Here is a 59,809-nt window from a genome sequence, read left to right as displayed (position 1 = left end):
ATGGAAAACCCATAAAAATAAATGGGTTTCGGGTAAAACCAGACTAAAACCCAAAAAATCCACTTACTCAATAATGTTAATATTTTTTATCTTTATGTTCATAGGGTAGAAAAAAGTTATATTTCCAAAACATACACATTGTACCGTATATATTAAAAATCAAAACATACTAGAGTTACAAATTAATATGTTGCACTTTTTGGTTATTTTGATATTAATGCAATTTTATGCCATGCAACTTTAGTTTGTTGCAAGTATTTTATGATGGAGTTTATTATTTGATATTCTATGATGCATATATTATAGTAAAATAAGTTAAACATTTTTTTAAGAAAATTAAAAAGTAGAGTACTATTTTAAAACAAAATTATGCGGATTTTTCATTTAGTCATTTAATGTTTTAAAAATAGAAAAATAAGTTGGGTAATCCATTACTCAATCCAACCCAATCTAAAAATTAGTGGATTTGCCCAAACTCACCCAATAGTTGGGTAATCCATATTTAATTTGATTGTAGATTTAGTCAAACCCAACCCAAATCCATCCACGAACACTCCCAGTCAGATCTTGTAAAAACACAAGCTTGTAATGCTAACCATTTAACATCATCAACAGATGTTTAAAGCCGCAAGCGATAACTAAAAATGTGTTTGCTTAGTTTTAATTGGATAAAAAAAGTTCAATGTGAGAAGTGGTTCTTTAAATCTTGATAGCATCTAAAAGTAACATTGTACGAGGAATTATGACTTTTTCTCATATGATATATGAGATGAAAATCCACAATCTTTTCCATTATTTACCTTTTCCAATTTTTAAATCCCTTTGAAGTTAGAGGACTTGATTTTCTTTTTAGAAAATAAATAACATGTAAAGCAAAAGACAACATATTGTTATCGTAAGTACTCTTAAAAAAAAAAGAATCGTGCTACACATCGCAAGAAAAAACTCATGAATGTATCAAGACTCTTAAAATGCTTCGAGAACAAAAAATAATAATAGAGGTCCCACTTACTATAAAAATAGTTGCTGAAATAAAAGTATATTCTTTTTAGCCTCTCGTGAATTTCTCGGAAAATAAAATGTCGTGAGATTTAGCATTTCTGCAAAAAAAAAAAAAAAAAACTCTAAACCAACGAGCTTGAAATCGACGAGGAATTTTCTTTGATATGGTTTAAACACAATAATTCTACATTTGGTGAAACAAAACACCTATTGTGACAAATGGCGAAATCCACTTTGATAATCTGGATCAAATTTTATCCAATTTTTCATTATTTTTTGTACTCATACACAAATACTCAAGTTGTGTATTGCAAAACCTACTTAAGAAAACACTATTGTGTAATGTCTTGTACTCTTGACACTCTAGGCCATATTTGTGTCTTTCAAAATGTTATGGTAAATGGGGCTCTCACATTAAAGGAATAAACAAAATGTTGACGACAAAAAGAGCCTACACATAAGGATTGGGTTTAATTATCATCATGAAAGGCAACTTCCATTATTTTGCATTTGGACAACAACAATAGTTGCCCAATCGTTTAGAACTTTCAATCTTGTAGATTCTCAACAAAAACATTGATTTGATTGGCTTGGTTTAGCCAATCTCTATTCTCCATTTCCAAATATTTGATGTAACAAATAGCACAACATAAAGAGCACTTGAAATTGAAACAAATATTATCAAAATAATAGCTACACGGTGTGTAATGTCATGAAAAAGAACAATAGTGTTAACTATAGTTTAATCTTGAAAGCTCTATTTATATGCAAAATAATAGTATTACATAATCTAATGCCGTCCCACAGTTAGCTTAGTGGGGTTTATAGGTCCTGGAATATATGTGGCCACTTTCCTATATAGTTGGTTTTTCTTACGTTGCTCTATCTTGCCAAAAGGGCACTAAAGTTAGTACTAGTAATAATAACTAAATTAACTAAATAAGGTACAAGGTTGTCGGTCGTTGGTTTGGTGTTAACATTTTTCATAGGCTCATGAAATGAAAAATCAAAATTATCCTATAAGTAGAGAGTGTTTTGATATTATTTAAAAACATTACTTTTGTTTAGGGGATTTTAAAAAAATAATATTATTTTTTTATGAAAAAGAAAAGAACATTATTATTTTTTTTTGACAAAATAAAAGATATTCATTCATTCAAATTGATAGAGTACATCGATATAATGCAAATTCGCTAAAAACAAAAAGGATGAATCTGTGAACAGGCTCACAACATCCGTGTTAATAGCATAAAACAGCAAAGTACAAATGCCTACACATATGACTATATTTAAATCTCCGGAATAACCATGTCTCGGATCTGCAACGTGGATGACGCCAAAGTCGTTGATTGGATCTGCATTGGATTGAAGCTTATCTGACAATTTGAACCGATCAAATATCTAAGAGAAACAAGAAAAACAAACAATGTCACACAAAGACGACGAACAAACCAACGTCGCACGAAGACGACGAAATCACAAGAGATACAAAATGAAATAGATGTGAAAATCACTTATTTCAATAAAAGGGAAAGAGAAAAACGAGTTAGAGGGGTGATTTTGGGTCAAAAATTGACCCTAAATCACCCCCCTCTAATGAATGAAGGAGAAGAAATTATGGTCTTGGTGACGGCTCACAAGAGAGAAAGGGAAAACAACATTATGCAATACATGGAAAAATATTACTTATCAGTTGATGAAACACGGATTTGGACAATTAATTTAATTGTAGCGGCAAATTCTAATGACGTATTCAATGACTTAGTTTCTTTCCACATTTTTTTTTTAAGGTTCCACATTGTTTTTCTGTTACAAGTTTCTTTCCACATTGTTGGTTTGGCAGATGATAGTACATGTCTCTTACATTAAAGTTCAGAAGGATTTAAGGTTGCAACAAATCGATCAATTTGACAATTGTTTCATTAATTCGATTTAGATGGTTCATCAACTAACTCGGACGCTATGTGATGATGTATTTGAGAGTGTAGTTTTTTTTCCTATGTCTTAACGAACTCACTGACCCAGTTTTTTTGTTTATGATAATCCTCTAGATCACTAGAGATGCGGACCTTGATAATTTGGAGTTCGACTTAGAGGTAATTAAATAAAGTTTTACCAAGAATTGTTGCTTCCACGAATCGAACTCGAGTTCTTCCAAACAATTCATTTGAAAGGAAATTCATTAACTACTTAAGCTCAATCAATTGGTTACTCGCTAACTCATTTTGATATGTTTTTTCATCTTTATAAATTTGATAAAGTATGCATCTCGGTGTCGAATCTTGAATAAGTTTCATAATTAAGGCTTATCAAAGAAATGTTTCATAATCATGTCTAATACTAATGTTAAAAGATGATTGTTTCAAGTTGATTCTCACTGAAGTCTCATTGTGGTGGAAAATATTTTTGTAGTCTCATCATGTGTCTTCACATTAGTCGAGAGCCCTATCTAGATCATAAGTAGCTTGAATATACATGATCCTAATTCTTTTCTTTTATAGAACTTTTAGCAACATTTCTCTAGCACCCTTAACACTTTGTTTGGTTCTAGAGAAATATAGAAGAGAGAAATAGGTGAGAGATAAATAGAGAAGAGTTAGTGACTTTCTGCAGTTTGGTTGATGAGAGAAGTTGAAGAGAGAGAATTAGAGGAGACCACATTCTTACCTTTTGGTATCTCCTCTATCCAGCAAAGAAAGCAGAAAAAGTGTCAATAGACCACCAAAGTTACAATTTTATCCACACTATTTTTTTTAACAAACTAAAATGATATATTAACAACTGTGATTTGCCCCGCACAAGGCGTGCAAAAGGCAAACCACACAAGGTGCAAAACACAAAGAAAACACCTGTCAACACCTACAAGAAAACTTACAAGTGGACACCCATACAAAGAAGCGGGTGTTTCCACCAATCATGATAGTTGTAACTAAATGTCGCCTGCTTTGATTTCAACCATAAAAAAGAGTAGAGTTTAACCTTTTCGATAAGAGTTGAAGAATTAGAAGCCATGTTTTGGAATACACGGTGATTTCTCTCCTTCCAAGTACCCAAATAGAGGCAAACCAAATTATCCACATATCAACACCAAGTCACACTAGCCAGGATTACGTTTTGATTTTGATTTTTTATTTTTATGAGAGGTGGATTACGGTTTAAATTTGTTTTTTGGTTACGTTTTTTTATTTTTATGAGAGGTGGATTACGGTTTAAAACAATTTAATTTTATCAAACTAATAAATTAAGTTAATTTGTACAAAAATAAATTAATCAATCATAAATTATATCTTGTTTTTATTCAAGGATATTTTTGTCTTTTTAAAAAACAATAATATCTCTTTCTCTTCTATTTCTCTCTTCTTTCTCTTATACCAAAAACACCCTTAATGTGTCTTCTCCAAATCAATGAAAATTAGTGTAAGTCTTTTTTATTCATTGGATCTTGCACCATCACAAGTAATAGATGGCTTCAATGGTCAACCTCCCATAAAAAAACAAAATTGATTATCATTTTTTTTTCTTTTTTCAATCTCCGCTCATTCACTCTTTTCCACAACTTCATTGTATGATTCAAAGGTTCAATCCCTCTATAATTTACCTAACTTTGTATATCTCTCTTGCTATTATAAATCAGAAAATAAAAAGATCACAATATTTACCATAAAAATATTAAAAATAAAAATCAACACACCATATTTAGAAACAAAATTAGGAAATATTTTATTTTATTTTCTCATCACTAATATAGTCTTTTTTTTTTTTTGACAAAATCACTAATATAGTCTTTAAAAGTAGGATTACCGATCAAAAAAAAATTTGAGGTAATTTTTTTTTTATTATCTTCTAATTAAAAATTGTTTTTAGAAGGTAATTTATAAAATAATTTTAAAAACTGAAATTCAAAACTTAATCTAGCAAGCCCTTAGTAAACCTACATTTACAATTGGAAGACAAAGGACTGAGATTACATTATTGATTAGAACAATCATAAAAAATGTAAATATCTAATTGGTCAATTGGAACCTCTCTTTTGATGAGGGAAACACTGAAAGAGATATCAATGCACATGACCAAGCAATGTTGTCGTGGAATAACAAATATATAATGGAAAATTTTCTAATATATAATTGGATGAACAAATGGCCATATATATATATAAAAAATAAAAATCGTTTTAAAAAAATGAAATTCGAAAATATGTAATAATAATTGTATACGAGCAAATGCATCCAAAAAATACCGTGGCACTTATCTTCAAGTAGAAACAAAATGATCAGTCTGGAAAGTACTTAGAAACGAGATGGTCTGCGATTGATTTTCCTTTTAGGAGATCTAGAAAGTATCAATTATTGCTGGAAAACTATGAGCCAAGTAAATTTTGAAAACATGATTTCAAAATATAGAGACAGAAAAACAAGTCTTATATACAAGTTTCTTTATCGATCTCCTAGAAAGATGTTTATTCATCAATGAAGGCAAATTTTATGGTGCACACATAAACCAAGTCTTGTGCATCATGCATAAATTAGTTTTTACCATTGAATCAACAATCATATTATTAAATTAAACGATACATGATGTGATTTATTGAATCAATGGGGAAAAAGACACTTGTGTATATGATGCAAAATTATTTTTGCTTGTGCATGTTAAGACAAAACCATCGAAAAATCTAAAATTTAAACAAAATTGGTTTATTTAATTTTTCCATATTTGGTTCACAATGTAAATGATTTCTTTTAGTTGTTTCTTTTTTAAGGAGGGTGATCGAAATAGAGAAGAGTCTCATGTGTTTTATGTGATACCAAGGTACCACTTAAGTTAATTGAAGGATAATTTTATTGGGCAATTACAAGACAAGACAACCATATGCTAATATCGAACATGTTGGACAATGAAGAACTAAAATGAAAATAAAATAAGCGTAGTGAAGATGGCAATGTCGCAACACAACATTTTTTCATTTCTTTCTGTAACGATATGTTCGATTTTATCCTTTGCCAATACCAAAGAATCACCTTCACCTTAAAAGCAAATTATTGACTAATCCGTAAGAGTTTTAAATCTGAAATGACATGTCCTTTTCACGAGATTCTTTTTGTATTGGAGGTGTCAAAGTTGAAAACTAATTTTTTTTTATAATTTTTTTTTTTTTTGGAAATTCAACTTAATTTAGTAATTTCATTTTTCCATGTCTAATAATTTATAAATTAAAGATAAGTGTTAACAATTTAAGAAGTCAAAATTCAAGAGACTATACATCCAAAAAATTAAAATAAAAAATTCAAGAGACTACGAAAACAAGCCAAATTTCAAAATATATTAATTTTATAGCAATCTGCATCAAAGTTATCCAGACATCATTCTCATGAGAATGGTGGATATATAGTGGGTACTTATCCACTCACATACTACACAACTATTAGTTTAGCTCAAACGTATAAGATTGAATTACCCTACATACATTGTTCATTGACTTCAATAGAATGGTGGATATGTTTTTCATTTTTCATTCTTGTTACAAAATACATCCTAAATTAGGCAATACTCATATATAAATACATACATGCTTGAAATGGCACAGACAAAAGCTTATAGTAGGATTAATATTTTCATGCAAAATGGATAATAATCATCACAAAGAAGACTTTTCAACATGCTATTTTGCTCCTTATTATTGCAAGCACTTTTTTTAGTTGTTAGCTACTACTACTTCAATTCATAGGTTACATATATAGCAAAAAAATTCAGGGTGCTAGCCAAATATTAATGTTACAAATATTGTTTGCAATGCCCCTTTGACTTAAAAAGAGAGAAACAATATTGTTATTGTTTGAGCATGCTGCATATTGCTACACATAAGTAAATGATTCCTAATGTTTGTGCATGCAACATTTCTAAGGTTGGTTGGTGATTACTTTATTTTGTCGATATTGACTCTCCAATTAATACATGAAGAGAGATGCATGCTCAATGGCATGCAAAAGGTCAAAATTTACACAATAATTGAGGATTCTGCAAACGTAGTGTTTTTTTGGACAAGTAGTGTTTTGGTAACTAAATTATGTTTAGCTACTATTCTAGATGTCACTCAATTTATAGATATTTAAATAGATCATGAATTGAAAAATAGTCTGTAATTGAGTTAATAAACTTTTTTTAATTAGGTTTATGAGCTTTAAATAATTGTTTTTGAAGGATATTTTAATAGTGCATTATTTTTATAAGAATCATTCAACACACACACACAAGTCGCATAATTTCTTTTGGAAAAATAAGTCCCCGTAATTTCAAGAGTTATTATAATTAAAAAGTAAATCAAGTTAAATTTAATCATATAACATAATTACAAATTTAAAAAAAAAAAAAAACCATGATTTACCATAATTTGCAATGTGCCAATTGAGAACACCAAATACCTTAGATTTCAATTATTAATAACATGAAACTCAACTTGTATGCACTTTAAGGACATGAATAGCCGAAATTGTTTATTGAGTGAGATTTATTTTGAAAATTGATTGCACGTGGTAAGATTCATCTGAAAATTTCCGGGACCATATGAACTTAATCTACGAGTAGGAAGATTTTACTGTTGATCAGCAGTGATTAGTCTTCGTATGCAATTCTCTAGCATACATCAGGTAAGTTCTCCAATACGAATAATTATTTTTTCATACGGAAGAGTCAAAGATCGAACCCTTAACCACTTGCTTAAGGGTCAAATCTCTTACCATTTTAGTTAATTCTTTGTAGGTAAATGTTAAAATGTTAGAAATGGTATAATGAGTCCTTCAAAAAAAAAAAGGTATAATGAGAGCCTTTTGTGTATTCACATGTATCATTTTGTTTCTTTGAAATAATGCTCTTAAAATACCGGTTATAAAACATAGAAAAATATATTTATGCACAATTAATTTCGATTTTTTTTAGAAATCACGTTAATCAGTATACTTTATGGTTCCCTTAAGTATTTCAGTTAATGAAAAGAACTTATCCATTGCTTGAATTTTCATAAGTTTCAATATATTATGTTCCTAAATCCAAATTAACGAGAATGGTTTCATTAAAGACAAATAATTCTATTGCTTGCATTTTTTTTTTTTGAAAGGCTATTGCTTGCATTTTAAAAACGTTGCCAATTCAAACCTATGAACTTAGACTAAAATAAGTTTATTGTTTCAATATTTCATTCAAACATCCAACTATTTAATGTGAAGGTTAATAAGAACGTACCCTCTTGTAATGCAAATTCAACCTTGTAGTTGTATTAATTTTTTTTTTTTTTGCATTGTCCAATTTTTTAATAGTGATTTATGATACTAATAAAGATTCGTTGTGTAGGCTACTGCGTTAGTATAACTACAAACGAAAAAATTCACTAAAATAGGTTTTACATTACGTTCGAATGTTAGACAAAGTAATACAAATTTTGTGGTGATCGGACAAGGAAAAAAAATTGAAGTTAACATAATGAGTGCAAAGTTAAGAATAACATATATTTTATATAAAAAGATACAAACAAAGTAAAAAAAACTACATTGAAAAAACAAAGTATATAATAGATTTATATTAAATATAATATTAAATAACAAAGTAAAAAAATAACAAAATGAAAGGAAGTATAATTTTTTATAAGACCAAACCATAGGCAACATCAAATAATGAATTGGTGTAACTCAAAATTTTAGTCTACTTATCCACATAATTATATTGATGTTTATTCTATTTAACGACTAAAAATTTAAAATAAACACCAATGATTCTCCACTGTAAGGTATCCTGTTTCATATTTAGAACTTATGAACTAAATTAAATTGCAAATTTTTTCTAGTTTAAATAAAATATTAAACTTCAATTTTAAAAAAAAGTAGGACATGCTTAAAAATAAAAACAAAAACTACAAAGAATATGCCGAGAACCTTGTGTATTCTCGTGTATCATTTTGCTTCTTTGAAGTAATACTCCTAAAATACTAGTTATAAAACATTGAATTTTATAAAATAAAATAAAAAATCACATTAATCAATATACTTTATGGTTCCCTTAAGTATTTCAATCAATGAAAGGAACTTATTCATTGCTTGAATTCTCATAAGATCCAACATGATGCGTTCCTAAATTCAAATTAGTGATAATGGTTTCATTAAAGCAAACAATTCTATTTCTTGCATTTTAAAAACGATGAAACAATTCACTAACTTTGACAAGAAAAAACGTGCAACACGTTGGCAATTCAAGTCTATGAACTTAGACTAAAATAAATTTATTATTTCAATATTTCATTCAAACATTCAAATATTTATGTGAAGGTTAATAAGACCATACCGTCTTTGTAATACAAATTCAACATTGTAATTTTTGCACTGTCATTGCAAATTCAACATCTTTGTAATGCAAGATTTTTTTTATCTGAATTTCATTGTAATTAAACATGACTACCACTACAAAAAAAAAAAGTGTTGATTTCTTAGGGATAAAGTTTCTAAAAAATATGAGAAATGATATTTGTACATCTATTTTATGACAACTTTTATACAACATTCTCTCTCATACTCACATTATCTTCTTATTCTCTCTCTTCCTTTTTCTCTCTCTATTGTTTTTGACCAATAAGAAAAGAGAAAAGGTAAGTTGTCACTAAAAGATTGTTCAAATATCATTACTCAAAAAATATAACCTTTTTTAAGAGGCACAAGACAATTGAAAAGGTGTCGGTTAACAATATTATCGGACGAGTTTACCTCTCAAACATTTCTGACGAGTCCCTCGTATACTTTTTCTCAAGAAAAAAAACATTAGAAAATACACATTTTTTCATTTTTTTTATGAGGGGCTACCCTTCATGATTTAATTTTTTATCTTTATAAAATAACTAATATTAATTTTACAGTTAAAAAACTCATACTATTTATATTAACGAACACCTACATACTATATATTCTTACAAACACATTCTCATATACTAATATATTTACTAACACATGTTTAAAAAATAAAAATAAAAACTTTGTCAACAAAATAGATTAAGCATTCGCATACTAACAATCATATACTAACAAACTTATACTAAGAATATATTAACATACTAACAAAAAAAACTATACACAAATATGTCCTCTAATAGGAAGGGAAAACATCAAATTTTGCAGAAATAATAGAATAACAATATTTCAGAATAAGTTAATAATATTCAAGTATTTGAAATCCAAGTTTAATATTTTGCAGAAATAATATAATAACAAGATTTCATAATAAGATAACTATTCAAGTATTTTTAAGAGGATTCATTCTCCTTGTTGAGTGAGATTTATTTTAAAATTTGACCTCGCATAAAATGGTAAGATCCACATGGTAATTGACGAGACCCATATGAATTTAATCTACGAGTAAGAAGATGTAACATCCACACTAAACTTATCTATAATAGTTAGCATGTGCGTTAAACTTAGTACTTGATACATTAAAATTACAATGTAATTTCGACCGAATGAATATAAACATCAATGCAAGTTCGTACATCTGCTAACTTGATATAACTGTCAAATACATATATCTGATACATATATGAAACCATAAGAAATAATCTATACTAGTTCGACACGTGCATATGAAGATAAGTCATTCAACCTCCTATATTGTCCTTCCTTGCCAAGAACAACATGCTGATTTGAAAAGAAAAAAAAAGGGTTTGGGGGTGAGACAGAATATCTCAATGAGTTCCACCTATCCTAGGCTGTAGACAATCTCAAGGAATCTATGATTGCCATTTGTCGCTGCATATACCTAATTTCATGATTTACTATTCTGCATAACTAGCAATCGGGGAAAACTAAGATCGCTAGTCTGAATACTATCATAGTATCTTGACATATACTTATTCATATCATGTTTACATATTCATGTTAGAAGTTAGCGTGTAACACACAATTAATCTGAGTTTATTTTATGGCATGAACCCGGGTGGAGTAACCACGGATACATCCCCATACATAACCGGTTAAATTCCTATATGAGGCTAACATCAGACTCTTCTTATCGTTGCGTAGATCTCCCTTGCGAGGAAATCCCATCCAGCCTAACCTGGAACCTGCGAGGGACATGACTTATCTGCTTATATTACATACTTATATACATACGTGTGGATTCCCAACTAGGGAGAATCCCATCTAGCCTAATCTGGAGTCTGTGAGGGACACGGATTAACTAATTTTAATCAGCTATTGCCACGAAGGTATTCCTTTAGGAAAAATCCTATCCAAAATAATCTAGAGCTTACTGAGCCGTGACATTTTCTATTGTTAACATAAAACATATATCTAATATGTTTCTAACTCATTATGATGTTAACTGTCCTCGACTATCTAAGTCGAGTTCTTCTATGAAAATCCTTGTTTCTAATGATTAGGATTCAACCTGAATCTTAACATACTTATACACTCTTGAATTATGTCACAAGTTGTAAGAATGTTTAGTGGTTTATATGTCCTTAAAAATAATCCTTCAAATGTGTTAAGCAAATCCATAATCATTTCAGAGGCAATAGGTGCGAAAATTGGAAGTTACAAGCAATTTTTGACTGAAATTGATGTTTCAGGATCTGTCAAAATCGGCCCCCGATTTTGACAGAATTTTTGAGACTTTTGTGTCGTCAAAAATCAGCACCTGAATTAGGAAAATTGGACACCAATTTTGCACTGAAGGAGAAGAATAAAACTTGTTTTTCAGCATGAAATTTGCCCTTAAATCTTATGAGTTTACTTATACTTCTATATCAAAATAAAAAAGTGCTTCATTCAGCTTGGCAAATCAACAAATAAACATAGAACAACTTATGTAATTCATGGGGAGAAATCTATTAAGCATAAATTTATGTGAAGTTCATAATTTCTCACAACATCACACATAATCAAACCCCAAGGTGGGATCTAATCTACTAGGAACTTTAAATGTTCAAAATACAACGCAAAGCTTCAATTTTTTCTACATGCTAAGATCATTTGAATGAACTTCTTAGAAGATGAAAAATAGAAGGATCAAGTTGTCTAAGAGTGTGTTTGGATGAGGTAATTGAGAAATTTTGAAGAATTTAGAATTCTAATCAATTCAAATGATTCAATTGAATTGATTTCATTTTTAAATATCCTTGTTTGGATGGAAAAATAAAAAATTTCATTGTCATCATTTTTGGGCAACTTTTATAAATTTTAATGTTTTTGGGCCAAATTTGGAAATTGAAATTATGGGTCAATTTGTAATTTTTAAAAATTTTGAGGGGTCAATTTATAATTTTGAATAAGTTGAGGGGAATATTTGTAATTTCCATAAAAATATTAGGGCTGAAATTGCAATTTTTGTAAATTTATTGGGGTAAATTTGAAAATTGAGGACCTAAATGAAAAATTATAAGAATAAAGAAATTTCAAATTCTTAGTTTTTAGATGTCATTTGAAATTCTTTAAATTTAACTTGAACAAAATACTTCATAAATTTTCATCATTTTAAAAATTCTTCAAATTATTATCTAAACAATGGAATTCACCTCAAAATATTTAAATTCTCTCAAAACATTACATTACCTTAAAACATTCTCCATCCAAACACGCTCTAAAGGTTCGATTTCTTTTAAAGTTCATGAAAACACTAAAGCATGATGAATTACATGAAGAAATGATGAGTTTTGGTGGATTGAGTGAGGAGAGGAGAGGGAGTGAGTTAGAGAGAGGAGGAAAAATCTGATTTTAGAGAGAGAAAGAAGTAGAAAAATGAAGAAATTGTGAGTTTGTGTTATATTTATACCCTTTTAGGTGCAAATTACCAATTTGCCCTTTTATACACTCTTTTCAACTCAATTAACCGATAAAGATGCCGTAAAAGTTTTAAGCGGGATATTACAGAAGATTTCGTAGTTGATTAGCAAGTAACTAATCTCCGTTAGCAATTTTATGGAATACACAAGGTACATATGTTCTCCTCAACAAATCAGTTTATTGTTTTATATGTAAGAGTTAAATATCGAACCATTGATTATTTAAGGGTTAAAATCTTCCGCCAGTTTAATCAAATTTGTATTGAGAAATATTAAAATGTTAGAAAATGGATAATGAGAACATTGTGCATTCACGTGTATCATTTTGTTACTTTGAAGTAATACTCCTAAAATACAGAACGTAGAAAAATGTATTTATGCACAATTAGTTTTGAATTTTATAAAAATCAAGTTAATCAGCCTACTTCATTCCTTAAATATTTTTGTCGATGAAAATAACTTACCCATTGTTTGAATTTTTATAAATTCCAACATATTATGCTCCTAAATCCAAATTAGCGGAAATAATTTCATTAAAGGCAAACAATTCTATTTCTTGCATTTTAAAAAGGTTGAAACAATACCATGAAAAGAGTGAACTTTGACAAGAAAAAAATGTGCAACACATTGCCAATTCAAGCTTATGAACCTTGACTAAAATAAGTATATTGTTTCAATATTTCATTCAAAATCCATGCATTTATTGTGAAGGTTTTTTTTTTTGAGCAATATTGTGAAGGTTAATAAGACCATAGTCTTTTTTTTTTTTTTTTTTTTTTTTTGAGGGAAGACCATACTCTTTTTTTTGACAAAAGACCATACTCTCGTTGTAATGCAAATTCAACCTTGTAGTTGTATTATCGATTTTTTTTGCATTCTTTAATTTCTTAATAGCGATTTATGATGCTAATAAGGCTTCCCTATACCCTATCTATACTACGTGGTCCCCCTCTTCATCACCACTAATTCCTTCCGCTATTGGATTTGAAAAATATAATAAAAAAACAAAAAGTTCTAAATTTTAAAATAAAAAAGAGAGAAGTATCGTCGATGTAAATTAGTCGTAGACAGACGTCTAATGAAAATATAATATTTTGCAATTATTATTGCATTTCATTTAAATGAATAATATCACACGTTTTCATTGAATCGTTTACACCAAATTAAGCTTTATTTTTTTTTTTTTTATAAAAATAAAAATTAATACAAAAAATGAAAATGAAGGTATAGGTGTATATATAGACATGATATACCCTGCAAATTGATACTTAACCTGTTATAAGCAAGCTGCCATAAAATGCCAATCTATGATTCTGACCATTGAATCTCAGCCCTTCCTTCCTTATCATACCACACTTTCCTCTATATTATCTTTCTGCTTCCTTCTCCTATTTTTCTTCCTCTATCATTTTTCCTCATTCTTGCACACTTCATTATCTTCATTCTCAACCTACCTCATTTATCACTCTTTTTCATTTTGTACTTTATATTCTTATCAATAACACATTAAAGAACCCCCCCTCTCTTTCTCTTTCTGTCATCTTCAACCTCAAAGTTCATTTAAAGCACTTGCTTGGTAAATTCCTTTGCACCTCTAAAGTATTCTCTAGATAACCTTTAATTTGTTCTTTGTGCAACATATAGTGAATAAAAAATATATTACTACCTTATATAGCAATTCTAATGTGTAAATTATCTTAACTTATGCATTTGTGTATTCTTATAAAGCTTTAATTTCTATTTTTTCTTATTTCAATCTCAAAGGAATTGAAAATGGCCCCAAGATACAGTCGTGGAAAGGCCAAGGGAGAGAAGAAGAAGAAGGAAGAGAAGGGTAACAAAATTTCTAATTTTGAATTATTCTTATACAATTAATTAAGTTATAATATAAGCACTTAATTTGAAAGCTTTGTTAAATAATCATATACTTAACTTAGTTGTAATTTTGCAGTTCTTCCTGTTGTCATGGATATCACAGTGAACCTTCCAGATGAAACTAGTGTTGTTCTCAAGGTTTGTTTAAGTTTATTAATTAATTTGTGAAGAGATTGAAAAATAGTTAATTTGGTATAAGTGTCATGGTTCTTGCTCTAATAGCTTATTATTATTTTTTGTGCATTGTCAACAACTTTATGCAGGTTTTTGTTATGTTTCTCATATTTTAACTAAATTGTGGCTAGTAGTGCTGAACTTTATACCTCATAGATAGATTATTAATAATTAAATTCAACCATTAGCTATATTATAAAATCTTTATAGCTTATTTTTGGTAGAATACAAAGTGTGTGGCTATGGAATGATAATTTGACGATATAACATGTAGACAAAATATGAATGTATCTGTTTTCAACAAAACAACAAACCCAATTTTGCAATTTTCTGTTATGTTGCTTGAATTGGTGAATAGTTCCACTTACCATGAAGAATTTGGGTTTTCTCTCATTTTCAAGTTGCTTTAGCTTTCACGACTTTATTATTGTTTTTTTATTTATTATTTATACAAACTTTATATTTAAATGAATTTTTTGATATTTTGAAGCAGGGGATATCAACGGATAGAATAATAGATGTTCGTCGGCTTTTATCGGTGAATACTGAGACGTGTTACATCACCAACTTTTCACTATCACATGAGGTGAAAAAATTGTGTACCATTCATAGATTATATAATTTTAATTTAACGTTTTATCATTGAGATAAAATTAGTTAAATTTAACGACACAATATAAGGATTATCAAACTTGAATTAATTATCATATTATTTAATTTAAAATTAACATTTTTTCACACATTTTTATGTCACCTATGTGTTACACATGTGTGTGGTATTTTGTAAATTCAAACAAACTACATTTGACTTTTATTTGACAAATCTAGAAACTGGTAGCCAGTGAAAAACACCAATCGTTATCTAAGAAAAACATAAATAAAAAAGAATAAATTTAAATGTATATTTGTCTCTAGAAAGTATCGACCTAAGCTCAAATAGATATCGACCTATTTTTAAATTTTTTTTAAGTATAAATATGGACCTCATGAAAAATATAGATAACGACTTTTTGTCAGTTATAGAATGATACTTAATCATGCACATACAAATTTATTTTTGGAGATTAATAATTTATATATGAATTCCAATATAATATACATAAGAACCTTGGATTTAAAATCTTGTTCTAGATGAACTTAAAAATTCAAGGTGATAAAAATAACAAATGTACACTAAACAAAATAAGATAAAAAAAGCAAATAAATATAATATATAATTATATAGAATGAAATTATAAAATTTTATTTATATTAGAATATGTATATTTTGATTGTGATAACTCATAATAGAACTCTTTATGTGATGATGATAATACAGATAAGAGGTGTACGTTTAAAGGATACGGTAGATGTGTCCGCATTGAAGCCATGTCTCCTCACTTTAGTTGAAGGTTCATTTCTCTTTCTCTCTCTTCATTTTTTATTTATTTTTAAAGTAGAATAAGAAAAACGGTTACAACGTCGTTTAGTTAATCTTTTACATCTACATTTTACACTTGCAGAGGATTACGATTCAGATGGAGCGGTGGCACACGTGCGAAGACTTCTGGACATCGTTGCATGCACCACCAGCTTCGGTCCGTCGTCTCCGCCGAAGAATGCGGCGAAGTCGACCAAATCTCAACCGCCTCCGGCAAAGCAATTGCAGAAAGAAGCTGCCGCTGCGGCGGACGCTGACGGAGATATAAGCCACTCATGTCCTAAGCTCGAGAGTTTCTACGAGTTTTTCTCTCTTTCGCATCTCACTGCTCCTCTTCAATGTACAATTCTTCTTCTTCTTTCAAGCTTTTTCGTTCATTGATTTCCGATGGTTGATGCGATGAAATTGAATGTGAATTGATGATTGTAGATGTGAAGAAAGCTTCCAAGCGAAATGTGGAGGAGATATTGGAGGAGGATCATCTCTTCTCGCTCGATGTAAGTATTTTTCGCGCCTTTTCATTTTCTCGTCGCGCGTTAAATTTAAAAACACGCGCGTGTCCATGTTTGTCTGCATTTTTTAAAATTTGATTTGATTAGTGAATGTTTGGTTTCTCGTTTTTATTACTCCTAATAATAGAAAAATTGGATTTATTATTTTTTTTGAACAAAAGACAAAATTGATTTAAAAACAAAACTAATATGTTGATTTTTTTTTTTTAAAATTAGATTTGAATTTATTGTTTTTATCTCTTAATGTGATTTTAAATGTAATTTTTTTTCATAAGCATATTTCTAATATCAATTCAATTGAAATCAAGTGAAACCAAATAATTTAAAATGAATTTGGATTAAAGTGATTTTAGGGATGTGTTTTTGCTTTGACAGTAAGTTTAAGTAAAATTTATTATTCTTTTAAAAAAGTGAAATTTATCAACAAAAAATGAAAAAATAGTGAAGGTATTTTTTTTTTTTTTTTGAGGGAAGTGAAGGTATATTAATTCATAATAACTAGTTAATTTTAAAATGTTTAGTGTAGTTAACGATGAAAAGAATAAATAAATATTACTCATGTAAAATGTCATATTTATTTCAATTTTATATGATTTTATTGTTTTATATTATCTATTTTAAAATATTGCTCTCCTTTAATATTTTATTTATTCATCACTTTGAAAATTTGAATAGTATTTATTTATTTTTTTAATTTTATTCTATTTTAACATACTCATATAAACGAAATGTGATAAGATAATGAAATAATAATTTTATATATTTTATGTTTTAGTAAAATATATACTCTATTATTATTCTTTCTTTATTTTATTTTATTTTATACATGATGTGATTTTTTGTTTAGTTTAACATAAGGTTGAGAAAGAATGTAATTTAAATAGTAAGGTTAAAGATAGAAACAATTTTGATAAATATTTTTAATTCTTGGATAGGGTATTAGAACATAAAAAAAAAGTTATAAGTGAGTCAAAAAATACTATAAGCCGATCGAGTGATATTAAGCAAGCAGATCAGACTTGCCAAGGAGAACATTTATCTTTACAATTATTAAATGTATCTCTTCCAAACTAATTTTTTCCATTTTTGCCAAACATGCTTATGCTGTGCTGTGTTCTCAGGTGAAGGTTTGCAACGGGAAAGTGGTGCACGTTGAGGCTTGCAGAAAGGGGTTTTACAGTGTTGGGAAGCAGAGGATTCTGTGTCATAATCTTGTTGATTTGCTGAGACAGATTAGCAGAGCTTTTGACAATGTTTGTGCTCTTTCCACTTTTTGTCTCTTTAATTTAATTTAGTTTTAAACAACTTTTACTGTGGAGTATTTTGTCAAAAAAAAAACTTTTACTGTGAAATATATAATCTACTATTAAAATTAAATGTTAACCCGTGTTGCTTTAATTTTTGAAACTATACTCTATTCTTGTAAGTTGATAGACACTAGCTAATAGTCCTCCTGATGCTACATCATAGACACATTGGGTACATATATAATTGTAAACATATAAATACAGAAAACAACAATCGAATGCCAATCCTTAGGCTTTATTTGTGAAGTCTCTATTCCTTGGTAATTGAATTTTCAAATGTTCTAATCAAATATATAATTCGGTATTTTAAGTTTTGACATGCGTTGTTTCAGATTTCGAAATTATGTCCGTGCTCTTGTATGATTTGAACAAAAAAAAATTCAAAAAAAAAATTAAAAGCTTAAACACATGCACTTTTCTATTCTAATTTTGTAAAATTAACAAATTTCTTCTAAATTTTCAGGCGTACGATGATCTCTTGAAGGCATTTTCAGAACGTAACAAGGTATTGAACAACTTCCTTTTTTTTTTGCATTTCTTATCTACAATTCAAATTTTGACATAACTAGGTAAAAGAAGCAGAAAACATGTTAATGGCTTTGATTGGCGCATGTAAATGCTGCTTGTTGCAACTAACACTGTATTTACTTATGCTCTCTGCCTCATTTTCTGTCTTCAGTTTGGAAATCTCCCATATGGCTTCAGATCGAACACTTGGCTCGTTCCTCCTATTGCAGCTCAATCACCATCATTTTTTCCTCCTCTTCCCGTGGAGGATGAAAATTGGGGAGGAAATGGTGGTGGTCTAGGAAGAGACGGAGAGTATGATTTGATTCCTTGGGCCAATAAGTTTTCTTTTATTGCATCTATGCCCTGCAAGACAGCAGAAGAAAGGCAAGGCCGTGATAGAAAAGCATTTCTTCTGCACAGCCTGTTTGTTGACGTTGCCATTTTCAGAGCAATTAGGGCTGTTAAACATGTTTTGGAAGATCCCAGTTTTAACTGCTCAGCAGTAGAAAATGATATTTACAGTGAGAGAGTAGGTGACTTGAGCGTTAGAGTCTTGAAAGACGGTTCTGTTGCAAGCTGTAAGATTGATTCCAAAATTGATGGAGTTGAAGCTACAGGAGTAAATCAAAAGGATCTAGTCGAGCGGAATTTACTGAAAGGGATCACTGCAGATGAAAATACTGCCGCCCATGTATGATTTTTTTTATATAGATAAAGATTGGTTAAATTGGTTCTTTGGATGCTACTTTGCCTTTCATAGAACTAATATATGTCACATTTAATGTGCAGGATATTACCACTTTAGGTGTTGTTTATGTAAGATATTGTGGTTATGTGGTTGTTGTGAAAGTTGAAGGTGGAGCTAATGACAATGCCAATTCTTCATTTCATCAAAATAATGAAGTGTTTGATCAGCCAGAGGGTGGTGCCAACGCACTAAATATTAACAGGTTCTTGAACCCTTCTGTTTTCTGCATTATACAATTTTTCTAGTTTATGGCTTTACATACTGTATATACTTCATGAAGTTTTGCTGGGAGTTTATTTTGATGAAGTTTTGAGCTTTCCTCACTTTTACGTAGAAATTTATTTTCATAGTGTACTGTACTCCTCGATGTTTGGATGACTTACAGTTATTTTTTGGTTATAGCTTTTGCGTTTTTCTTTTTTTAGATATACATTATGACGCTGTTTTATACATCTAACTGATCTCATCTAGTAGGAAAAGGCTTTTGTTATTATTTTATAGATTTGATTATATTTCTGCATTTTTTGAAACTTCATAACAGTTGTTTTAGCTTCCTTTGGTTGAGTAAGTTCTCATTTATCCAGATCCAATGATAATAGGGCGTGTAATTATTTTGTTGTTCCTTGCAGTTTAAGATTTCGTCTTCACAGCACAGCCCTGCCAGAGAACAATAAACAGATGAACGAGATACAAATGTTTGAGAGTGAAGAGCTTGGTGGTACAGATGCTTTTGTGGAAAAGCTGATTAAAAAAAGCCTTGCTAAGCTTGAGGAAGAGGAACTAAGTTCGGACTATTTTGTAAGATGGGAACTAGGAGCGTGCTGGGTACAGCATTTGCAAGACCAAAACAGTACAGAAAAAGATAAGAAACCATCTTTGGAGAAGGCTAACAATGAAATGAAGGTTGAGGGTCTTGGGAAACCCCTCAAAGCTCTCAAGAATAATAAAAAGAAATCTGATTCAACCAATACTAATTGTGCATCTGAACATTCAAAATCTAACCTCGAGGGTGAAAATGATGCATTGTCCTCAAGTGAATCCCAACATGAAACTGCAGCAGTTGACAATGAGCTTGTGCTGAAACGGATGTTATCTGAGGCAGCTTTTACCCGATTGAAAGAATCAGGAACTGGACTTCACTGCAAGGTAAATACTCTTGGTGTAACAATGTATTTTCAAGTTCCATAGCAACAAAACCAATCTATTTCATCCGGTGTCTAAACCAAACTATTTTTTCTTGTTAACAGTCTATGCAAGATTTGATCGACTTGTCTCAGAAATATTACATGGATGTTGCTATCCCAAAACTGGTAATTATAGAATTTTATTTCATTGGTTGGCTGCAAGGCTTTCTTGTTAATATGACCCTCACGATTTTTATGATACTATTAATTTTGCAATACAGGTAGCAGATTTTGGCTCATTGGAACTCTCTCCAGTTGATGGCCGCACGCTAACTGATTTTATGCATACTAGGGGTCTACGAATGCGATCTCTTGGACATGTTGTCAGTGCTCTAAACTTTATTTACTTGTCCTCTTTGTTATCAAATAGAGTATTCTTTTTCATGCTTCTTCTACAGTCAACATTTACAAAATGGCTTATGTTAGTGTTTCATTGACATCTCTAAAATAGCATAACTAGCTCTGAAAATGTGCCTTTAGGGATTATAAATGTTGGTCAAACTAAAATGCTTTATATTTGGATTGGACTTTCTGTCTTTTCCCTTTTACTGTCTGCCACATATGTTTTAGAAGGTTTTGTGCGGGATTTTGTTTTAGTTTTCTGATATTGTATGTGAGCTTTTCCATGTTGTATGATGTTGGCATTTTGCTTATCTTCACAGGTCAAGCTTTCTGAAAAACTTTCACATGTGCAATCACTTTGCATTCATGAGATGATAGTTCGAGCTTTCAAGCACATCCTGAGGGCAGTGATTTCTTCTGTTGTTGACAAGGAAAACATGGCTTCATCAATAGCTGGTGCATTGAACTTGCTGCTTGGTGTTCCTGAAAATAAAGAATCAGATAAATCATGTGATGTCCACCCTCTTGTGTGGAAATGGCTAGAGTTGTTTTTGAAGAAACGATTTGACTGGGATCTTAGCAGGTTGAACTATAAAGATGTGCGGAAATTTGCAATTCTACGCGGCTTGTGTCACAAGGTACTGGAGTCTGGAAATTGTTAATAGTTGATAAAAACTCTGGTTTCTGTTATTACTTGCTCTTGCATTACAGATTACGTTGTTATGAAGTAATATACTGTGCCAGATTTTGTGATTCATTTTGGCAAGTATTTGTTGGTTGGTTATAAGTTCAGTTACTATAAAAGTAGATAGGGACCTGTTGAGGTATTAGGTAAGCTGAATTTTACACTTTAATATTGTCACCGTACACATTAAAGAAAATGAGTTTGAGTTTTACTTCTCTGTGAAGTTGAAATAGCCTCAAGTAATTATTTGGAGCTTTTGAAGAGTGGACTTTACATGCTTATATGCTACCTTTATTACCTTATTGACATAAGAAGGTCTTATTTTCATCCCATACAAAGAGTATGTCACTCTTGTCGTGAAACAAGTGAACCTGTTTTCCTCCTTTAACTGCAACAGCTCTCATAGCATTTTTGTGTACATCTAATATCTGTTGTATGTCCTTGTTTTTTCCCTTCTTTTTATTAGAAAACATTCATGTTTGCCTGTACAACATATGTGCATACAGGTACATATAGATTAATCTGAGACCGACTTAATCAGTCAATATGTTGGGCTTAAGATTATCATTAATCAATGAGTTATCGATCATTGACAGTTTGTTTCTTATCACTGTTTTCTGTTTTAGGTGGGAATTGAGCTCGTTCCAAGGGACTTTGACATGGATTCTCCATTTCCCTTCCAAAAATCTGATATTGTCAGCTTGGTTGCAGTTCACAAGGTAGCCGACATGTTGAACATAGGTTCTCTGACATAATGTATTGAAGATTATTGAATATGCCCTAACTTGTGCATTTCTTATGCTGATCCTTTGCAGCAAGCAGCATGCTCATCTGCAGATGGAAGGCAGCTTCTGGAGTCCTCCAAAACAGCTTTAGACAAGGGAAAGCTTGAAGATGCTGTTACCTATGGGACAAAGGTATCTGTAGCCTGAACCTTTTAATTGGAAATCTTCAAATTGTTGAAAAAGTTTTTCAACATTCAATATCTTTCATTCTGAAATTGACATATGTTATCCGCTTTAATTTATGGTAACAGGCTCTTGCAAAGCTCGTAGCAGTTTGTGGTCCCTACCATCGGATGACAGCAGGAGCATACAGCCTCCTTGCTGTAGTTTTATATCATACCGGAGACTTTAATCAGGTTTATTTTAATCTTTAATGTTTTGGTATTGGTAGACATTATTTCATCAAACCATAGATTTATTTCAGATATAGTTTTTATGCATCTATACCAATCCCTGAAGAAGTTGTCCAGTTGTATGGGTTGGGACACAGAAGTATTTATATAGGATCTCCATGGTTTGATCCCTGCACTAACAACCCCCCCTCCCCCCAACAAATTAACTAGTAACAATTTGTCTATAAAAATGCATCTACACCAAAAAATCTGATCTACTTTTTCTATTTTTGTCAAGTCCAAAATTTGATTTCAGTTCATTAAGTTTCTTACTTTATTTCAGGCTACGATCTATCAACAAAAAGCTTTGGATATCAATGAGAGAGAGTTAGGTCTGGATCATCCTGATACCATGAAGAGCTATGGGGATCTTGCTGTTTTCTATTACAGACTTCAACACACAGAACTGGCTCTTAAGTATGTTTAACGTTGTACAATGTTGTGGTGTATAGATTTAACTGAGTTTTTTAAGTTTGATTTATACTTTTTTTAACTTGAAGAAGAATAATTTATAAAGAGAGAAAACAATGTTTACAAAAGAGGAAGATTGAATACCCTTACTTATTGTGTCCTATCTAACAGGACTGTCTAGGTTTATTTCCCTACTTATTTGAACTATATTTAAATTAATCTTCAAAAGTATTGTAAAGACAAGTTTTGATGTTTTGTGATAATAATAGCGTTATTTTCAATTTTTCTTCTGATCTATTGTTTTACTGCTTGTCTCTGCAATCAGATATGTGAAGCGTGCTTTATACCTTTTGCATCTGACATGTGGCCCATCTCATCCAAATACTGCCGCAACTTACATTAATGTTGCTATGATGGAGGAAGGTCTGGGAAATGTACACATTGCTCTCAGATATCTTCACAAAGCATTAAAGTGCAACCAAAAATTACTTGGTGCAGATCATATTCAGGTTTTAGTTTATTTCATTTTATTTCCTGTTTTTGCCATAGTTTGAAGTTTTTATTTCCGAGTAATCCTACATTTTACTTAAATTCTATGTCGAATGTTTCATAACACATAATTGTCATAATATGCTTTATAGTAACGAGTGAAGTTAGTAGGTTGAAATTGCTGATTTTGCGTTACTATTAAATGCTGATGATGTTACTATTTTAGTACTCTTGGCAATTTTAATAATTTTAACTCAAAATATATAAAGAAGGTAATAATATTAACCTATAGGCTTGCATTACTTATGTAATAAAGCTTCTCATTTGTGTATAACATTTGCATCTTTTTTGGATGCTGATTATTTGCAGACAGCTGCAAGTTACCATGCAATAGCAATAGCACTCTCGTTGATGGAAGCATATCCGTTGAGTGTGCAGCATGAGCAAACAACTTTGCAAATTCTGAGGGCAAAGCTTGGCCCTGATGACTTGCGAACACAGGTAAATTGTCACATTAAGCAAGTTCTATGTTCTGCAAACTCTAGTTGGTTTAAAAAATATAGTAGTATCAAACATAATAGAACAGAAGTTAGTGGTTAACAGTATTTTAGTCAGTATATTGAATTCTTAAATGATGTCACAATTTTTTTTTTTGAATAGTAAACTAGTAATCGACAATATTATAGCTGGTTGATTGAAGTCTTAAATGGTGTCACAGGACAATGTTTGAATAGTTCTCATCATCATCATTATCATTATGAATATGTGTGACATTGTGTGTTGCTAAAAGTATCACTTCTGTTTTTTCTTAAAACAATAATGTACACAGAATTATAACTGTTTTGCATAATCTATAGTTTCTTGATGAATTCTACAGGACGCTGCAGCTTGGCTCGAGTATTTTGAGTCCAAGGCTTTTGAACAGCAAGAAGCTGCTCGAAATGGTACGAGAAAACCTGATGCATCAATAGCTAGCAAAGGTCATCTAAGGTATAGTGAAATTATGCTCTGAATTTTAATTTGAATTTGATACTTAATTGATTAGTTTCTGCTTCAGGAAGTACTCGTGTAGTGGATATTTCCCTTGGTGTTATTTGATGGAGTAATTTTTTTACAGTTAATGTAATATGTAATTCTGAGATGAATATTGTTACAGTCTTTGAAGCCTGTGGTCAATGACCGTCGTTAATACAGTTCTCTTGGTGTTTTTATGGCTAGTAGAACTATCTAAATGTTTTTGACTAATGAAGAAATTATTTCTTGTACATCGTATGCAATCATGGATATACTTGACATTTGAAAATGACTTCGTGTTGGGCTTTGGCCCTCTTTGTTCACCAAAAAAAAAAAAAACAACTTCGTGTCAATTCTAAGAATACATTGGACACAGTACAGACATAAACACTGCAACAGAGCAAAATCTAACATAGACACTGCAAAAGAGCAAACTTTAATGTGCATGTCACATGTGCCCGAAGTAGATATAACTCCTATTTTATGTGTGTGCCGTTTGTAGAGGGCTATGTTATCCTCTTGAATTGTCAACATTGATGCGTGTAATTTCAGTGAAAGAACTGATATATTTGTGTGTGTGTGTGATATTTGTATATATTTTTTTTTATATATAAGCATATGATATTTGTATATGATACATTCACATACACCATTTGTAATGATTTCCTATATTTCCGTGGAATTTGTCAGTGTGTCGGATCTTCTTGACTACATTAATCCTAATCACGATGCCAAAGGGAGAGATGCAGCAGCAAAGAGAAGAAACCAGGTAACAAAAGTTCCCCAGATTTACTGGACTTGATAATCTTCTCATCAGTTCAATTCTTTAAGACCTAGCAAAAAAGATATAAAAGAGTTGTCTAATTTATGAATGCTGCTGTCTTCTGTCTAAATATACATTTTCTGATATTGCTCTGAATGATTGATTGATTATCTTGGCATTTTAGAGTTTCATAATTGTGGAGCTATTCTTTAACTTGTCCATAACCCATGAAAGGGATATTTTATTATTGTGGAGCTATTCTCTGGCTAATGCGAATTCTTTCTCTCTGCTTTAAGGATTGCTTTAAGTCTGTCTGATACAGACAGCAATAATAAAACCAATCTTTAATCTTAAATTTGGAGTTACCTACGCTGTATTGCAAAAATACTAATTCAAATAGGTAACTTCATTTCTGAGTGGAGAAAAATGAACAGAGGGAGTAGTCTGGTATTTAATATACCTGACTCGGTAATTTGCTAGACAGAAGATTTGTAGATTCTGTAGTAGAGAGAGTAGATTAGATGGATGATAGTCAAATCGCTAGAGGCGGACCTAGAAACACTACAAGAGATACTATTGAAAAAGATCTAGAGATCAATGAGTTTGATAGGGATATGATATGTGAAGAACATAATGGCATCGTTTGATTCATTCGCCGACCCCAATTAGTGGGATAAGGTTTGGTTGTTGTATGACTTGGTAATTTGCTAAAGGATCGAGAGAAATCTGGCTAATGGTCTATCTTGAAGAAGGAATAACCATCAATATAATTGTTGTACATTGTACTCATTGTGTAAACTATAAATGGTAACATGGTAACATTGAACGTAAAACTTATTCATCTTCGTTTTTGTATTTTCTTTATACTATAATGAGATGTAAATAATATGGGACGTGCTTCAAGATCAATTTAATAAGTCTTCTGGATGCAATTTTTCTAGCGCTTAAACAATTACTCATCACATTAACGTGAGAACTGAGATTTGCTTACCTCTCCATATTTTGTACTACAAATCATATTTGTTTGTTAATTATGTGTCAGGTGAGGGCAATATCCTACCAGAACAATGTGTCAGTAAGTTCTGATGAGTCTTCAAAAGAAATTCAGAAAGAGGCTTCAGATGAAGAGCTACATATACCTGAACCAGCAAGTAGTGCAGATTCTGAGAATGAGAGCAACTCAGCACCTGATCCGGAACAGCCAATTTTAGAAAAGATCTTGGATGAAAAGCCACAACCTTCTAATGAATTATTGTCCGAAGCACATCCCGATGGAGATGATGGATGGCAATCAGTACAAAGACCAAGATCAGCTGGTTCATATGGTCGGAGACTGAAACAAAGACGGGCAACACATGGCAAAGTTTATAGTTACCAGAAGAATGTGGAAGTTGGCACTGAACATTCTTCGGTAAAGAGTGCTAATCAGAATAGCAAGTATTATTTCTTGAAGAAGCGGACAATACACCATGGGGGTGCTGATAACCGTGCTGTAAACATCAGCCAAGGCGCTAAATTCGGAAGGAAAGCAGTCAAGGCTGTTGCGTACAGGGTCAAGTCTACACCATCTGCTTCTAAGACTGTTGCAAATGAGACATTAGAAATTGTTGGTGATAAAGAAGTTGATTCAATTGAGGTTAATCCTGTTAAGACTTCTATAGTTAGTCTTGGTAAAAGTCCTTCATACAAGGAAGTAGCCTTGGCTCCTCCTGGGACAATCTCCAAGTTGCAGGTCTATAATCCTCAAAATGAGATTTCTGTTAGTCAGGAACATGATGTTGGAAAACATGAAGAGGAAGATATTGAAGCTCATAGAAACATCGATCCAACCCCAAAAGAGGCGAATAACGTGTTTAAAGAGAAGTCTGACGATTCTTTGTCCGATTCTATAGAAGATTCACAAGATGATACTGTAGTTTCTACTGAGAAGAAAGAAGAAACTCAGTTGAATAAAGTTGTGCAAGATAGTTGTGCAACTGCCGAGGGGCTTGAATCTGGGGATGTTGAAGCACAAGGAGCTGTTGATAACAGCATAGTGATTGATGCAGTTGAAGATGCTATGGAATCTTACAAACAAGAACTTGTTGCAAGTGATTTGCCTTGCAGTTTTGAACCTTCTGATAATACAAGTTCTAGTCCACATGGTGGTGAGGATTTAGGGGTCAATTTATTATCACCTAGTCAAAGCCAAGCTGGGGGCATCTCGTATAAGAAATTGTCTGCATCAGCAGCTCCATTCAACCCATCACCTGCCATTGCACGTGTTGCCCCTATTGCCATGAATATGTCTCATCCTTCTGGTCCCGGTCCTGTTCCAGCTATTGGCCCCTGGCCAGTAAACATGAATGTTCACCCTGGACCTGCTACTGTGCTACCTGCTGGTAACCCAATGTGTTCCTCTCCTCACCATGCATATCCGTCACCTCCAACAACACCAAACATGCTACAACCATTGCCATTCATGTATCCTCCTTATACTCAACCTCAATCAGTACAAACCAGCAGTGGCTTTCATGCCAATCATTTTACATGGCAATGTAATTTGAATCCTGTCATATCTAAGTTTGGTCCTGGTGCTGTTTGGACTGGTTGTCATCCTGTTGAATATCCTCGTCCAGTACCTATTGTTGAACCAATCCCTGATATCATTTTAGAGCCTCAAGTGCAGTTTCATGCAGTTGAAAGTCCAAGTCCAGCTTCAGTTCTGCCTGATGACATTGATAAGGTCGGGGATTTGAATAAAGAGGTAAAAACTTCAGCATCAGAGATGAGTGAAGATGAAACGGTGAGAGTTGGTTCAGAAAGTATAAAAGAAAATGGCAATCCAAATTTTCCTGGGACCGACAATGCTGGGAACGATCCAAATCAAATTGTCGGTTCCAACATTAGCACCAGCAGTAGCGAAATGAACATGGATGATGAGAAAACGTTCAGCATTTTGATTCGGGGAAGAAGAAACCGAAAGCAAACACTAAGAATGCCAATAAGTTTGCTTACTCGACCTCATGGCTCTCAGTCGTTTAAGGTTATCTATAACCGTGTCGTTAGAGGAAATGATTCTCCCAGGTCCATGAATTTCTCTTCTAGTAAACATTGTACAGCTACTGCTTAACCCACAGTACTTTGTTGTTGCTAATGAATTGTAGCAATTATTGTGGATATAGAAGAACTCTACCTCAAAAGTTCTCGTGAAGCATCGCGGTATTTCATCATTTGTGGATTCATTACAAATTGCTCTGCCTCGTGAGCTCAGTTTTATAGCTGCAGTATGCCACTATCTTTTTTGGATGTTTTCGGTAGGTCTTTCAATTCCATACCTTCTTATCTGCTGAAGCTAACTCAGTATATTTGTAGTTTGAAAAAGCTATGAATCAATGAATTCTTTTCACCAGGCAAATCATAATTGACTGACAAAACCATTCAAATTCATGAAATATTGCAGATGTCACTATTCGTGCTTAAATATTGTTGAAACTGCCTGAGGAACAGCATTCATGCTAATCATCTTGCTCAGTCTGCGGGTTCATTGTAGTCAGTTTTGAGGTTTCAGAGGCACCTTCAAGGTGAATTTGGTTTTACTATGTAGTTAGACAATTTTGATATGATGAATAACGCGACCAAGAGACAGTTAATAATTATTATTATTTTGTCAAGCCATTTCAATAATTTTGATAACTAATTTGTTTCAATTGTATATACATTCGTAATATTTTGTTAGGTGATAGTGGCACTACTTTGTCAGTTGATTTGTTATTGAATTTGTGCAACTGAAATAATGTGATGGAACATATTGACGAAGATTGTTGGTATATTGTTTGTCTTCTTCATTTCCATAGAGCATCATCAATGTCTTGAAGGAAGTAACTTTTAAAAAACATGTCTCTGGAAAACCTGCAAATTACTAGATGTAACTTCTTTAAACAAAAGCACTTAGGAATTATCATTTACATTTTTGACCAAGAAGCAGAAACCCAATAAAGAAAACGAAAGCAAAAGAATTCAATCCTGTTAAGTCGAAATTCTAACACTGAGTTTGTCAAACTAATCAAACTTCTAGTTGGTAACGTCTACATTTTGCCCTATATGTACTCTAGGAAAGGTTCACTGAGGGAAAACATTAGAGCATCTTCAGAAATGATTCACGTCCAATGAAGGAAAACGCTCGTCGAAATCCATTTCCACTGTGATAACAAGAAGCTACAAAGTGCATGTTTGTTACCATTACGAGGATTTCAGAATCACAATGAGTCACCTTGATTTTCAGAAGCTACATTTTGTAGCTTTTGAAAAATTACAATGACTTTGTAGCTTTTGCAAAATTAAAGTGGGTGATTTTGATAAAATTGCCGTTATACCAAACATGTACAATGTGTAGTTTAATGAGAAACACATGTTTGCAATTGCCTCACCGTGGAAACAAACACATACTCAAGTGATACAACCATACATAAAATTAGATTGTATCTTGCAACATTTTTATCAAACCCCAAAAGAAGGAAGAGTACTTTCATCAAATTATCACGCGACCTTGATTTCATATCTAACTTTTCAACTGTCATAAAAAAATCTAGATTTCTAACAAATATTACTAATCATCAGTAAACAAAAAAAAAGAAAATATATTATTACACATATTAAAATTCATATATTTTTAGGGGAAAAACAATTAAATGAAGAACATTCATTATAATTTTAGATAGTATTAAAAAAAACAGTATATAGTTTGAATTTCAAGTCAGATGCACGGAGAATCTACCACAATACCTTAGTTGAGGTTGTTTTGATATTGAACTTGTAGAAGATAAAGATTGCGTCTCATCACAATCATAACAGATGTGATTTTCTCAACATATTTTGTAGATTTGTTGAAATCAATGAAGAGAGTGTGTACTTCGAAGTAAAAATGAAACGACAAAGGGCCTAATTGTCGAGTTAGTCACTATTTCAACTCTATATATTGTCCAATATGAGGTGTGTTTCATGTCTTAGGGACGCTTGAAGTTGAAATTTTAGAGCTCTAATCATGCCTATAACAAATACTGAAAAAAACTTAATCACAATGAAGAATAATTATAGCACTATAACTAAAAGCGTTACGGATTCAAAAATTGTATAAGAATATTTGTGTAATGGAAATTAAGGAAATTAAGGCTCGTTGAAATTTTATATCTCAATTAGCTGTTTTACATGTTTTTAATATAAGCAAGATTGAAGACTCCTCTGATGACCGATGCAATGAGTTATACTGTTTTGTTGAAGAAGCGCAATGAGTTACTGTATACTGTTATAGTCTCTTCTCGATATTTAATGTTACTTTGGTCAATAGGTTTGTGAAAATTATGGTGAATCATCTTGATTTTGTAAAAGCCACCTTTGTTGTTTGTCGTGTTTTTGTTCAACCACCGTAATATAAAAAATAAATTTAATTTTGAATATCGCAGCTTTTGTACATCTCATCAGAGATGAAGCTAGAAGGGGATCAATAGAGGTTACGAACTTTTTAAAAAAATATACAAGTATGCAAATATTTTTGGTCTATATATATTTTTTGTGAGCTTCATATGATATCTAGACTTAATTGCACTAATATTTAACTAAAATCCTTAACAACAAAAAATAAAGGTTTTGTCTTAAATTTAGAGAAGAACCCTAACTAATCCTGAACTAGAATCTCAATATACGATTCCTCATTACAATTTTGTTTAGAAAGATCAAAACACTATCTGCAATTTTGGTTGCTCACTACCAACGATTTATTGGTCGCGATATTTGTTTTTGTAACGAAAAAAACATTTATTTATTTTTTTCCACTAAATCATTCATTTTGGTTCCCCTAAACTTAATTCATCTCCGTTCCAGCATCTAATACATGGTAAAGTAGAAGAGAATTATTGGCCTTACAACACTTTACCTCTATTTTGCTAAATGTTTCTTGAGAATATGTAATTATTATTAGATGAGTGATATTTGAACAACCATTTTATACAACTTTTGATGATAACTTTTTTTTCTCTCTTTTCATTGGTTAAAAACAATGGAAAGAGAAAAATGAAGAGATAAAATAAGAGGATAATGTGAGTATGATGAGAGAAAATTGTCAAAAAATTATTGTACAAATATCATTTCTCTTATTATTATTACACGTTGATTATAGAATCAGATGATATGATGAGTTTTGCTTGATTTTTGGAAACCGGATGTTGCATAAGAAATTATATGCAAGTTCTTTCATTAAAAATACTCCATTTTTTACGAGAATTTCAAGATCTCTAGAACGCCATGATACTGAAATTAACTAGATGCATTTGTTTTTGGTTTTGATCATACTGAAATTACAGTCTTAATTAGATCAGATACATTCTGTTTTTGCTCTACAAAAAGAATGTTAACATTTCAACAATATTGATTATTTGTTGTATAACAAATAACTATCAAAATTATAAACAAAACAAATTTAAAATCAAAGGGGGTGTAGCTCATATGGTAGAGCGCTCGCTTCGCATGCGAGAGGCACGGGGTTCGATTCCCCGCACCTCCATAATTTTCATCATTTTAATTTATTTTTTTTCTCTTATGTACCAATTTTACCCTTTTTGTGATGGAAAATCTGCAATTCTGTGTTCTAATTTACCAAATGGATAATATACTTTCTTTCTTCTTCTTTATTTGATTTTGATTTGAAATGCATCATTGTACCACATAAATATGAATTATGTATCTACCTTCTTAAGAGTTTAGGTTCAAATTATAATAATTACGTCCATTTAATCATTAACTATACTGAAGTTTAGGTAGTGTTTCTCTTCAATCAATCCAACTTAACTATATAACAATTTCAATTTGTCAAAAAAGAACCAACATAGATGAATAATGCATTATTAATTAACTAATGACAAAGTAATCAGTTAAATACAATTGAAACACATCTGCAACAAAACCATAAACCTCTCATTAGGCCAGTGAAATTGACTTCACTATCACTGTCAAAAAACTACACTCTTCCTAATCTTATTCAATAAATAATTGAATCATGAACAAAAAAAAATCTCCCTAAAAATAAAATAATAGAGCCTCTTTGCACTAAAGCCCTCTTCTTCAACGAATTTCCAGAACTTGAACCAGTGGCCGTCTACTTATTATCCCATGCAACTGCCTCGATATCTGATTGTGCACTTCTGTACAGCTCAAGCCTCTTTGCAAGCGAGGTTCGACGCTGCATAATTGCTGGATCCTCATTCAACAATGAAGCTAGTTGTTTTCCCTGCAAAAGTAATACACGTAAAACAAAACTCGGCTCTTTTTTTTTTTATTATCAGACATCATGCATATGTATTTCAATCATCAAGGAAACAAGTAAGAAAGTTTACCTCCTTTTTTCCTAAATCTGTAAAGAAGTGATCCAATAAACTGCGTTTAGCTTCGCGCACTTGACAATATACTACGGACTTGGGAATAGTGTGTCTGAGAGTCCCACATACCATGTTCACATAGGACAAGACTGTCGTAGCTGTTAACGTACAAAGGAGTCTCAGTAAGGAATAAACCGGGGAAAATGACGCCTCTAATTTCACAAATATGTGTGGTGTAGTAACGTAATATATGTTGAATATATACTATAATACGTGGAGAAAATCGTCAATTTTGTTCTCAAACTCTCGTGTAATTTGGTCTCTTAGATTAATGAAATTCTAAAATCATTCTTAAAATAAAAAAATGCTCGATCACATTAATGACAATTTTAGGGACTAACCGATCCAAAATAACTAATGTAAATGAAATTTTCGATTTCAACAATCATTTTAAAATTTTGTTAATTTCATAACTATTGTCAAGAGCTGCAATTTTAGGGACTAAAAACTGTGATATGCTCATGACATGTATGTTGTGGTGGCTAATGAACTCATTTATTATTTACTATTTGAATTAATGATAAAAGATTGCAAAGAAAATAAAATGTTCTATGATGTTCTTAAATTACAGTTGCTTACCGATTCGACGAAGATAAGCATCGTTATATCTGTCAAAAAGTGAGACAGTTGGATTTCCACCCTTCTCTGCATCTTGGGGAAGTTTGCGAAAAAATTCAACAGTCAAATAACCATATTCCATGTCTACCAACAACAGTGTTGCTTTCTTACTTTCTTCTTTCATCCTCTCCAATGATTCAATAGCTGCGCTTCCGAGTTCTGCTTTCAAGGTCGGATACTGCTTTAATTCCTACAATCAACAGAAAACTGCAACAATTAAGATACTAAAAAAAATATACCAACTTCTGAAAGCATAAACATGTAGCGAACTATGCATACAAAAGATGAAACAATTAATATAGTACTTGCCATTGTCTCACTCATAGACTTATGAATCAAATCCTTCAAAATTCCATGAACCTGAAACATTATAAAAGTAATGTAGTAAGTGAATAACAGAACACAAGAATAAATTTTATATCTATTTTCTAATTTCTAAATTTAACTTCAACTTTGCCTTAAATAATGTAATCCAGGCTAAGCTTTTACAGCTGTTAACTTTCGCAGGGAAAGAAATGCAGATTTTCTTTAAGCCTAAATGCCAGTAACAATCTGATTTTTTTAGCTACTCGTGTAAAAAGAGCAAGGATGAAGAAGTGAACCGCAATTTTCTCACTATAGTTTCTTTAAAAGAGCATGTTCAAAATTGGAATGCACAACCAAGGTTTTAAAAAAGGTCTGCATCCACAATTTTCACCTCAACGTCAAAGTTTTTTATGTATCTGTAACCACAATGCAACCATAACTATAGCCGGTATCTGATTGGATTTTTCGCTATATCAAGGGCAGCGCCATATCAGAACTCTAACTTCGGCTGCTATTTAAAACATTGCTGATAGCAAAAGTAGATTAGTTTTTTGTATAAATATGTACCGCGTCAACAGCTGCTTCAGCAGGCCCCCTAATAGATACTAAGCAAGACTCAATAAGACGCCGGTATCCTTGCTCAGGAGCTATAAGATGAGGTTGATACCCGTCAGCTTCAGTTATTAGTTTCCGCACATTGTCCATTGATAGATGTTTGTCAAACTGCAGTCTTTTTAGAGCTGCTGGAAATTGATTATCAAATACTTGATAGATTTTCTCACCGCCAGACCGTCTGTGGATAATAAATCATTTCCAAAGGTTAAATAGGATCTCTCTGCTATGAAATAATTATACATTAATTCATATTATAGACTAAGTAACATAGGAAAAGGATTATACATGCCATCAAGACGGTCCTTAAAAATTTGATCAAAGGTTCGACATATTTCCATTATCATGTACAGCTTCCCCTACAAATGGAGAAAGAACATAAATTCTTCATTCACTTGTAAATGTGAAAGGGAGAAAGAGGAGTGGAGAAGAAGTGGCTTACTCCGGTATCAGCAGCAATAGGTCTTCCAATACGGTTCAATTCTGTCTCCAACTCAATAATTGTCTTGTTAATAAGTGATTGAAGTCCTGGGATACGAGACTTGATGACAGTTTCCAAATGCTAGAAATAAAAGATAAAAAAAGAAGTTAATCAACTCAGTGATTTTGGAAACTATAACTTGTTCCTCGGGAAATGTCGATTGAGTTTTAAGTATTACTTTATGATCACAAATCGACATACCTTAGATAGAACCTTTCCTAGATGCACAGAGCCCATTCTCGGAGCTAGATGTCTATATTCTGGGGTATTAGCAAAATACTCATTTTCTCTACGCCGAGCAGCAATCATGTCAACATTTTTGTTAATATCAGCTTGGGAGCGATTAACAACACCAATCCAAGGAAAATTTAGCTTAAATGACTTCCCTTCAAGGATCTAGAAAAGGAAATTCGAGGAAGTCAGTTTATAAATTTGACAGATTTGACCAGTGATTTAACTAGATGCCGAAATCTGAATTCCAAAGTTTGTGTGATTCGTAAGTTCTATCTCAATTGTAGAAACATGTAAAGGCAAAATATAGGCCAAAACATAACAGCATCCAAAGAAGTGAAAGATATTTTATCCCCGTATATTCCATTCCACAGTGTGTAGATATCAAAGTATCCAACAGAAGGAAAACAAAAGTTCTTTCAATCACCAAATGATGTTACCTATTTGACAGTTTCCTACTTGTCTACCTATATCTTACTGTTTACTTAATAGTTATACTCTACGAAGCATAGAGTCTAACACAGACACACCATATACGACACAGACATGTCCACACCACTAATGGTAGTATCAAAGGAACGTCAATTCAAGGGAAAAAATAATTCCTGAGGCAAACTTTTCAGTGTAGCCCACAATTTTTGTATTGAGAGGGGACATAATGCTTACATCCACTGCATCAGTGCCCTTGTCCATAAGATCAATCTTTGTCAAAACTCCAAATGTCCTATCTCCTGAAGAAAAAAAGTCAAACAATATTCACAAACTGATCTTTATCCAGGCATTATCCGATCAATTGCTTGTAATAATAATTTAAGTTGTCAGCTTATATCCGATCAGTTACATAGATATTAGATTAAATGAAGTTATAATGTACAATCATGAACTATTCCTAATGAAAACCCATTTAAACATGATAGAATATTATGGTATCATTTGATCCATATAACCAACCTCGCCAACTGTATCTCTCAAATTTCATCTACTAGTCTGTGTATTTGACGACCTTGTTATATTTTATAACACCCCATCCAAATCATGCCAAAAATTGTATAAGCATGTAATTTAATACAATATATATTTTAGAACTATAACTACATAGAATCTTTGTCACATAATTTGGTGTTCAACCAAGCTAAATTTACCTCTTTTAATGCCAACAATTATATTATCAAGCAAACTTATATCTGATATTTTATACGAATATGATCCAAGTTTCCCGACACAAGAGACATGATAACAATGTGATTTGCTGTGCAGTAAAAGTTATGAAGCTATGCTTTTATTTTAAACATCTATAGTTTCAGCTTTAGCTATTTTATGAAATTAATACAGTTAACTTCAGATAACACATTCCTCCAAACAATTACTTTATAAACAAAATTATGGCCAACAGCTTATTCTCACCTTTAGGATCTACTTCACGGGAAATCTTAATTGCATCTGAGGTGGCAATGTCTTGATTAGCAGGAGATATTGCCAAAATGATGCAATTCGGCTGCAATAAGGAATAAGTTACGGTACGTTCATGAATGGCTTAAATTGAATATGAAGTTTTGTGAGCATAAAGCTGAGCTTTTAATACAAGTCTTTAATTATTGCCTTTAACATTTTTCACCTCATAACAAATAAATGTTCTCATATGCATCAGAAATCATTTAGTTTTATATAGAATCATTACCTTTTCGATAAAGGCCCGAACCATATTTTCAATGTCTTGCACAATGCTCTCTGCTTGACCCTCTGCAATTTCCAGGCAATTGCAGAAATTTAACCCCATATTTATAATGTGGTGGTTCTTAGAAATTTAACCAACAAAGTAAATGACAATATTAGAATGAAAAAACTCACCAACTGCGACTTTTGTAAGTCCAGGAAGATCAACCAATGTCAAATTCACAACTGCCAAGCAACAAATTCAATGCATAAAATTGAGACTCAAACAATAACATTTATTCCTTTAAAAAAAAAAACAAAATACCAAGTACTAATAAGCTGAATGTAGCTCACCGTGAGGGGAGTAGATACTCAGATGGATGGGAACGGATGAAATACCCTTGGAGCGACCTGTTTCTCTATCAGTCTCATCAGAGATCTCCTGCCTAACAGCAGCTACAAAACAGGCGAAATTAGTAGCTACCGGAGAAACAATAGCAGTAAAGAATATTAAAGAAAATGCAAATATAATAACATTTCCGGTACGCAACATTTGTTTTAACCAAAAATGGATGAAGTTACTAGTTAGTTTTCGCTATACCTTAAAGGTATTAAGTGTAATGTAAGTAAAACCATAAAGTGAGTGAAAGGAAATCTTTTATGTATGAGAATACCAAAATCAGTAAATCTTTTCCTTGGAGCATGCATAAATTCAGCATATTCTCTCCCTTCATCAATCTTGTGAAGCTGCAAAACAAGAGGACGTCGAGTAACAATCCCTGCATACAGAAACGGGGTTAAGTTATCCAAAACTCGTATCATGGAGAGCGAGAAAGAGGAGAAGCAAACCATAAAGCTGTACAGTACATGACTAAGTAAACACATACACGTATATATACATCAATTAGCAAATTAAATTACCGGATCCACGAGGTAAGAAATCCTTTCCAACAATACTCTCCAACACTGAAGATTTTCCAGAACTCTGCAAAATTAAAATTAACGGATAAATCTACTTGAATATGTTCATTTGAAACATGAAGATAAAAAGGAAACACTAATGTGGAAAAATATTGTAGTGTTTTAGTTTTAGTGAGACATTTAATCAGATTTCATCATCTTACCACATTATAATATAATTTCCACAAATATGTTATGTTGTGACTATATGATATAATATATGATTAAATATACATTTAAGTATTGTTTACGCTGGAAATGTATTTGTTAAACTCAAAAGAAGTTGATTCATCTCACTGTTTATTCATCTCAGTATTTATTCATGTTGTTAAAATTATATGATAAAATACCTATGAAGCATTGACACGGACAAAAACACAACATTGATACCGACAATAATTTGAGAAAATAGAACAAATGAATGTAACCACTTGTCATACATAGACAAGGACGCTTTTGCAATGTGTAGTGTCGGTGCTACATAGTAAGAAAACAAATGATAAATAGACAAAGCACCCAGTATATAAAATCCGAATACAAATAGATTTTACATGATTGGATAAACAACTTATTTGTAGCTTATAGCACAAGCACTTATCATGATACACGCTTATGTTTGAGCTATTTCTATAACAAAAGATAAAATAAAGTTTTATTTTTCCTATAAGTTATAAGTTGTTTTCATAATCTATCTTGGAGAACTTATGAAAATAAGCTGAAAACTACTTATGAACAATGCCATAAACTATTTTCATAAGTTCTCTCAAACGGTCTAGCAGAACAACTCACGTAAATTAGAAGTACCATTGTGATCGGGATCATTAGGTAAAACAAATAACAAAAGAACATTGCATTGTAACATTTTACAAACCAATACACTCCTAATTAACAATAATGAAGAAAAACAACTTCCGAGAATTTCAATTTCAATTCTAAAATAGAAATAGTGAAATCAAAAGAAAATATTACACTAAAAGAACGGTCACATAAATTAAAATTTGAAAATGAAAAATTGACACACACCAGACATGACACTCACACATAAACTTAAAAATTTGAAAATAATAATAATTAATTAGACGTAATCATAAGTGTAGATACCACATGTTGGACATGTCGGACATAAGACATGCTTTCTATCAGAAGTATCAGTGCATAACAAGAATCATTCATTCTACACCGTAAAAACTTTTAGATCGAGAGTAACACCTGTCCTCCAACGACGGCAATGGAGGGAAGAGCGTCCCAAAGAGTAGGCAAAGCGCTCTCCTCGCCGTGATCGCCGAGTGCGGTGCAAGCTCTCTGTATTTTGTTCACCAATTGTATGAGATTCTCCATTGTCTCTCACACGAAGCTTTTCAGATTGAATCACCAAATGAAGAAGAAGAAGAAGCTGTTGAAAATTTCCAAATGTTAGTTACAAAATTTCCCGTGTTTTTTTCTGTTATATGTTTATTGACTACATTGCCCTTACTTCAGTGGTCCCTACTACACTTGATACTGCACCAACCTGAGCCGTTAGATTGATATAATTGTTTTTTTTAGGGAATAATTGTTTTGTTTTATTATTCTTAAAATTAATTTTTTTTGGTTACATAAAGTTTAGAGATCCAAGCGTAGTTATAGATTATCTATCAGAATGTTCTCACATTGACGTCCTAAAAAAACAAAAAGTTCTTACATTGAAAGTGAGAATTGAACCCACCACCTTTCATTAACTCATCTCTTTATCAATTGAATCAATCTTCATTGTTTTCTTAAAATTAATCTAATAAATAAAAAAAATTATGTTATCAAACATCATTTATTTTGTTTTTGGTTTTACGATTTTTTTTTACGTTTTGTTTTTCAACCATTAAATCAATCTAGCGATAGTGTTAAAATACAATAGAGACCAATGAACGGGGGGTCTAACTCCAAATTTGTATAGAGTTTAAAGAAAATGCACTAGTGCAAATTGGAGATTGTGTTTGGTGGGGATGGGAAATATTATTTTAAATATAAGTAGTTTGATTGATTCAATTATTATGAAGGAAGGAAAAGGGAGGGGATCAATAAGATACTATGAGATGACCAAGTTGTAGAGACAAAGGAACTTATGCAATGGAGAGGGTGTCCAATCCAACAATTGGTCCTTAGATTGGATGGCCAACCTAAGACTCACATAGCTTCTGAAGGGTAAGTCGGTCATCACACACCATTCTCCACTCGTCATGTAGAACGGTTTGTATCATATCCAATTTTTGCCACCTAAGGATATAATATACCTTGAAACTCATGTCTCCTATGAATCTGGGCATGATAATAATGGGAGAGCCCAGGAGCGGAGAAAATCTTAGAGGAGACACTAAAAGAGGGACTTAATTTCTAGGGTAAGAGATCATTCACTACACAATCAATGAAAAATACTAGGGGAACACAAGATTGGACACTCAACATTGTATAATATACGGTTGAGATACAATTTTAGCCTTTCTTTTTAAATACTTTTTCCCATGCATTTGACTTTCGTGTTTTGTGTTGTTGTTGTGTACAATGTCTCTACATGTTGTGTTCAAATAGTATGGCTCCATGATCAAATACCTACCTTAAAATGTTAAGCAACCACATTGAACTAGAGGCTAAACTCTAGTGTTGTCTTACTAAATACTACCTTCATTCCTTTTTAATTGTCATATTTTAACATTTTACATAAACCAAGACAATCAACAATTGATATTACTTTTGATGCAATAAGTTATACTTTTACCATAATGACCTTATTCATTTAATATCTCATTTCATATATTTCTCTCTCCGCAATAAATAACTAAGGACAATATTGGTAAAACAACATTTAATGTTGCATTGAACTTTGAAAGTGACAGTTAAATAGGAACAAAATTTTTCTCCAAAAGTGACACTTAAAAAGGAACGGAGGAAGTAATACAATTATGAAAAATACAATTATACTTTTTTTTTTATCTTCGTTGAACCAAACAGAACCCTAATGAAAATTTATCATATATATTGTCACATAAAAATAACTATAATATTATTGATTCTCAAGTGTAAAACTAGTTTTCTATGCATAACAAAGCCCCTTTTCTCATAAGAATATATTAAGGCAACCTAACTTGCAAATTCATAAACAATTCTTTCATCTTAATAATATATTTTTTTACCAAATTTATCCTTGTCTTTAACTATGAACATTTTAAATCAAGAATGTCATATTTAAGAAATAGAGAAATTTTTATTTAAAGTATGATATTTAATTTGGCACCTGAAATTATACTAATTTTAAAGAGAATTTTAAAATATTTATAATATGGAGGACTTGATTGATATGAACATACCGTCTTACATTTTTAGAGACCAAATTGAATATCAACCCTATTTTTGATATACATTTGTCCCGCGTATGATTTTTATAATAAATTATAATTAATATATTAAAATTTAGATAAATACTTATTGATTTATTGATACCCTCTAAATTATACTAATTTAGATAAAACATTTACTTTCACGTTATTTCAATTTAGTCTTATAAAAAGAAATGAAATCCTAGGGTTGTGACATACTCCAAGATACATAACTAAGGTTTAAGGAAAGGATTATATTCATAAAATTAGTTTTTTTCTTTCTCAATTTGGGGTACTTGAATCGATTCAAATCCAAAATTCTATTCTTCGGTACTTTAACCTCAATTTCAACTAGAGGAATGCTAGGAACGCCCTCTTTTAAACATTTTTTCTAACACTCACTCTCTTATGGGATGAAATTAATGTGTGTCCCACCACTTTAAGTGGAACTCATTTCCAAAGTGTGAGATTCACCTTGATTTAAACCAATAAAAAAGTGAGTGTTTGAGATAGTGTTGTTAGCACTACTCTTTCAAGTAACTAATTAAAATACCAAACAACATCTGATTTGAGAAGAAAAAAAATTCCCATAAAATTTAAAATGTCTAAATTATAATTATAATTTTTATTTTTGGGTTTAAGTATACAATTAGTTCGTTTTAACTAAAGAACATGCATAGATACAGAAATATGGTAGAAACTCTTACCCAAATTGCAACATGGATTACTCCTACCAAACTTAAGGTAATGCAACATTTATTGTATCTATTATGTAAATAATTTTGTCTACTTTATAATGGTAGAAGTTTCACTCTCAAATGATATTGGTAGCAATTACAGGTCGCATAATTTTACTTTATGTCTTAGCTCACTATACTATATGAATTTGTTGCATCTTCAAGTCTTGTATGACCCATAAACCTATTCTAAAAGTCTTGTACACATAACAACAAATTATATAACATATTAATCAAAACATCAAACGTGTAATTTGCATATTCATCATGTAACAATTATCAGTCTAACACTAATATGAATGCACCATGATTTTATTTCAAAATTAGAATCCCCAAACCCAAAATGGTAAACAAAATGTTTTAGACTAACAATATATCTCCATCAAACTATATGTAACTTAATCTTTATTTGTTAATAGAAATTAATTTATTAATTATTTAGATGTTGATAAAAATTCTCTTATCAAAATTGAGAAACAATGAGTGATTATCTGTTTTACACTTAAGTTTCAAAGGAGCACATGTTGATGAGAAATGCTAGTAACATTTACTTTTCAACACTCTCTCTAGCACTCATTTTTTTATTGGATGAAATCAATGCATGTCCCACCACTTTGTGTGAGTTCAATTTTCAAAGTGTAAACCCACAATGATTTAAACCAATAAGATAATGAGTATTTAAGAGAGTGTTCAAAGAGAGTGTTGCTAACGTTACTCTATGTTGATTAGAGCCCGACAGCTATAAGGTCAACAATAATGATAATATTTAAAATATTTAATATTAGAAAGGATTGATAAAAGACATTGTTAAAAAATAAGAAAGTTGTAGCTCCAATAAAGCACTTGACCCTAGTCATGTTTTATATGTTGGTGTAATAGATTATTTTTATCTTCTTTAGCTCTTAACTTCACAAGAAAAAACACCAGTATCATTACAAGATCATCTTCCTATAATTTTTCGAAATCTTCATTTGATCATAACTACTATTCTTTTATTGTTTTCTTCAATGTTGAAAGTTCTTCTTCGAAGACAATACAAGAACTTCGCATAACAGATACCAATGTTGGCGAGAAACAAATGATTTATGTTGCTAACCCTATACCTATAAAAAGGTTCGATGTCAATGTTACCCCAAACAAATAGGTATTCCATGAGAAGGAAGAGAAGGTAATATTCAAGTTAATGATTGGAGCTGGAAGAATGACAAAATTAAAGGTCACTTTTATGTATCTATAGCTTGGATAGATGTGAAACATGTGGTTAAGAGGCCTATCGTAGCCAACACCCTTAAATTGAAACCCTACATTTATATATTGTTATGACGATAAAGAGGTTATTAGCATATGAATTAAGTGAAAAATGTAAACTAACTAAGGAAATACTTGATGGAGAATTTCGAAAATAAATGTTTGGAAAGTTACATTTGTTCAAGTAGTTATAAATAGTAAGATTCATAAAATATAACAAGTTGATGGAGAACTTTGTTGTTGTGTTTGTTTGTTTACCCTTAACAGGATGTTGTAGGTTTGAAAACAACTTTCTATAATTTTTAAAATTTGTTTGTTAAATAAATTGAATTGACGGACAAAAACAAAATGTTCTAGTCAATAATCAAGAGATGATGTTTTTGTGTGAGGAGTGGAGGAAATGAAATGGAAGAGGGAAATGAAAAAATTGTGGCAAAAAACTAAAGGAAAGTGGGAGTGTGTGTGAGCGTGCGCATTAGCATGCGTGCCTATGTAAATTTGTGTATAGAGGAAAATGAAAAATTGATCTGAGGAAATTGAAATTTTGGGTTAAAAAATTACTAAATAGAGGTGGGACGGGGAAGTGTTAGATTAAATTTGGTTAATTATGTCAAATCTAAAATATTTATAAATTTGATAAAAGGTCTTAAAATATATTCAAATTTATAAATAAAATATGTATAAAAATTATAACAGTTGTAAAACTTTTTTTGTTTGGTGCAAATATAATTGTTTTACACGAAGCAATGTCCTCAATTGAAATCATAGTAACAGATTAGCTACAACCGCAATATTTGTAACCATATTTGCATATTAAAACCGTGTTCACCATAATTCCTTGGTCTTAATCCATTTAATGAAGCATGGTCAACTTTGAGTTTGGTCAAGATACCAACTTGTAACACTCCTATTTCTATTAAAGCAATTAAACATGCGAATAATACATTTATTCAAGAAATAAAGGCTACGTCATCATCCAAAATTCAAAACCAATAAGCATGTATATAAACCTCAACAGTAGCAGCGGAAAATCTGTTCCATACCCTGCACCCAAGTCTGTACTCCCTTTGGATCGAACCTCCCTTTGAAAGTCGGTGGATTGTTCCTCAAGAACCTATCGAGCCTCCTCTCTTCGGCCTCACCTTCATTTCTACGGTTAGCCACCGCATTCTCATTCGACTGGGCCAACACTTGTGCCATAGTCGCTAAAGCTTGTGCAATTGCCGCATCGTCTCTACCACCTGCCATCTCAGCACTACACAACCAACTCACTGATAAGAAAACAACACAACAAAGCAAATGTCGAAGGTACTATGCTACCACTCGCACACAACAGGGAAATACAACAAGTATTAGTCTAGACACAACTGACCATGACTCTGATACCAACTTGTAACACTCCTATTTCTATTAAAGCAATTAAACATGCGAATAATACATTTATTCAAGAAATAGAGGCTACGCCATCATCCAAAATTCAAAACCAATAAGCATGTATATAAACCTCAACAGTAGCAGAATATAAACCAGAGTAATCCAAATATACATGTCATGAATCAATAATTACATCAACATAGATGCATCTCAAAAATCCCAACATAAGGGTAATCTCCAAACATAACAAAAGTCCAAAATGACTAAAATACCCTTCTAACACGGAAACCCATGAAAATACACCCAATGATGAATAATCACACACGAGCACATATAACACATAATAAACGTAATTAAAATAAATCTAGCTAAAAATCGGCCTTCCAATTTTTTGTGGTTGACTTTTTAGTTTGACAAGAAAGTGAAAGTTTAAGTAATAATGGGATGGTTATAATTTCTTCAAAATTGGAAGGTGAATTTAAAAATACCAATGATTTATATTTTTGCAAAAAAAAAAAAATCATTGGAGCTAGCATCTTAAACAAATTGTTCTTGGAATTTTTTTTATCATTAATACAACAATTTTTTTTTCTTGAGAGCAATCATTAATACAACAATTGTGAATACTACATGTCATACATATGATTAAGAGACCCACACTTCATTAACAACAACTTGAAATCAAGTTGATGGTGCATTTTTCTTTGGTTATGTAAATCGAACTACAAAAGAAATAATTACATTGTCTAGAGTAGCTATGTACAAGATTAGATGGGAAAAACCTATAAATGTATTTTTATCTAATGTAACAGCTACAATTGATATCGTAATATTAGACGGTGTTAATGTTCTTTTCGATATCAGTAAACTTAGGTGTTGTATCTTTGTATAAAGATCCAATTGCAATAGCCACTTTTGTAGCAGCAGGTAATGTGGGTCAGTGCTTTAAAACTCTCATTAATGGAACATCATGGATCTAAATTATTGTTACTGGTACTTTGGATCGTGAATTTTGTGTGATGCTTACACTTGGTAATGAATTATCACTCGTTAGTTTGTCTGCCTATTTAGAAAATTTATCTGCTAACGATTTTTCAATTGTTTTCATGAGTATGTGTGACAATGTTAAAGAATTAAACAATGTGAATAGAAAAATTGTGATTTGTGAAGATAAGCATGGAAATCTAATTAATCAAGTTTATAATATTTCTCAATAAAATGTTATTGGAGGTGTTTTCATATCAAATATCTCATACATTAATGATCCCGATTAAAACCCTTAACGATAAGTTCAACAATTATGACAACATTAAACATATTTAATAATACTAAGAATTGTATCAAATACATTGGAAGAGGTAACAAAGTTGGAACCCCACTTGCATTGGGAGGTTGTGTTGATCCTTGTAGAGCTCTGACCTTAGTCTTGTTTATGATGTTGGTGTAAGACATTATCTTAATCTTCTTTGTGCACTTAACTTCACACCAAAACCTCATTATTATACAAATGATTTATGTTACCAACATTATACCTATTAAAGGTATTCATGTATGTGTTATTCCAAACAAGTTGGTGTTCCATGAGAAGAACGAAAAAGTAAGCATCAAGTTAATGATTGAAGTTGGAAGAAAAACAAAATTAAAGGTGACTTTTCAATATCTATAACTTGATATATGTAAAACATGTGGTTAGGAGACCTATTTTGGAAATTCTCCAACAAGTATTTCCTTACTTAGTTTAATGTTTTACGTGGAACCAAGGTTATCAAAATCGAGATCCCACTAGAGATCGTTGAGGTATAGAAAAAGCGTAGATCGTAGGATCGTAACAGGGATCGTAAGATCCCATATAATAGACAGAATTATAAAAAAAACTAAGAAAAATAACCTTTAAAAAAAACTTATATTAATCATAATTCTCATTATCTTAAACATCTAAAAACATTGATACAAAACAAAGCATCATCCTAAACATCATAAAAATAAAAAATAAAAAACTTATTCAAGAGGAAGCACAAGCAAGAGAAATTTATAAAAGATGAAAGGGAATTGATGATAATTGAAGAATTACAATTTCACAAAAGATGAAAAAAATTCAAAATTTTAAAGAAATTCCCAATTTACTAACCTAATTATTGAATTAAACACTAACAAGTCCCAAAACTGAAATTAATGAGTGAATTTGGCCTTTTAGAGTGGAAAACGGGTCGTTCCCGGCCAGAATGGGGTTGGGCTCGTATTTAAAAAAATCGGGTCAAATCCGAACAGGTCGGGTCAGACGGGTCGCACCCGAATCAGCCACTTTCCCAGACGCGAAAAAAATCGCCGATTCAACGTGTTTACGCGGCGCGCCGGCCGCTCCTTCATCTTCTCTGATCTTGGATCCGCTCCAGATCGGTGGAGGCATCATGACTCGCAAGATCGTACGATCTTGGGATCTAGATCGCGATTTTGACAACATTGCGTGGAACGTTTATGACATGCCCTCATGTTGCTGGTGTTGGAGCACTTTTGAAAGGAGCACATGCTGATTGGACCCTGCAGCTATAAGGTCAGCAATTATGACAACATCAACCATATTTGATAATGCTAAGGAACATATCAAAGACATCGGAGAAGGTAACAAAGTTGCAACTCCTCTTGCATTAGGAGCTAGTTATGTTGATACTACTAGAGCGCTTGACCCCGGTCTTCTTTATGACGTTGGTGCACAAGATTATGTTAATCTTCTCTATGGACTTAACTTCACACAGAAACATATCACTACCATTACAAGATCCACATTCAATGATTGCTCTAAACCTTCATTGGATATTAACCACCCTTTTTTTATTGCTTTCTTCAATGGTGGAAATTCTTCTTGGAGGAGAATACAAGAGTTCCACAAAACAGTGACCAATGTTGGTGAGGCATAAACAGTTTATGTTGCCAACATTACTCCTATCAAAGGGTTTCATGTCAGTGTTATCCCAAACAAGTTGGTGTTCCATGAGAAGAATGAGAAGCTAAGATTTAAGTTGAGGAATGAAGTTGGAAGCATGACAAGATTAAAGAAATTGGATTTCGGATATCTAACTTGGATGGATGTGAGTCATGTGGTTAGGAGTCCTGTTGTGGTCACCACCCTCAAATTTAAATCCTAAATCTATATATTGTTATGATGTTGAAGAGGTTTTTATTTTTGAGAAATGATGTTGAAGAGGTTATTACCGATATATATTGTTATGGTTGTTGTGTTTGTTTGCCCTTAATGAGAAGTTGTAAGTTCGAAAACAACTTTCTACATTTTTAAAATTTTGTTTGTTAAATAAATTAAATAAACGGACAAAAACAAAAATATTAAATTAACAGACAAAAATGTAAAGTTTTTTTGAAGCAGACAAAAATGTAAAGTTATTGTCAGTGGGATTAAGAAATGGCGTTTTTGTGTAAGAGATGTAGGAAATGAAATGAGAAAGGAACTTAAGAATTTTGATGGAAAAATGAAAGAGGGAGATCATATGAATCAAAGGATCAACTGAGGATTATCTATTTATTTAAGTTACACAAAAAGAAAAAAGTGTGAGTGTGCGTGTGCGCGCGTATGTAAATTTTTGTATGGAGGGAAAGAGGACAAGCACCTATCAACAAACCATTGCAACTATTATGAATAACTGTGAACGTTATTACTAATTAACTGTTCGTTGTAACCATTGTTGAATGTACTTCTAAATTAATCATATGAAAATAGACATGGAAAAAAGTAGAAAATAGACACAGAAATCATATTTTTTGAATCAAAATTCTGCGAAAATAATTCTAAGTTAATCATTTATTCTTTTTTTAAGGCACGAGAGTAAATGAGAGAACTTTATATTGTGAACTATAATTGATCCTTGGTGTGAATATTCAACTCACGAACTCACGATCAAGGATACTTTTTAAAGTATCCTGATGGATATTCACTAGCATCAGGGTCGTCCCTACAAAACTAGAGGCTCGGCTCTCGTAGTAAAAATAGGTCCCTAATTAAAAAAAAAAAAAAACACAATTTTTTTAAAAGATTAATCTTCTATTTAAATTGAAAATAACACTCGTATAATGATTATTAACCACCAAAATCAAAATTACCAATTATTTTTACTAAAGATGTGCTTTTTTAACTTAAAAATAGAAACATGGAATCTGATTTTTTTACTTAGAAATTGAAACATGAAACATGTTTAGTTTTCTTTTTGAGTGGGGGTGGGGATATTGAGCAATGATTTTTTTCTTGAGGCCCATCACTTTAGGAGATCCAGCTCGGTTGAGCTCTTTGCACTCCCAAAAAAACGGCCCCTGACTAGCATATCCATTTGCATCAGGTTGACATAAACTAGTGGGTGCTAATCGGAACTAAAACTTAAGTGTGTCGACACACGTTTTGAAACTTTTATGCTTCATCATTATCTTCTTTTTGTTCAAGTTTTGCAGCAATAGTCCAAAATAAGTTCTAACGATTATTCAATAAATAATACTCATTTCTAAGTTGACTAAAACGGTTTAGTAGAATTCACTGATATGTTTTTGTTATAAATAGACAATGATAATTTTTATTGATTTGCATTTGCACGTACCTTTTAACAAAATGATATTGAGGGTTAGATAGGAAGAATTTAGTGAATAAAACTTGAGGATGCAGAGCAGAATCGTTGTGGGTGAACATACATATCATACATTAAGGGTAAATGGATAGAGCTAGCTTGAGGGTTTTCAACAGAACTTTGAGGACAGAGATTAAAATGCTTCTATTAAATTATCTTTTTTTTTTTTTTTTTTGAATAATGTTACATGAGCATCCATGTCTATGATATTTGTTGTAAAAATAAAGTTATATTTAACTAAGTATGTTTATCTAATTTATTAATGGAAGGATTTTCTATCTTTACCACATTATAATAGGATTTTCTATCTTTTAATTATGGAGGAAAGCGAAGCTACAAGATAAAAATAAAAAAATCTCTAGCAGAAGGGGGGCCACGCGAACGCAGGCCCCCACAGCAACAAATTATAATGTAGGCTGCTGTTCTACTTGAGAACACCTTAGGCAGACACCCCTCCAAAGTGCAATGGAGGTCACCAACCTAGGCCATAGACCTTCATGATCGTCCATTGACCCCATCCAGGTAAGTATTTTATAATGATGCAAATACCTCTTTATTTATAATCCCCTCAACACTCCCACATGTGAAATTTGAGCGATGTGGGACAAATAATACGCTATAATGAACTTGGATAACTAACTAAAGTCTCACATATTTTATTTGTGTTACCAAACGAAACTCTTTCCTTGGAAACAGTAAATGATTATGAACAGATTACTTCTGTGATATCAAATTCTCGTAAATGTATCTTTGAACATACAAGGTTCTATATATGATCAATATCTTACTGGTTGGCATATAGATAAATCATGTATGATATGCATGATGTGTCGTTTCCTCCTTACATCTAACCTATGAAGCAAATATACTCTTCGGATAAGGCGTCTCCTGGTGTCGGATATGTATCATGTCTGACACCGACACAACATTTTTTCTCAAACTATTATCGATGTCGACGTGTCTGTGTCGTGTCTGTGTCTGTGTCTGAGTTTGTGCTTGATAGCATCTGATTTATGTAAGATGTGTAATTTCATCATTTTCCAGTTATTGATTGTAAAGGGCAAGACACTAATTCATAGATTGGATTCTCCAAGGAAATTTATTCTTCATCTTCTATAGTCTTTACTAAGGCCACCAACTCTCAAAGCTAGACTAGTGACTAACCTCTTTGATCTCAAAGGGTGTGGGCAGGGGTTGGCAGACAAAGATTTGCTGTCATAACCTCTATTCAGAATGTATACAACCAACATGTAATTAAGGGATTCATGCACTTTATATAAGTAATTAAGGGACTCCAGGAATATTGCACGTTCAACATACTCCTCATACCTTAGTAAAATTAGTATTTTAGTACTGTGTTTATAACAACATGGTTATACAAATAGGGTGACATTTATAGTGCACAACTAAATGTTTTTGTACCGGTACAAAAATGGTTGGAAATTGAAGTGCCAAGATGATGAGCAATTGTAAGTGTTATCCAAAATAGCATGATAGTCCAAGTGATATTGCAAGACACACAACAATGGATAGGTAAATCAGAAACTCTTGAGAATAGTGGCTGTGTTGGTATCAATCATTAGTCTTTCTTCTATTTTAGATGGAAAATGAGAAAATGAGGTTCTGCCTGGCCTTGAAAACAACACGCAGCGTGAGCTAACTCGCGCAGGATTAACACATGTGTGAGTTAACCCACGTCAGGGGCTTTTTCGAAAGTTTGGTTGGAAATGAGCAAAACTTGTTGAGAGAAGAGCTTTTTTCCCAGGTTAAAAGCATTAAGCCTGGTACTCATGGATTATTACTCACTTACCCCTTCTTAATTAAGAGCATAACATTTTGTCAAAAAATAAAATAAAAAATAAGAGCAATAAGTACAACACCAGATTAAATCGTTTTAACCGATGAGTTCTCTGACATTGAACAAAAACATCATTGGGGTGGTGGCGCAGTTGGCTAGCGCGTAGGTCTCATAGCTTCTGAGTGATCCTGAGGTCGAGAGTTCGAGCCTCTCTCACCCCAACAATATTTTTTTTGTCCTGCAGGTCCTTTAAACAAATATATAACTTGTGTTTTTATATTCAACCATCGTTTAGGGAGATGTATTGTTAATTTCTTTCAAGGATCAACAAGTCGTTGTAGTATAGTGGTAAGTATTCCCGCCTGTCACGCGGGTGACCCGGGTTCGATCCCCGGCAACGGCGTAAATCATATTTTTGCGATTTTTATTCAAGTCTATTGTTTTCTTCCCTTATATTGTCTTTCTTTTAGTTATCGATACCCTACAAATTATTTATTTGAGGGATGTGGCGACTTCTTTCTCTAGAAATCCACTATAGTCATATTGAACAAAAAAGATATATTTGTTTTGTAGAAGTAGAAGTAGAAGGAAAATGTGTATGAGATTTCAGATTAAGCTTGTTTGTGGTGGGGTCAAATTGAATGGAAACATAATTAAGGGTTAGGTAACGGTAGAAAAATTTGTAGACTGTGGGTTATGGAGTAATCTAGATACAATTTGTAAAAGAATAGAAAATAAACGTAGAGACAATTAGTGGTAATAAATAAATATAGGTTACAAACACTCACAATAGATACAAGTATATAGAATGAAATATAATACAATGGAATGAAACAAAGGGATAAAATGTTTTGTGAAGTGCCACATAAGATTTTTGCTGAGATCAAGAGTCTGTTTTAATAGATAGATGGATTACATTCTCTAACTGAGGTTATTTCAAGTTACAAGGGTATGTGCCAACATATAGCAGATTTTGGCATGTTACTATAAGGAAAATGATTTTCTTCAAGATAACATAACATTTTCTAAATTATTATTTTGAGTTAGAACTATCAACTATATGCTAGCACATATAAAAAAATTCCATGTTCCTATTATCACCAAGGATGGTGAGAAATTCCTGGAATTGCATATGAAGTTAAAGCAAAGCTAAGAATGAAACAAGAAGAGCCATCATCATGAAGGAGCAATGGCATAAATATATACACAAACACATTCATTTGTTTCTTTGTAAGATTTTTTATTCTTTTTCTAAGCAGAAGAATTATTTTAACAAGATCGTTTTCTGTAATCTGTAAATAGGAATGAAATCATCTTCCTTGCCAAGCAAGTTATCTCTGTGCATCTGCAGCTTCCTGTGAACTCCAATGGATCTTATATGTATTCAAGGATTTGCAAATCAATTGTCCCAAAGTTCCTGTCATTTATTCTGATAATCAGGGTGCAATCCGCATAGCTGCCAATCCTGTCTTTCATTAGCGTACAAAGCACTTGGAGATAGACTTCCATATTGTAAGAGAGAAACTTCAAGCCAACATCCTCAAGTTACTATCAGTCTCATCCAAAGATCAAGTTGCAGACTTTTTCACCAAAGCTTTGCTTCCACAACCATTCAACAATTTGCTATCCAAGTTGGGGATGATAGATATCTACCAGCCTCCAACATGTGGGGGGATATTACACCATGAGCTAAATAAGACTAAGAGAGATAGTTTTGATCAATAACTTGCAGTACAAGTTATCTGAATGTAGGACAATAAGTGTAGTACAATGTAGCTTAGCAGTACCATAACAATGTGTGTGTATATGTCAATTGTACTTCAGATTTAAACATTGAATAAGATGAATACACTTTTCCCTCATTTCATATTACTTTACTTTGTGAGTTGTTGCACTATCAACAAAGGTTGTCTTGTTAGCTTGGTGTTTTAATAACTACACTTTACTGTCATTTACATTAGACAAGAAAATATATAGCTGCAAAAACTTAGTAAGTACTTGATTGAACTATACTAATTCAATAGCTTATGAAATATATCTCCAATGAATTTCATAATCTAGTATATCTCGATTTCCAACTCTGAAATTCTTAGTACTAAAAGATTTGTTTCTAACCAATATATAGTTGTCTCAAAATTGATGATAGTGGGTTTTTGAATTGAGTGATTGGCCTCTGGTAGTGGGTTTTTGCAAAATCTGTACTATGTATTGCATATTGTGGTCTGTAAATATTTTGACATTTACGGCTGCATTTGCTTTATTCTGTAATTTTGCTCAAAATCTAGAGGTTGTAAACTGATGCAAGTTTAGGAATTGAGTTTGTAGAACCTAGAAATGGAAAAGGTGAGACGGTAGTGGATGGATATTGTTGATGTTTGATTGTCCAGAGTAATGGTATGGCATGTGAAATTTCTTTTTGATGAAAGTCTATTGTAGAGCCCTGATTATATTGGAACACGCAGAAATACAGCTCACTTTCTGTTGCATATTTATGAGTCTATGAAACTTCTGAATTCAATTAGTCCTGTTTTCCATTGCCCCGACTGATAAGGCAATTCTTTTCGTCAAAACTATATATCTTATGCTTTCATTTAGCCCTGTTTTAGTGTTTTCTATTTTCCTTGTTTTGGTTCATAATATTTTTGATATGGTGAATTCTCTTTTTCTTAAGGTTCTTTGGGATTTAGTTTACACATCAATAACTTCGCATCTACTAGTCATGTTTTTTGACCATTTCTTTATTAAGGTTTTGGTGATTTTAGGATGCAATGGAGAAAGTGATAAAGAAAAAATTTGCTAAAGCGGTGGTGCCTGCAATAGATGTTATGTTTCAAGCTTTAAGGTTTGGAATTGCGTTGCAAAATCTATACTAGCTGTGTCTGTTTTGTTGCTCTCATATAATGATATAATTATCTGTCTTCATACTGCTAGTGAATTTGGAGCTAAAATCGTGCCCCCAAAAAGAATTTTGAAGGTTCTTCCGGAACTCTTTGATCACCAAGATCAAAATGTCAGTGCATCCTCTAAATGGTTGACTCTTGAACTTTGTCGCTAGGTCTGTAAAGATAATGTAAAATCAATCTTATTTGAGAAAATGAGAGACACAATGGTAGGCTTATCTGGTCTTCTTAGTGATTGATTTGTTATATTCTCCTCCTAATGTAAATTGTAATGTATCCAATTCTCTCTCTTTCTTTCTGTAGAAAAAAGAGTGGGAAGCAGAAGTTGTAAATGTTACGGGAACAGCAAAGCCAAGCCGCAGAATAAGGTAGATATCTGAATTTTCAGTGCATTGAGAACATCCTTTTTATGCTCACCGGACATTGCCATAATGTGTGGCAATCCACGAGCATTCTAATTCTTTTTTCTTCGTATCTTCATTCTCTACGTCTTTTTTATTTTATCCGTATTTCCATTTTTCTTTTTAAGATGTGATATTTGTATATGTTATGTATTTTTGTTTTTAAATATTTACCAGAGATTTGTGCATTCAGATGTCATAATGCGGTTTGGACCCTTAGACAGTCTTTAATGCTAGTGCTCAACATGAAAATATTGTACAGACTTAAAATCGTTTTTGTCAATTTGATGGAGAATGAGCAATGTGGACCTAAGTTTAGATCTATACTTATATTTTACTCCTTTAAAAAGTATAGCCAAAATTGGTAACTCACTCTGTCGAATAAATCTTTTCTGCTGTTTTGTTTGTCTTTTATTTAGTTTGTGGCTGCTTGAAGTATATGCATTTGGCTGTTGTGCCTTGTCTTTTTCTTTTTTAAGTTTTTGAAGACGATACACCGTTCAAATAAAAAAGAAGAATATGCTGCTGAGCTGAAGCCGTCATTTAGTTTCTTCGTGCATATTTCAATTCCGTAGTACCAATCTCTAAAGGAGCAGATTACGAATTGGGCCAGGTATAAGGGATTGTGTACTGCCTAGCTGAAGCTCCAAAGTCTTCACCAGAAAAGGAACCGTTGGAGGCTGATATCAAGAAATTCAGGACAATCATGAGAATCAGAATGAACCCCTCAATTGCTAGATTTATATCCAAAACTCATATATACTTCCTTTTTCCCATCTTATGGTCATATTACACGATTCTCTTCCACATGTGCATTCTGCTTCTTTTTCTTTAGAAATGTTGCAGTGTAGTGCAAATTAGCTATTTAATGAGAATTTATCATATGAGATTGATTTTTATGTAGTTGTACTAACAGTAACATTGCACATGCATCCAATCAAATTATGGATGCATGTCTAATAAATTTACACAGTCAATGATGTATTCAAATTAAATTATTATTTGACACATTTATTAATATTTTAAATGTAAAAATATTAATTACTTAATTTTAAAAATCATAAATTTGCTAACTGTTGATAATTTAAATATATTAACTTGAATCTAAAAAAAATCAGTAATTGAATTTATTTTTAACATTTGAAATACTGTCACTTTTAACAAATATAATAACAATTAATCACTAAAAAAATGATTTCATCCACAATTAGAGATGTAAATGAGTATAACAAAAATTTCTAAATTCTCTTGAGCAAGGTATTTCATGCTCTTTAAAAACAATACAATACCTCAAAAAAAAAAATTAAACTATTATTGGAAGAGGGCCGCGCGAACGCAGGCCCCCACAGCAACAAATTATGATGTAGGTTGTTCTACTTGAGAACACCTTAGGTAGGCACCCCTCCAAAGTGCAATGGAGGTCACCAACCTAGGCCATAGACCTTCATGATCATCCATTGACCCCATCCAGGTAAGTATGTTACAATGATGCAAATACCTCTTTATTTATATTCCCCTCAACACTGCCACATGTGAAATCCGAGCGATGTGGGACAAATGGTGCTATAATGAACTTGGTTAACTAAACTAAAACCTCTGATTCATGTGTGCTACCTAACGAATCTTTTCCCTCAGCAATGGTAAATGACTATACACTTATTCACTTCTTGTGTATTGAATTAATACAATTCATTTAGCTTTTGCAAAACAAATTATAAGCACTAAAATTTGAAGAATGCTATGTTTTCATTCCCAAAGTACCCTGCATATTAAAGAGTAAAACAAGTACGTTCATTGATTTTCCAAGTTAAGACCATAGACAATGATGTTTAAATATCCAATTTTGTTAGCTGCATGTATCATGTTTAAATATCCAACCATGGACGCCACCATCTCCGCGTCAAAACAAGACCGGAATTCGACCAACACCAGCGCTCCTCTCTACTCCAGCAACGGAACCCAGATTCTGGCAAATTTCCAAAGCGGAACTCACTGAACGTCGTGAAAAGGGGCTTTGTTTTAACTGCGACGAAAGGTTCTCTCAAGGACATCACTGTAAAGGATGATTGCTCCTCCTCATTGCTGAAGATGAAGGCGACATCAATTCCATATTAGGAAGATTTGGAGAAGGATGGACCAACAATATCGGGAGAAAGAAATATGTTTGAGCTGCAAATTTGTTTGTAATACGCAGTCCAAAAATATCCTCCCCTCAATTACATTTTTCGAATAAAGATTACATGGGAATAGACCAGTTAGAGGACAACTCAATGGTCGACCAAGAAAGTTACATACATCATTTTCAGCACGCCTATAAGCAACTAAGGCATCCAGACTCAACTTTGTTACCATATTGAGTGCACAGTTATACTATGTGATAATAGTTCCTCTATCAAACTGTCTAAAAACCCAGTGATGCATGGGAGATGCAAACATATAGATGTGAGATACCACTTTCTCAGAGATCTTACAGAAGAAGGAGTGGTGAGAGTACTCAGGAACAGATTGCAGATATTATGACTTGGCTTTTGAAGCTGGAAACCTTTTGCAAATTGAGGGAGAAACTAGGCATCTGTGAAATGTCTTAATTCTTTGTGATATATGTCTGTAAACTAAATTTGTTTGTCATAAGGTTCAGTTTAGGAGAGTAATTGTTAGGATATGCTTGTTACAAGTTAGTTAGAAGTTAGTTGTGGAAGTTACTTAGCTCTCAAGTAACTCAGTTTGTTGTGTACTCAGTTTGCTATATATAGGAGCTTTGTATCAAACCATAATTCAATAATGAGAATACACTTTTACATAACACAACACTCGCTCCAGCAGATATCGAAACCTATGAGGTCCATATCTGATTCAGTCTGAGTATAAGCTAATGTTCTGAAATGAGCATGTTTGACGGTGATCATCGAACTGGTAATTTCTGAGTGTTACTTATACATATTTCAGATTTATAATATGAAACATGTTACTTTTGTTTGGACTATTTTAAAATTCAAAAAGTTTTGAAACGGAAATTACAATAATTTAATGTCAAAACACATGGACTTTGAGTTTTTAAATATTCCGATTATAAATCCACTTGGGTTGGTCTAATGGTATTGGTTTGGGACCTTGAAGTGTGCTCCTCGTCTCATGTTTCATTCTCTCCACGACCAATTTGGGTGGGTTAGCTTATCTTCTTCAAAGACCCTCGCATCCGTCAATTTGGTTAGTTAGTGTTCCTCTTTTTGGTTAGTTAGGTTTTTGCATTTTGTGTGTTTGAATTTATAATTTGGTAGGTCATTTAAAAAAAAAAAAAACAGACGCATGTGCAAGAGATGAGAAGGCACTCGATGCGTTGATTGCTTACTTGCGAGATGCAGATGCTGACGCTAGGTGATATTGGTGTTCATATTTAATTGCATTTTTGTTTGAATGTAATGAATTGTCTCATCTTACTAAATCATGAATGTTTTCTTTGTACAACAATTTTAATTGAATTTTGGGGCAAGTTGTTTGGAAACTAAGTTTGTGATGCTAGTTGTGGCTAAATGTCACATAATAAGGCAAATTTAACTTCTTAAAAAAAAAAATCAACTTAAATATTTTTTTTTTCATTTTATTGATTGTCGGATCAGCTGAAGCAATTGGAAAATATTTTTGCAAAACCATGATTAATGTTTCTTAAAAAAATAATTAAACTATTATTGGAAGGGGCCGCGCGAACGCAGGCCCCCACAGCAACAAACTATGATGTAGGCTGTTCTACTTGAGAACACCTTAGATAGGCACCCCTCCGAAGTGCAATGGAGGTCACCAACCTAGGCCATGGACCTTCATGATCATCCATTGACCCCATCCAGGTAAGTATATTGCAATGTTGCAAATAGCTCTTTATTTATATTTCCCTCAACATTCACGCATGTTAAGTCTGAGCGATGTGGGACAAATAATAAGCTATAATGAATTTGGTTAACTAACTAAAGTATCACGTATTTTATCTGTGTATTACCAAACGAAGCTCTTCCCCAGCAACGGTAAATGACTATGAACAGGTTGCTTCTGTGATATCAAATTCTTGTAAATGTATCTTTGAACATACAAGGTGCTATATATGATCAATATCTTGCTGGTTAACATACAGATAAATCATGAATGATATGCATGATGTGTCGTTTGATCGTTTCCTCCTCACATCTGACCTATGAAGTAGATATACGTTTCGGATTAGGCGTCTCTCAGTGTCGATATATATCATATCCAACGCCTACACAACACAACACATATGATTATATTGAATTATATCATTTTCTTAAATTATTATCGATGTCGACGTGTCTGTCTAATGTCTCTGTGTGAGTCTGTGCTTCATAGCATCTGACTTATGTATGATGTGCTTTTTTTTTAATCGGCATAATATTATAACACCACGCACCAGAAGTGCAAAATGGCTACAGCAAAAACAACAGCAGGAAGCCAACTGTTCGACAGAAACCAGCAGTAAAACAGTACTAGCACAGCCAAAAACAGCCACAGGAAAAGGCAAAAAACAAACTATATAATTACCTTTCCTATAGCCTAAACAATAAAAACCACCTGCACATAGAATGGATAAAACCGAGCCACTCAAGCCTCTGCAGCAGATCCAAAAAAGCCAGCACCTTTCATCTTCTATTTAGGCACTGTCTAGGGTTCCAAGTCCACTCATAAAAGAGGAACGATGCTATCTTTAGTCTGCTCAACATCCACACCCAAGACACCGCTTCAATCTCATCCACTAACTCCCCAACATCCTTCTCTTTGTGATTGAAAATCCGTGCATTTCTTTCCATCCAAATCAACCAAATAGTGGCATGCCAAATCAACAAAAAACCTTTCCTAAGCCTTCTCGAGACCACCTCATTATTCCAACACTCAAAATGCGCAAACAAATTATGAGGGGTAATAAAATTCATCCCGAGCCAATTTAAAATACCACGCCAAATTAAAGAGGAGACATCACAATGCAAGAAGAGATGGGTAGAAGTCTCAACACACCTTCCACACAAACACAAAGTAAGGACACACCCGAATCCAAGGTATGTCGAGATGCAAGATTATCCTTCGTAGGAATACGATCAAGAAGTAGGGACCAATAGAATGTGACTACTTTGGAAGGAGCCGGACTCTTCCAAATCGAGGAGAAAACCCCCTCATAAATAGCACTCACATCGTCTACCACAAGGAAGAGATTTTCCAAAATGGAATAAGTTGGTTTGACCGAAAAAGAACCGTCCTCCTCCGGAGTCCACACCCACTTATCTTCCTCGCCTCCAAAAGCTACCTCCTCCAACAAAACCATCAAATTATGGATAAGTTCAAGCTCCCACAAAAACGGATCCCTCCGCCACGTAATATTCCACTCACACCCCCCATCTTGAACCTCCCCCACCTTGGCCTCCTTTTGATTTGATAGAACGAAAAGTCTAGGGAATGACAAGTAGAGGGGTGCTCCCCCAACCCATCTATCCTTCCAAAAGCTAGTACCAATTATGTATGATGTGCTTGATGTGTAATTTCATCGTTTTCCAATTATTGATTGTAAAGGGCATGACACTATAATACATAGATTGAATTCTCCAAGGAAATATATTCTTCATCTTCTATAGTCTTTCCTGCATACTGTTTTTGGCTGAACTAAGCTATGTTCTGTTGGAAATTTAGGTCTTAAT

General features: G+C 32.3%; 2 protein-coding genes and 6 non-coding genes across 9 annotated transcripts; 4 read left to right on the top strand and 4 right to left on the bottom strand.

The window, feature by feature from the left end:
- The first annotated feature begins 14,094 nt into the window (after nucleotides 1-14,094).
- Nucleotides 14,095-29,231, top strand: LOC25500695 (protein TSS). Of its 2 annotated transcripts, none has more exons than XM_013589176.3 (25): nucleotides 14,095-14,387; nucleotides 14,576-14,645; nucleotides 14,763-14,824; nucleotides 15,354-15,446; nucleotides 16,179-16,251; nucleotides 16,363-16,620; nucleotides 16,710-16,777; nucleotides 17,914-18,045; nucleotides 18,563-18,604; nucleotides 18,779-19,300; nucleotides 19,399-19,559; nucleotides 19,987-20,503; nucleotides 20,605-20,667; nucleotides 20,763-20,864; nucleotides 21,204-21,521; nucleotides 22,195-22,287; nucleotides 22,384-22,485; nucleotides 22,605-22,709; nucleotides 23,029-23,162; nucleotides 23,482-23,665; nucleotides 24,015-24,146; nucleotides 24,523-24,635; nucleotides 25,350-25,428; nucleotides 26,465-28,718; nucleotides 28,865-29,231. In XM_013589176.3, the coding sequence occupies exons 2-24, from the start codon at nucleotides 14,585-14,587 to the stop codon at nucleotides 28,532-28,534; spliced, it is 5,484 nt and encodes a 1,827-aa protein (XP_013444630.1). In that variant the 5' UTR covers nucleotides 14,095-14,387; nucleotides 14,576-14,584; the 3' UTR covers nucleotides 28,535-28,718; nucleotides 28,865-29,231. The 2 variants fall into 2 exon arrangements, with proteins under 2 accessions (XP_013444630.1, XP_024627628.1); XM_024771860.2 differs by having other exon boundaries at nucleotides 15,351-15,446.
- A 2,656-nt stretch (nucleotides 29,232-31,887) lies between these two features.
- TRNAA-CGC (transfer RNA alanine (anticodon CGC)) lies at nucleotides 31,888-31,960 on the top strand. Its single transcript has one exon. It is a non-coding gene; the product is annotated as a tRNA-Ala (tRNA).
- Nucleotides 31,961-32,282: 322 nt separating this feature from the next.
- On the bottom strand, nucleotides 32,283-39,115 carry LOC25500693 (dynamin-related protein 1B). Its single transcript, XM_013589175.3, has 16 exons — nucleotides 38,902-39,115; nucleotides 37,654-37,717; nucleotides 37,407-37,511; nucleotides 37,087-37,188; nucleotides 36,928-36,978; nucleotides 36,758-36,819; nucleotides 36,484-36,574; nucleotides 35,746-35,810; nucleotides 35,050-35,244; nucleotides 34,810-34,929; nucleotides 34,656-34,726; nucleotides 34,323-34,548; nucleotides 33,759-33,809; nucleotides 33,411-33,639; nucleotides 32,790-32,929; nucleotides 32,283-32,683 (listed from the first exon to the last, which is right to left on the bottom strand). The coding sequence occupies exons 1-16, from the start codon at nucleotides 39,028-39,030 to the stop codon at nucleotides 32,552-32,554; spliced, it is 1,833 nt and encodes a 610-aa protein (XP_013444629.1). The 5' UTR covers nucleotides 39,031-39,115; the 3' UTR covers nucleotides 32,283-32,551.
- Nucleotides 39,116-49,386: 10,271 nt separating this feature from the next.
- Nucleotides 49,387-49,550, bottom strand: LOC112417608 (U1 spliceosomal RNA). Its single transcript, XR_003008209.1, has one exon. It is a non-coding gene; the product is annotated as a U1 spliceosomal RNA (small nuclear RNA).
- Nucleotides 49,551-50,954: 1,404 nt separating this feature from the next.
- Nucleotides 50,955-51,039, top strand: TRNAM-CAU (transfer RNA methionine (anticodon CAU)). Its single transcript is given in 2 exon segments — nucleotides 50,955-50,992; nucleotides 51,004-51,039. It is a non-coding gene; the product is annotated as a tRNA-Met (tRNA).
- Nucleotides 51,040-51,149: 110 nt separating this feature from the next.
- Nucleotides 51,150-51,221, top strand: TRNAD-GUC (transfer RNA aspartic acid (anticodon GUC)). Its single transcript has one exon. It is a non-coding gene; the product is annotated as a tRNA-Asp (tRNA).
- Nucleotides 51,222-55,437: 4,216 nt separating this feature from the next.
- LOC112417586 (U1 spliceosomal RNA) lies at nucleotides 55,438-55,598 on the bottom strand. Its single transcript, XR_003008188.1, has one exon. It is a non-coding gene; the product is annotated as a U1 spliceosomal RNA (small nuclear RNA).
- A 2,210-nt stretch (nucleotides 55,599-57,808) lies between these two features.
- Nucleotides 57,809-57,969, bottom strand: LOC112417597 (U1 spliceosomal RNA). The gene has a single exon (XR_003008198.1). It is a non-coding gene; the product is annotated as a U1 spliceosomal RNA (small nuclear RNA).
- Nucleotides 57,970-59,809: the final 1,840 nt, after the last annotated feature.

Source organism: Medicago truncatula, chromosome 8 (genome assembly GCF_003473485.1).
Source record: "Medicago truncatula cultivar Jemalong A17 chromosome 8, MtrunA17r5.0-ANR, whole genome shotgun sequence".
Classification (NCBI taxonomy): Eukaryota; Viridiplantae; Streptophyta; class Magnoliopsida; order Fabales; family Fabaceae; genus Medicago; species Medicago truncatula.
This window is presented reverse-complemented; position numbering and strand designations above follow the sequence as displayed.

Excerpts from the sequence above, each read along its gene's own strand:
- LOC25500695 (XM_024771860.2), top strand. The coding sequence starts at position 14,585 with ATGGCCCCAAGATACAGTCGTGGAAAGGCCAAGGGAGAGAAGAAGAAG. Across the intron at positions 16,621-16,709 it reads TCTCACTGCTCCTCTTCAAT|ATGTGAAGAAAGCTTCCAAG; the intron begins GTACAATTCTTC and ends TGATGATTGTAG. Across the intron at positions 23,163-23,481 it reads CACACAGAACTGGCTCTTAA|ATATGTGAAGCGTGCTTTAT; the intron begins GTATGTTTAACG and ends CTCTGCAATCAG.
- LOC25500693 (XM_013589175.3), bottom strand. The coding sequence starts at position 39,030 with ATGGAGAATCTCATACAATTGGTGAACAAAATACAGAGAGCTTGCACC. Across the intron at positions 37,189-37,406 it reads GAAAAGATTTACTGATTTTG|CTGCTGTTAGGCAGGAGATC; the intron begins GTATTCTCATAC and ends CCTGTTTTGTAG. Across the intron at positions 33,640-33,758 it reads AGTCTATGAGTGAGACAATG|GAATTAAAGCAGTATCCGAC; the intron begins GCAAGTACTATA and ends TGTTGATTGTAG.